The sequence below is a fragment of the Apium graveolens genome, chromosome 7, assembly GCF_009905375.1.
Source record: "Apium graveolens cultivar Ventura chromosome 7, ASM990537v1, whole genome shotgun sequence".
NCBI lineage: Eukaryota > Viridiplantae > Streptophyta > Magnoliopsida > Apiales > Apiaceae > Apium > Apium graveolens.
The window spans coordinates 174,473,754-174,545,842 of NC_133653.1; the positions used below are offsets into that span (position 1 = coordinate 174,473,754).

At 34.1% G+C, this 72,089-nt stretch overlaps 1 protein-coding gene across 6 annotated transcripts; it reads left to right on the forward strand.

Annotated features, from left to right (window-relative positions):
- The first annotated feature begins 6,110 nt into the window (after nucleotides 1-6,110).
- LOC141670640 (uncharacterized) lies at nucleotides 6,111-55,397 on the forward strand. Of its 6 annotated transcripts, XM_074476583.1 has the most exons (33): nucleotides 6,112-6,282; nucleotides 6,361-6,455; nucleotides 8,751-8,838; nucleotides 10,341-10,449; nucleotides 10,653-10,751; nucleotides 13,402-13,444; nucleotides 16,998-17,069; nucleotides 17,180-17,275; nucleotides 17,470-17,715; nucleotides 19,268-19,451; nucleotides 19,865-19,976; nucleotides 20,060-20,146; nucleotides 21,350-21,488; nucleotides 26,464-26,560; nucleotides 26,662-26,721; nucleotides 26,839-26,948; nucleotides 30,486-30,590; nucleotides 33,298-33,371; nucleotides 34,441-34,516; nucleotides 35,659-35,892; nucleotides 36,103-36,174; nucleotides 47,374-47,445; nucleotides 47,883-47,947; nucleotides 48,129-48,231; nucleotides 48,316-48,447; nucleotides 48,596-48,739; nucleotides 52,557-52,664; nucleotides 52,995-53,045; nucleotides 53,117-53,194; nucleotides 53,295-53,408; nucleotides 53,599-53,795; nucleotides 54,202-54,271; nucleotides 54,773-55,397. In XM_074476583.1, exons 2-33 carry the CDS (start codon nucleotides 6,372-6,374, stop codon nucleotides 54,959-54,961), a joined length of 3,510 nt encoding a protein of 1,169 aa, XP_074332684.1. In that variant the 5' UTR covers nucleotides 6,112-6,282; nucleotides 6,361-6,371; the 3' UTR covers nucleotides 54,962-55,397. The 6 variants fall into 6 exon arrangements, 5 of the variants coding, with proteins under 5 accessions (XP_074332688.1, XP_074332689.1, XP_074332684.1 ...); XM_074476585.1 differs by lacking the exons at nucleotides 6,112-6,282; nucleotides 6,361-6,455 and adding an exon at nucleotides 6,487-7,878; XM_074476586.1 differs by lacking the exons at nucleotides 6,112-6,282; nucleotides 6,361-6,455; nucleotides 8,751-8,838 and adding an exon at nucleotides 9,388-9,406.
- Nucleotides 55,398-72,089: the final 16,692 nt, after the last annotated feature.

Genomic DNA, 72,089 nt, shown 5'->3' on the forward strand with positions numbered 1-72,089 from the left:
TTCCATGGTTGAGGTAGAACAGTGTTTTGTCTATAGTTCCTCTGTTAAATCCACTTTCTAGAAGAAACTGAGCTAAAGTCTCATACCATGCTCTAGGAGCTTGCTTAAGTCCATAAAGTGCTTTATCAAGCCTGTAGATATAATCTGGATATTTGGAATCTACAAAGCCTGGAGGTTGTTCAACATATACTTCTTCCTCCAATTCTCCATTGAGAAAAACACTTTTCACATCCATTTGAAAGACAGTAAACTTTTTGTGAGCAGCATAAGCCAAACATATCCTTATGGCTTCCAACCTAGCAACTGGTGCAAATGTTTCATCATAATCAATTCCCTCATGTTGAGAATATCCTTTTGCAACCAACCTTGCCTTATTCCTTGTAATTATGCCATCACTATCAGTTTTGTTTCTGAATACCCACTTTATACCAACAACAGATCTATTCTTTGGTCTTGGCACTAGGGTCCAGACTTTGTTTCTTTCAAATTCATTTAACTCTTCCTGCATTGCTTGCACCCAATCAACATCTTGAAGAGTTTCTTCCACTTTCTTTGGCTCAGTCTGAGAAAGAAAAAAATTGTAAAGACATTCGTTTGAAGTACCTGTTCTAGTTCTGACACCTGCATCAGGATTTCCAATTATCAAATCAGGTGTATGTGATTTAGTCCACTTCCTTGCAGATGGAAGGTTTTCTCTAGAACTGGATGCTCCCCCATGATCCATGTTGTCTTCATTTTCATTTTCTGATGCTCCCCCTGAAACTATGCTCTCTGAGTTGGATTCTTCAGAATTTAGATTTTCAGAACTATCAGAACTTGGCTTATTAGAACTTGACGAATCAGAACTTGAAGAGCCAGATGTATGTTCTGATGTTTCTTGAGATGTGGTAAGATCTTGAGTATGCTCCCCCTGCATAGGTGCATCTTCCTTTGGTGTAGTCACCACAGTTTCAATAACATCAGAGTTTAATCCATCAGAGTTTGCAGTATCAGGACTTAGATTGTCAGGATTATCAGTATCAGAATTTGAGTCTTCATTTTCAAATCTCAGCTGATCATGATCAATAAAATCTTCAAGTCCAGTAATCTTCTTATCATCAAAAGAGACATTGATAGACTCCATGACCACTCTTGTTCTCAAGTTATAGACTCTGAAGGCTTTTGTGGAAAGTGGATATCCAACAAAGATTCCTTCATCAGCTTTTAGATCAAATTTGGATAGCTGTTCAGGATGAGTCTTAAGAACAAAACACTTGCATCCAAATACATGAAAATACTTCAGATTTGGCTTCTTTTTGTTCACCATCTCATATGGTGTCTTTCCTTGCTTGTTAATGAGTGTTGCATTTTGAGTAAAACAAGCAGTCTACACAGCTTCAGCCCAGAAATAGGTTGGAAGCTTTGCATCTTCAAGCATTGTACGTGCAGCTTCAATGAGAGTTCTATTCTTCCTTTCAACAACTCCATTTTGCTGTGGAGTTCCAGGAGCTAGGTATTCCTGCTTAATTCCATGGTTTTTGCAGAACTCTTCCATTATCAAATTCTTGAACTCAGTGCCATTATCACTCCTTATTGTCTTCACAGAATCTTTGACCAATTTATCCAGTTGTTTGACATGATCAATCAAGATAGATGCAGTTTCACTTTTTGTGTGCAAGAAATACACCCATGTGTATCTGATGAACTCATCCACTATGACCATAACATATTTCTTCTTTGCAATAGACATGACATTTACTGGACTAAATAGATCAACATGTAGAAGGTGATAAGGCTCAAGAATTGATGATTCAGTCTTGCTCTTGAATGAAGATTTTCTTTGTTTGGCCTTCTGACAAGAATCACAAAGGCCATCAGGAGAAAATACTGACTTTGGCAGTCCTCTCACAAGATCTTTCTTGACCAACTCATTTATATTGTTGAAATTTAAATGAGAGAGTTTCTTGTGCCAATTCCAGCTTTCTTCAATTAATGCTCTACTCATCAGACAGATCGCAGAACCATCAGTACTTGTTAAAAGCTTAGCTTCATAAATGTTACCACGCCTGTATCCTTTCAGAACAACTTTGCCTTTAGATTTACTCACAACTTCACAGTGTTCTTCAAAGAAATCAACATGATAACCTCTGTCACATATTTGACTTATACTCAGCAGATTGTGTTTAAGTCCTGAGACCAGAGCTACTTCTTTAATGATGACATTCCCCAGATTGATATTGCCATATCCCAATGTTTTTCCAATGTTGCCATCTCCATAAGAAACACTTGGGCCAGCTTTCTCCACAAAGTCTGATAGCAGGGCTTTATTTCCAGTCATATGTCCTGAACATCCACTGTCCAGAACTAGGATATTTTTCCTGTTGCCCTGCAATCACAAAGACCACTAATGATTAGTTTTAAGGACCCAGACTTGCTTGGATCCTTTGGCCTTATCAAGTTTGTTAATATTTGCAGCGGATTTAGCATCAGAGTTTATGTTAACATTTTTCTTATCAGAACTTACACTATCAGACTTTGAATCAGAATTTACACTAGAAGGAACAATAGAAACTTTCTTTAAAGAAGGTTTTATTTGATAATAATCATAGTACAAACTATGATATTCCTTACAAGTATAAATGGAATGCCATAAACTACCACAATGAAAACAAGGATTTTGTGGCTTATATCTAACAGACTGACTCTTAACTCCTGACTTTGAAGGTAAGGAGTTTATGTTCTTATTCTTCCTGCAAAAAGAGGCCAGATGGTTAGAACTTCCACAGTTATGACACATTTTCCTAGGAGATTTAGGAGCAGGCTTATAATCATTGCTTTTATTCACACCTTCCTTTCCATTCCTATTTTTCCTAGGTGATTTTACCTTGTTTGCATTTTTAACATCTTTCAGCTCATGCTTAAGCTGCTTCTTAGTCATTAAACCTATGTTTACTTCAGCTGTCTTTTCCTGTTTAAGTTTGTCAGAAGTTAATCCCTCTTTAACTTCTGATTTCTCATTATCAGACTTTACAGTTACAAACTTAACAGGTTTTAACTTTGGCTTTTGCTTAATAACATGCTTAATTTCTATAGTTCTTTTATCATTCTTATCCTCTCCATAACCTAAGCCCTCTTTTCAATTTTCACTACTTAGCAAATTTTGAGTTGTTCTGCCAGAGTTAGTCCAAGTCCTGATAATCTCTCTTTCCTTTTCTAACTCAGTTTTTAGAGATTCATTCATTTTTAGCACTTCATCCCTAACATAAAAAGCATCATCTCTATCCTTCTGAGTTTGATGGAACATAACTAACTCTTTTTCTAAGAAATCATTTCTTTTCTTAAAAGCAAGATTTTCAGAAGTTAATCTTTCACATGTTAAAGTTTGATCTCTATAACTAACAAACATGGTTTTAAGATATCTTCTCAACTCATTAATATCATCAGTATGAAAAGCATAAGTAGTCTGAGGTACCTTTGATTCAGCAGCTTCAGAACTGCTTTCAGCACTTGCTTTATTAGCATTTGCCATCAAAACATAATTCTCCTCACTTTCAGAGTCTGAGGTGCCTGTCTAGCTTTTCTTCTTTGTGACAAGAGCCTTGCCTTTGTCACCCTTCACTTTCTTGCAATCAGGAGATATGTGGCCTTTCTCACCACAGTTATAGCACTTGACATTGGTATAATCTCCTCTATCAGATTTTCCTCCTCTGCCCTCAGATCTTCTGAAATTCTTCTTATCAGAACATGTGCCTTTCCTGGAAAACTTCTTTCCCTTCCTGAACTTCCTGTATGCAATCTTTGTGATCCCTTTCACCATAAGAGCACACAGCTTCATCATCTCCTCATCAGCATCAGTCTCAGGCAAGCTTTCAGAATCTGAGTCATTATCACTTTCAGAACTTGATGACTCAGTATCAGACTTTATGAAAAGAGCTTTACCCTTGTCTTTCCTTGAGGTAGCTGCCTTGGGGGATTCTTCTTCAGCCTTAAGAGCAACTGTCCTTGACTTTCCTCCTTTACTCTTACTTCTTTGTACCATCTCAAGTTCATGAGTCTTGAGCATTCCATAAATTTCATCAAGAGTTGTTTCATCAAGATTGTAGTTGTCTCTTATTGTTGTAGCCTTCAAATCCCAGCATTCAGGAAGAGCTAACAGAAATTTAAGGTTTGAATCTTCAAGATCATACTCCTTATTAACCAGTGACAAATCATTCAAGAGTTTGACAAATCTATCATATAAATCAGTCAATGACTCATTAGCCTTTGAGTCAAAGTGTTCATACTCTTGAGTGAGTATTGTCTTCCTGTTCTTTTTAATTGTATCAGTTCCCTGACACCTTATTTCCAGAGCATCTTATATCTCTTTTGCAGTCTTGCAGTTAATTACCCTGTTTGACATTACATTATCAATGGCACTATGCAGTAAGTGTCGTACCTTAGCATCCTTAGCAATTGATGCGATATCTTCAGCAGTATAATCACTCTTCTCCTTTGGTACAGCCTTTGCTGCTTCACCTGCAACTGCAACAGCGAGCTTGGTTGGTTTGTGAGGTCCTTCCTTGATTCTATCAAGATATTCTGGATCTGTGGCTTCCAGAAACATGGTCATCCTCACCTTCCATATGGCATATTCAGATGGTCTCAGTATGGGAACTCTGATGGTCTCATATCGACTTTGAATTTGTGTCTTTGGAGGTTCTTCAGTTTTGGTAGGCTTAGTTGGAGTTTCTGTGTCAGACATGATTGTGTTTGGATCTTAAGCTGTTTGTGCGTTAACAGATAGGCTCTGATACCACTTGTTAGGTCACACACACACTGTAGAGAGGGTGAATACAGTGTAAAGTACAATCAAATCAAACTTTAATAACTCAAGTAACAGAAAATAAACTTTATTGAAACAATAAACTCTGTTACAGTATGGAACTGTTACCTCTCAGTGATGAACAAATATCACGAGAGCTGCTAGGGTACAATTAATAATATTTTCGATAATGATAACACTTATAGTGTAAACCCTATGTCTGTGTTTATATACAACACAGTTACAAGATAATTGCTAATTGATATGGAATATAATTCTGCTTCATAAAATATATCAATCAGATATCTTTTCTTCCAAGTATTCTATTCTTCATAGAATTCCTTCTTCATGCATATCTCTTCTTATGTTTATCTCGATCTTCTTTCCTTTAATCAGCTACTGTCCTTATCTGAACGTCCTTCAGTACTTAAGTTCTGATATCCATCTTCTGATGATTATCTCCTGATAATATAAGTACTGATATCCTTAAGTCCTGACTTCCAGTAAGTACTGATTTATCCTGTTTAAGTAAGATCTGAAAACTAAACATAAATCATATTAGCCATGACATTATCAAATATATCTAACATAACCCTCAATGTCACTTTTCTAATATTTGGCCCCAAATATCACTCTATAATAGAGCCTCCTGTGCCATTTTCAAATAAAAAAAAACTATTTTCGATTAATGTTTTTATACAAACCCGACCTATTACTCTTCTCTATCAAAATAGTATTGATTTTCAAACACCAACTCAAAACAGAACAAGGACTGACATTAAAAATAACATTTCGTGTGCTGTTTTTATCTAGAATTAATATTTATTTTCAAAACAAAAGTCAAAACACAACACGAGATGACATTTTTAGTATTAAAAACATTAACTGAAATTACGTTTTGGGTTAAAATATAAAGAATAATAAAATTATATTTCTGTAAAACTGAACACGAAAAGCATTTTTAGTTTTTTGAACAACAAAACTTAAAACGAAACTGTGTTTTTTAGTTTTTCAAAAACAAAGAACGTAAACTAAAACTACGTTTTTTTAATATTGAAAACAAAACCCGATTCCCAGGTTTGAAGTGACATTTTGGACCAATTTTCACTAAAATGATGTTGAGGCCATTTTGCCCGTACAGTAAGTGCCCGAATAGTAACCCCTTACTCCCGAGTTTTAATTAGAAGGAAATTAAGTGATGAGTGAGTAAAATAGTTTCACTTGCATTTATATCTGTGCTCCCGAGTTTTTAAAAGGAGCGAAAATAAATGATAATAAATATGAATTTAACAGACTTTCATTACAAAACTTCTTCAGAAATGTGATAAAATTACTTCCTTCCTTTAAAAATCTCGGGAGCGAGGCCTGGGATTTGGGACGAACACCCGACATTTGACTCTGAAATATAAGAAGTGAGCGAGAAAAAAAAACAAGCCCTTTGTTGTCACAGTCGACGTCGTAGCTCTCCTAATTCCTAAACAACCGTGGTCGAAACTGTCGGGGTAAGTTTCTCTGTCTAAATTGATATAAAAAGCATAATATATATGTGCAGAGCTCTGATTTTGTGTATTAATTGACAGTTGAGTTGAAGATGCATCACGCTTATCATGACCCCGATTTACCCAAGCTTCAAGCCACTATGCAATCTATTGAGCTTGCTTGTTCTTCTATTCAGGCAGAGCTACTTTCCTTTACTTTCCTTTACTTTCCTTTTTTTTCAGTATTGTTATATTCTGCTTTTACTGTCTACTATTAAAAACTGTCCGATATCGGTAATTGTGAAAGTGATTATGAAATGATAACAACATACAAGAGTTAGTATACACAATATTTAATTCTTAGTAATTGTTAAAAGACTCTTGTTCTGGAATTAATATGCGATTATGTATTGCTTATTTATCCTTCTTGTGGTTACCGTCGTTATGAGTGTGACATCCAACTGCCACACTCTATTTTGGAAGTTCAGCTTACTGCTGTACTACAAAAGAATTGTATAACGGGGTACTAGTTTCCTTTATACACTCGTTATGCTTGGATTGGATTATACTTGTTCTTGAAAGGTGAGGGTTATTTCTAGGCAGAAGTTGTCTCACCACATTTGTTGGTAATGGTAGAAGAGATATGCGATTATTGAGAGTTTGAAGAGGAAAAAACGTAGAGTCAGTTGTTGATAATGAGGTAATGGTGGATGACGTCGGTATCATTAGTTCTTTATTTCTCATTCTGCATCCATTAAGTAAATGACAAGTAATTGCAAAATAGATTAAGGATTATAGTGAAAAAATTCAAGAGGAGAGACTTAGATTCTTTTTTCAAGTTTAAAATGCTAGTTGATTGTTTACTTTAAGAGCAATTGTACCAGGGTCACATGTCTAACAGTGCAAGAGCCTTAGAGGGACAACGACTTGGAGTGTGGCAATGTGCAAATTTTGATGGAATTAGAAACCTGGATTTAAAATTGTGGATCCCAAACATTACAAAAAATTAAGTTTTGTTTACAATCTTTTTGTTAAGAAAATTGTTAATTATTTCACCTCCTGGTTCTGCATATTGTCTTGAAAGTAGATAGCTTAAACGATGAGAGAGAGAGAGAGAGAGGTAGAGTATCTTATAGCATGTGCTTAAGTAACATGCAGCTGCAAACTGTTCTCTTTCAAAATGTGTTGTGCCACCATGACATGTTCAACACTGTGAGAGCTGTAAAGAGACAACAGCTTGGAGGGTGCATGTTTTGACGGGACTAGAAAAGCATTTTACCTTTTCTGTCTGCACATAATTTATCTCAACATAAATTTTGTGTAGTTTTTAGTTGCCTAACAGTTGGAGTCAAACAAACCAGTTGGTCATATAACTTGGTACTTTTTTCTCTGTCCTTGGGCTATGTTACTCCGACATGGCGTTTCCGGCCTGGCGTACCCGTGTCGACACGGGACACGACCCGGAATCCGTACCGGATTCGTCCACCGAAAATCGGACACTTCTTAATCTATCACTGGAGGAAATCCAAGGTGCCTGGATTGTGATTTGAAGAACATTAAAGATGAAAAGATGACACATATGATGGAAGAATAAGGAGAAGGCCAGAAGGACAAGTAAAGGTTAGGGCTTCAGCGATATGATGATACAGTAAAGAAAAAGCAAGACGACAATGTACAATACTACTATAATGTAAAAACTGTATATATTTCATAACAAATGTATCCGGACTCTGCTTTGTCCACGTTCACTTTTTACTGTAATAATTTGTTGACCCATTTGCACGTTTTACATTATTATTATATCTCTGCTGTGTATGCAGTATGTCTTGAACATTTGAAAATGAATGATGATTTATATCACATAGTATGTTTACAAAGACATCCTAATTTATTAATTAAAATTTATTTAAGTTATGGTCTTTATTTCAAAATAATAACTAAAAATAAAATATAGCGACTAAATATATACTTTTTTAGACAAATAATATAAAATAATTTTATGTAATGTAAAATTATCCGTATCCCTGTACTTATGTCCAAAATTTGGATGGTGTCTTTGTGTCCTAATATTTCGAGAATGCCGAATTTGACACTTCGCACCCGAGTCCGAGTAACATAGTCCTTGTGTAGTAGTTTCAATTGAGTATATGCCATATTCAACTTTTCTGCAAAATTTAAAGTAATGTGCAAAGATATATAACTTTGGATCTAAGTGACCATCTCCCATTATTTGTTATTGTATTTGGCATAGTAATTGTGACTTTTGCAATACTTGGATATGAACATGAAGAGCGACATGAGAGCTTATATATAATTCACAGATACTATTTAACCGTTGCAAGCATGTCATGCTATAAGCTAGATCTCGAATCCTGAAGAAGTGCTCACTGCTCAGCTTTTACATTTTGACAGTGACAGATTTGAGACGCACTCTGTTTTATAAGCCTCTGTTTGTACACGGAAAACCACTAATCCAGGTTGTTAAATAACAGATGCATATTAACCCAGCTGCTGCTGAGGCAACTATATTATCATTATGCCAGTCTCCACAACCATACAAGGCATGCCAATTCATACTCGGTAAGTTAATGCATTATATTCAATTAAATAAAACATGTCATTAGTATTGGTGATCATTGAGTACTGCAGAAGTGCGTTGAATCGTTTTGGATTTCCATGAAGGAAAGTTTAATAGTTTAATGAGCTAACTAGCATTCTGAATTTATATTACCTGATTATTGTTTTTTATACAAGTAGCTGTCCATACTCGAAGACTTCATGCAGGTGACAGAATGAACAGAGTTGTTGAGAGGCATATTTTTTGACAGTTGTAGCATTTGATTTCAGTAGTATACATCATATAAACTTTAGGCACCTGTATATCATGAAAATCTTACAGTATTGTAATATATGGGTTTAAACAGGTGCCTGTGCCTTTCATCAACTTTTGCACTACAAGTTAATCAACTTATGTAGACATGCTTAGTTGAAGCTCAATGGCCAGATTATTTGGTTAATCTCAGCTTAGAGTTAGAATCCTGTACCATGCAGTGTAATTGTAGCAAGAAAGTGATCAAGTGGTCAGCTGAATAAACGATCTTGTATGGCTGTTTACTAGAATTGGATTTCGGAAAATCGGCCATTCACTGTGAGAACAAGATATATTTGCTGTAAAAAATTCATTGCACCTGATATCCCTAGACGTAAATTCAGTCTTCCATCTGTATATGAACCTTTGTAGGTCAAATTGTGCATCTATCATTTGTACCATTACAATATTTTATGTATTATATAATACAATATGTACATTATTTTATTTTATATGATTTACACTAGACGATATTTGAGTGTATAAAATTTGCTATCACTAGGTCAGGGGCTCAAATTCTCGGAAAACATCCTCTTTGTGAAACTAAGTGTACAAAAAGTCTTTCGTGCTGATGTATGAGCAATGTGCACCGGGCATAGTCTATATTAGTCACTTGGAGTTGTGGTAGTGGCCTTTAATTTATTAGCTTTTTCTGGAAGGTGTTTTGAGAATCGTGGGTACATGTATAACTCATATTGTATCGGTTTATAGGTGAACAAGTAGGTTGAAGCATTGCAATGTTGTCCATGTTAAACTATATATTTAGATTTCTCTATTGTTGTTTATAATAACTAGGTAAAGTCTACCCAAAGCCAATTCTTTTGAGTTGGACAGCATGAACTCGTCACATGATAGATCAATGTCTAGTTTGCAAATGTTTCCTGTTTTGTTTTGTTTTGTTCATTACAAGTACTTTATTTACTTTGTCTTGGTGTAGAAAACTTCTGCATGATACATGTGTCATTGCATTATGCATCTATTTGCCTGTATTGTACAGTCTTAATCTGTATTGAATGGTATCATTTTTATCATTGCAGAGATTTAGAAGCTGGATAATTTATCAAACATAATAGATATTAGTTTAGTCCAAGTGTAGTCAATGTCTATATGTAGCATAGTACATAGTGCAGTTGAAACTAAAGACCAAGTAGTATAAGGAATATTCTTATATTAGTCTAATATTGTCACACTAACTATATTTCAATGTATTCAGATAATTCAGAGGTGCCGAATGCTAGGTTTCAGGCTGCTACAGCAATACGCGATGCAGCAATTAGGGAATGGGGATTCCTCACTGCTGATGATAAAATAAAGTTAATTAGGTAATTTAAAATGAAGAGGGTTTAGTCGGCATCACTGACAATGAAAATTTTGTAACTACATTTTTTTTGTGCAATTTCTATAGTTGCATTTGTCATTGAATTATTCATCAATAGATATCTTGTGATTAGAGTGGAACCATTAAATTTTAAAATCTGTCTATTAGATGAAAATTAACAAATTTACCTTTTGATATCTGCCGCAGTTATTGTTTGAATTATGTCATGCAACATGCGAGTTCAAAAGAGGGTTATGTCCAGGCAAAAGTTTCTTCTGTAGCTACTCAATTGATGAAAAGGGGCTGGTAAGTCGCTTGTATGTTTGTTTTTATAGCTTATTTATTTTTTATTCATACTCTTTATTAGTTCATACTCTATATTATTAAGCGAAACCCCCTGTAATGGTAATAATACTGAATTCGGTTTCACCCAATTTTGGTTCGATCCCCTTCAACCACATACTAAAATAATATGTGTTTTATTATACTTGTTCACCCAATTTCAGTTAATTCTTTTTTATATTGATAGTTAAACACACGCATGCAAGGAGTGCATAATTAAATAATAGTTATTTATTATATCCAAACTGGACTACACAATTAAATAATATTTATTTATTATTAATTCATTGTTGTTGATGAGAATGCAATGCAATTAGACTACCCATGCAAGAAATATTTTTTTCTAAAATCTATTTTGTTAATTAACCTATTAATTTACAAATACTCATGCAAGATTTACAAACCAAATTGGTAAACGTCAAAATTAATCCATATACAAATATATTTATATCAGCTATGTATCTATTGTTTAATTTGTAACTGTAATTATTCACTATACATTTCGTATCCGTATAAATGATTTATTAAGGAGTTGTTTCCATTTGAAATATTTTCACAAAAAACGAGATAATAAATGTGGACAATTAACTCTACCTTTATTAACAGCACTAAGTTTATGGTCGATTTACACAATTATAAATGGGTTGTATGATTGAATGTGTAATAGTGAAAATAATAAATCATTTACACAAATAATCTGAATTTAATGAGATATTACTCTCTTTGTAAAATTCTAAAGAGAATTTGTTACAAAGTAGAGATACTATGTAGTCACGTTTAATAAAGTTCCATAAGTATTTTTTTTTTAATTTTAATCTTGGGTCGTGCTTCGCATGGTTTGCATGCTAGTTAGATATATAGCTTATATCTGCATAGAGGGCAATACGAAATAGTAATTGACCAAAACTACAAGATGATAAATTTGTATCAGTCAGTCATTACTCATTAGCTCTTTAAGTGGCTGCTTAGACATTTCTTTATAGCATATGATCTTGAATGTTTGACCATCCTTTCATGCAAAATACAACTTTGATGAAGTATCTTTTCCATTCTTTAATTACATTTATTTCTTTTTGTATCATATTTATAAGTTTGGGGGTGTTCATATATTATTTATTTGGGGGTGATCCACCCGCGCGGAAAAACAATCACCCTAGTAATTTTCAATCACAGAAAAGAAGGATTTGTTAGTATCACATCCCACGACAAAAGACAAAAGAGAGAACAATCTAAACTTAGTAATCAATTAAAGTCTTCCAGAAGTAGTAGATCACATCTGCTTACAAAGAGTAAATTTCAAACTTAGCCACAAAGTAAAATCTTAATAATAAAAGTTACAAAGGTTTTTCTATACTACCATAATTTAGAATATTCCCAATATTCTGTTTATTTAACAAATATAATACAAATATCTAATATATTACAATCAACTATATGCCTAAATAAACTAGCAAAAAAACTATATTACAAAATAATATTATAATATAGCTACAAACTAATATTTTAATTCCATATTCTGTCAGGGGGCTGTTATTATCATTTAGTAACTTTATCACAAGTACTTAATGTAAGAACTATTTGTGGTCTAGTGGAACATCTTACGTACGGGAGATTAACTATTGCTTTAGTTACTGACTAATTGAATAACCGGGAGTTCTTAATTGTGTAAGCATGTGTAGAGAGTTATTTTCAAAGAGATTAACATACTATAGGTGACCACTTTAATTGCTTTAGCTTACAATTGTTAATGTATATGCATGGTGTGGTGGATCTGAATGTCAGGGATTTTTAATTAATTAATTTAGTATGTAGTTAATTTATTTATAATTAGTAGTTATCTAAAACGTTTAAATAATAGTTTTTTTCTTGAACCAAGTGATTATAATTCTATGTTACTCGGACTCGGCTAGAAGTGTCCGACGTGGACACGTGTCCAAGTATCGGAATCAGAAATATTTAAAAAAATACACATGTTTTTGGCCTAAAATAAGGGTCCAGGTCCGAGTGTCTATGTCCAAGTGTCGAGTGTCCGATACAGGTACTCCAAGGTAAAATGAAGAGTCTGAGTATCATTTATAATTGAACTAGGCTTTACGGGGCTTTATAACAGGTTTGAGTAATACCGTATCCCGCCAACTTTATTACTTTTGTAATTTACTTTTATACTTTGGCAGTATAATAACCTATATAGAATAAGAATGGTGTAAAATTTAATCTGAGTGGGCTGGAGTTGAATTTGAAAATAGTGTAATTTTTATACCATTTTGATGTAGAAATCACACCAAAATAGTGTGATGGGTTGGAGATGCTCTACTTGCTATACTTTTTTACGCATCCAATAGATAAGCTAAAGCCATGCCTTAAGTAAATAACTAAAATTCATCAACGTGGATTATATGATGTGATGTAAACTGCATGTGTATTATAATATTCCACACATGAGTGGTGTATTCAGTTCTTGTTCTGTTCTTGCTGGAGAAACATCAGTTCTTTGATACATTAACTCTGTCCAAATTCGATTAGGTCATTTAAGAATTCTCTCCATGGTAAGTTAAGCTAATTTACACTGACAGTGATAGGGCTTGTTATTTCAGTATGTTTATTCTGTTTGCAGGCTAGAATTCCAATCTACTGAAAAGGATGCATTTTTCCAGGAGGTACACTCTTATTCGATTATCTGAGGCTTATCGTTTGTCTTTTTTTTATTTTATTAGCATCACGGTACATTTTTTACAGTCCTTGGGCGGACAAGAAGCAAACCACACAGGCACTACATTCTACTTCTAAACATATTTGGATGTCTTATATGATACATATTTATTAAAACGATTATTGATGAGGAAGGCATCAACAAGGGTATTTTGATTTTAATTGAGAACCTCATTTTGTAAAAAACGCTGCGTCATATTCCTGCGAACTACTGTGTTCATTCCATACAAATGGAGGAAAATTCATTTTGAAGCCTGGCTGGTATTGCTTTCAACTAGTATTCAAGTTAACTACCTTGAGCTTTGTTTGATTTAGAATTGTGGATAAATAGTTGTGCCTTTTCGAGATAACTCATAACGTACGCCGTAAGAGCTAAGCAATAGAAACATAAAGATGAAATCACCCAAAGTCCTTATTGAGATGAGTGATAACTGACTGAGCAATAGAAACGTTAAGATGAAATCATACATCGCCTTTGTTCAAATTAAAGAAAGGATGATCTGGAGACATCTTAAATACCATCTAGATATGCCAAATCTTGTAATGTATATGGGTGGGGTGGGTGGGGGTTTGGGTGGAGGATGACATTACGTAGATGAGAAAACAACAAACATATATTTTCTAGATAAATTTTGTTGATGAGCAAGTCTTTGCTTTTCCATTTTTTAAAATTCTATAGGTACCGGGAATGATAGCCTTGGATGAAGAACTACTTTGGTTGAAACCGAGCCAATGTAGTAGTATTGTTGATTAGAGAAGATAATAGGGAGGTGGGATTAGATATGTCTGTTGCATAATAGCTATATCCTTTTTGGGAGAGGTATGAAAACATTGCAAATATTGCAGTTGCATAATAGCTAGCTCTATTTTTGTACGTTAACCAATGCTAAAAGATGAAAATATAGGTTATCTTTCTTAGTAAATTGCATGATTTGTTGTGGGAGAATAGCATGTGATTATATACCTGCACTTTTTGTGCTTATATACCTGCACTTCTTGAGGAAAATGTTTAACAATCTATCATGTTGATACATAGGCACTATGTTTGTGTGTTTGAGGCAAGTGCTTGATGTAATTGAGCGAATATTAAATCATCTACGGAATGTGAAATTGTTGGTTTGTAGTCTCGACTCATAGCATCATGCCAATTATATCGTGCTTGAAAAGTAGGGTGTGGGAAGGTTGAGAATGCAACCTTATATGTAGTTAGGCGAGTATAGGAGATGCTATTTTTTAGTATAACAACATATAAAACCTGGCAAAATGGGCTTGGATCCGAAAAATCGAACCGATCCGAGATCCGAATCATGTGATCCGATAATGATTTGAAAACCAATATAAACTGATTTGAAAAATACCCGAATCGGAAATTTAAACGAAAATGATCCGATAATACTATATCCGATTATGACTTAAAACCGATCAAAACCGAATAATATATTATTCGAACTGAATATGACTCGAAATATGTGATCTGATACAAATCCGAATTAGAAAAGTGATAGAATTAAGTTTAGTTTAGTTATTATAGTTTAACGGATTATAACTTAATGTCCATATACATTATATGTTAAGGAAATTCCCTTTTTATAAGCAAAATTCATACTTAATACAATATCATGTTTATGAAACCGATGCTATCCGAAACCGATGCAATCCGAAACCGATCTGGTTTTTAAGAATTTCCAGGTCTACCAACATATACTGGATAAAGAAAGGAATTGGGCACCAAAACCATTGAACCAACAGAACTTGTTAAGTCATTGCATTATAACTAATGATGAATACCTAAAATATAATAACTTATGTTACAAAACTAGAGTGGAAATGAGGCAATATTTGAAAGGTCCTGGTCCACAACAAGCATTGTTACAACATACTATATCATGGTACGATGTAAAGTAGGGTTTCTATTGCGTATACACGGGTGTCCATTTATTATCGTACCGTGAAATAGTATGTTAAATCGTATGCTATGTACCACTTCTCATATTTGAAATGCTAAAAGGAGCAACAATGTGGATGATGCTGAAAAGATAATGAAAGTCATCAGGTTGGATTTGGGTTAATTCTTTTTTTTCCTCTCTCCCTGTGGCATTAGTGAAGAACTCCTCAGTGCATGAATCTTAGACAAGGCATACACCTTATGTTTCTTGTACACCACAATGCTAGTATGATCATGGATGTTATCACGATACAAACTATCAACTCATACATTACTCTTTTTTAAATTGTAGTTATGGAATTTACATTTTATAATTAGACTTTATTTCAATTTTCATTTTTAACCAAGAGACTACAATAAGATTCTTTGAATGCCACAATGTCCTGTGATGGATGTTATCACCATATAAACCGTCTCAATACTTGGTGTCATTAAGCAAATATCTAGTCATCTATGTAGTGTGAAATTGTTTGTAGTCTCAAGTCATTACATTAAAGTAAATGGAAATACTCATTGTAGCTCGAAGAGCAGGTGGTGTGGGGAGGGTAAGATATGCAGCTTTACCTTAACTTTACTCAGATAAGGAGTTGAACCCATGACCATTTGGTCATTGGATTGGGATATAATATGCAACGAATACTTATAATATAATAACTAATGTTACCAAACTATAGTAGAAAGGAGGCAATAATTGATATCTTAAGTGGAGCATATGTCAGATGCTGAGAATGCGTATTGACGCGGGACAAGATTTTAAAAAGATAGATTAAGATATAAATATAGAACAAGATGACACTTGGGAGGATAAAGATTATGGATCGCAAACTATGAAGATACCCAATTTAATATTTTAATAATATCTTAAATTCAAGTCTAAACAAATATGTGGGGATTACAATGTTTTTATAGGGAATAGAAACCGTAAAACAACCTTACGGACTAAGGCCCGTAAGCAATTGGGTCTTATTATATAATCGAATAATTAATAAACTACCAGCCCTACATAAACCATATATGTAAATATACTAATTTATTGAAAACATATATAAATAAACTATTTAGTAGTGAATATAATATAATCCTTTTATTTTCATTCCCATTCCTCATCATGTGTCAGCCGGTTGGAACTGGGTCAGTTCTTTTCTTTCTCTTCTTTTCCATGGCCCCCGTGAAGAATTTCTAAGTGCATAAATCCTTTATGAAGCAGATGCCTTGCGGTTCTTGTACGTGACAATGCCGTCTGGTGGATGTTCTCATGAAATAAACCAGCAACAAAAAAGTTACTCATCTTCTACTTGTAACTTTAAATATATTTTAGAATTAAATTTTATTTCATTCTTTCTTTTTTACTAATGAAAACAACAGAAATAAGATACCAAACCACCTACTGTTGCCTTGCAGATCTCCTTAGCATCATATATGTGCCTTAAAATCATGTCAACTATCTCTTTCTTGGACTTTCCACTTGAGTAATTAAATACTTTTTAAAATTCGTTATTGTTTTTACTGCTTATTAAAGGCCCTATATCGGCTTGTTTGTTGCTGTCTGATAACAGGTAAGACAGGCTGTAATTGGGAGTCGTGGTCTACACGCGCAGTTCATTGGAATCACTGTCTTAGAGTCATTGGTATTTTTTGTTCCTTTTACAATTATCATTTCTATTTCAATGTAGTTTGCGGTACACCTATAGTTGACGTTTTTAACAACCAGTATTGTAACGCTGACCTATCCCTTCAGGTTTCTGAATTCGCGCCTTCTACTTCAACTGCTTTAGGTCTTCCGCGGGAGTTCCATGAACAGTGCCGGGCCTCATTAGAGATTAATTACTTAAAGGTTTTCTAACTGTGTCAGTGCTTTATGTCTCTGTGTATAAATATATATATGTGTTGTAATCAAACTTCACCATACCTAATTTCGAACAGTGTAGGATTTTTGAACGTATATTAACTTAAGCAGTGACAAGTTATATATTTATTTATATTCTACTTTTTAGCTTTTAATATTTCTTTTTTTTTAAAATCTCACAGACAATGTATTGTTGGGCACAAGAAGCTGCTCTTAGTGTCACAAATAATATTGTCCAATCTGATTCGGAGATACTTGAGGTTAAAGTTTGTACAGCCGCCTTACGTTTAATGCTTCAAATTCTGAATTGGGAATTCCAGTATAACACAAGTGCCCTCGAGGGTACAAAAAAGAGCATAAATGTGTTCTCCAGTGGAGTTAGATTTGATGTTAGCTCAGCCAAAAGATCCGATTATGCTTTAGTCCAGGTATCTAGTCTGTTTGTTTTCAATATTTGTCTTCCTCCATCCGTTCCGACGTGCAAGATTAAAGCCACTGGTAGCTTTTATCAAAAAACATATGTTGACCTAAGATCTCAAGAAAGCTTGATTGTCGTGAACATAGTCATTGGCTGGGAAGTTTATTGAATTGAGACAAAGTACAATTTTACTTTCAGTCCATCATATAAAGTAAACAGAGATATAGTGTTTAGCATCTCCAGCTGATGTTTCACGTTGTCTAGAATGGAATTTAGTAATGACCATGGAAGATAATCTATATATTGAGGTGGAATGATTCAGAAAAAATTGTTCTTGAATAGTTTCCTATGATCTAGTCTGCGAAATCAAAACTATCAAAAAAAAGTCTAAAGTCAATGTTTTAAATGTCACATAATCAGAGTTCAGATGGATGGCTTTTGAATCTATGACACCTATTTGTATGTAATTCAAATTGAAGAATTCGAAGTTTTTTATTTTGCAATGAAGTATTGAAGTATACAAAATTCAAAACATAGTTAGAATGCCAACAATGTAACCCAAATTCGTCATATTGCTATTACATCAATACACTCGATGATCCGAAGTGATACAATGTAATCGGCAGTGGACTATGATTTCCAGTTTTAAGGCTTATAACCTTATATCTTTTGTCTTAAACATCTGTATTGTATGGTTGTAAATTTTTCAGTTGCATTTAGAAAATTGAAGCTTCAGGATTATAGACACACACACACACACACACACATATATATATATATATATAAATATATATTACTCAAGAACCAAGGATTTGGTGCTTGGATAAAATCTTTTGAGACATTGTCATAGTAAAGTTTGGGTGTAAAATTATTGATAAAACCGATAATGTACATGTTTTTGCAATTGAAGAGGTGCCTCTTTTTAGCAACTCAAGGTGTAAAATTGAGGTTCTATAGGAAAAAAAGAGGTATATAGGTTTTGAACTTTAAATTCTGACCTAGATGGTAGATATATCAAGGTAAATGCAGGCTGCAGAAGCTGTGGGATTTTTATTTATTTTTTGGTCTTAAAATAAGGTATTTTCACGTGGAGTGATGATGAAAGAAACTATCTTTCTTCAGATAACCAAAAGTTGATATTCCTATCTCCAAAAATGCCTCAAATAACATTCATGTGTTACATTCAGTTATTAAATATTGAACTTTAAAAGTTCATTATTCAATTCCAAATCTATGTGGTTTCTGCATTCTCATGAAGTGATAAAAGGATTTGTATGCTCTTAAAAGATCCTTTTGACTTATTGATTCATCTCTTATTTCATCTTCTTGACATTAGGATAACCATGAAAGATACTGTATGGCTTGGTTAAATTTTTTTTAACTAAAGCCTTGCTTTACTTTTTCTTTGCACTAAGAATTGTTCATGTTGCCAATTTGTTCTTAATCCAAAAATGCAATCATCACATTATAAGTTGGGTGCTCTTTTATTTTTTTGTTTAAGAATGACTTGTACAGGTGGAGTATATACACAGTTTATAATTCTCTTTTTTTGCTGCTAGTAGCCTGGTCCTCCTTGGCGCGATGTTTTAATTCATAGTGGTCATGTTGGATGGCTGTTGAGTTTATATGGTGCATTAAGACTTAAGTTTTCAAATCGTGGCTACTGGCTTGACTGCCCGATTGCAGTTTCAGCTCGGAAGCTTATAGTACAATTATGCTCACTGACAGGAGCTGTATTTCCTTCTGGTATGCAATCCTCTCTATTTGTTTATTTGCTCGAATTACAGTGAACTTATTTAGATAAACTGCCTATTTGGTATAAAATATATGGTTCCTTACTTCAACTCCTTCCAGATATAATGTTAGAGCTAGGCTTTTCCTGTGAAGTATTATGTTAGAAGTTTAGTATTCTGATCTTTGACATTACAATGTCAATTTCTGACTCTTTTTATGGAACAAGTATACTCCCTGCATCCAGAAAGAATAGTATATTTCTTTGTGGAAGTCATGTACTATTTATTTACATTCCAGCTGCAATAATTTCATCAGATCAAATAATTTATTACTATAAAGGATCCCTCTTGATTTTACTTTTCAAGTACAATGCAATCAACATCATCATGAAGATTGTACTTAAACTTCTTATACTGCCGATTCAGATAGTGGGCTAACACAAAAGCAACATCTACTGCAATTGCTTTCGGGAATCATGCAGTGGATAGAGCCTCCTGATGTTGTGTCAAATGCAATTAAATGTGGAAGAAGCGAAAGGTTATAAATCTAACCTATACTTACTCAAATCATTATACCTTAATTTGTGCATTAAGACCTATATTTTGTTTTGTTTTGATCAGTGAGATGCTTGATGGTTGTCGTGCAATATTATCTGTGGCGTCTGTTACTACATCCCATGTGTTTGATCAGCTCCTCAAATCCATCAGGTCAGTCTTCTGGTCTTAAGAATCATGAATAGGGCTAGGGGTTGTTGTGCAGCCTTTTCCCTGGAAAATGTCCGAAACTTGTATAAAATCTATTTAAGATTTTGTTTGAGTTCCTATACTGTTTCTTTAATTCTTGGGATTCAAGATTAAATTTTCCCCTCTACAGTTTCTGTATTTTTTTTGATAGAGTTAATGATTATATTTATGTCTACTGATTGTACGAGAATTTCACATTACATTTACTTATTTTTCATTTTAATTTATATATTCAAGTTTATAGAGAACCCCCCATTACACCCCCAACCCCCCCAAAAATAAATCCGATCCTTCTATTGTAATATTATTTAAAAAAAATACACGCATAAGTCTACATCTTTTATTGAGCATGTTATCTAACTTCCAAGTTTTAATGTATTTAAATTTTATCTACCAGATGAGAAAGTGAGGATTCAAACCAGTGACGTATGGTATATACATTATATTTTTTCTTGGGGAGGGGGAAGTAGGGGTTGGCCTGGGTAAAACACTAAACATTGTGTTTTGGTTCGGTTGAAGCTTAAATATTAACCCTAACGTTGTATATTAATCAGCAACAATTGGATTTGGGTTTAAACTAGATATCTTGAATTCAAGAATATAAATAAATAAAAATAGTCAGATTATTCAAATTATTGAAAGACAGATGTTCTTCAGAATCAGAAATACAATCTGTTGTTTTAGTTGAAGAGAAAGTATGGAATGCCATCACTCCAAATTAAGAAAGATAATAGGAAAACACAAATAATATATATATATATTATATATATATATTGCTAAGTTAATACATGTAATGCGCTTATGCACTCTAAAAATACTTGTGTAAATCATTATTTTGGATACCTTTCTCGAAAAATGATATTTTGATCAATATCAGCATAATCTTAATGTTAATAAGTATCAATGCATATACACATTTAAACATCGTTAATTGTTTTTACTCAACACCCTTTATAATATATTTACATATCAAAATTTGGTGGAAATCATCATAACTTTTTAATTTTTAAATCTAGGTGTTAAAAACAAATCTCTGACTAAAATTATTACTGTAATATGCCATCGTTTGGATGATGAAGAGGGCGTGTTTAGATAGGTGCATCAATTGCACCTATTTATGATTCAATGTTGTTTTTGCATTGCTGATGTGTTTTTTTCAATTTTCAGGCCTTTTGGCACTATTAGTTTGTTATCTGCACTGATGGCTGAAGTTGTAAAAGATCTTATGGATAATTCCACTGATGAAGAAACTTGGAGTTGGGTGGCTCGTGACATTCTATTAGATACTTGGACCACTCTTCTTGTGGTACATCATCTGCTTCTTGTCTTGAATAAGTATATTTATATATGTAGGTATGTATGTATGTATGTATATGTACAATGGAGAACTGTGAATTGAAAAATGAATATCTTTGCATTGGTGATGAAATCTTAAAATGTGGATTCTACAAGCTTCATAATTGAATAATTGGATTATGAAAAGGGAAAAGACGAGAATAGTTGTAAATAAATAAACTGGAGATGACTATTAAAATCTATGGCTCAATTTAGGAAAAGGATGATTGGCACTATAGTATTGTTTTTTAAAGAAAAATAAATTGTTTTCAGTAAATCAAAAATTTGTTTGACTATACAATCAATTACTTCTGAAAATGTTTTACAAGTTTAGGTACTATACATATATATATATATATATTATGTTACTCCCTATATGTTGTATTTAACTGATTTATCATACATATGTGTGTGTATTTTTGCGTATTCATAGTTACATATATTTAAGATTTTTGAATTTGTGCACCTCAATTCGATGAGTTGTGCGCCTTGCCTGAGTGTCTAGGCTTTAACAAGGTCTTGCTTCTCGCTTTAATTTAACATTGCTTATATATTCTAAAGTGATTTATCATAATATTCGACTTCATTGAATATTGAATAAATTAAGTATCTGATTTTTTTATAAAAAACCCTATCTAGCGATCACTTTATTTGTATTTGAGATCGACTCGTTCGATGAAGAGAGTTTGCAGAAGTACGAGGCAATGAAGTTGTTGGGCATGCACTCGGGTTAACTTAAAAGTAAAATTTAAGTTGTCATCATGTCCAAAGTGATGTAGTACTCTCCTTTTCCTCAAGAAGGATTCTCTAATCTTGACTATGCTGGACTATTCTACTAATTTTTGCCACTTATTAAAAAACAGTATTGACACTATATGACAGTGTAGACAAACTTGTTATTTTTTAAAAGTTAGAAGGAATGTTGTCCCCAGTTAACAGATTTTATATAGTTTACAAATTTTGTACTTCAAATTGATATGGATGTGGGTGCGGTATTAAACCAAATACTATACTCCTGATTTGTGAAAAATGCTGATCTTTAAGATTTTATAATCTGTATCCGTTGGTGTTCCCTACTCTATAAAGTGCTTTTTTGATATAATTCTATTGATTAGGTCTATTTTTTTGACTAAGCTTTAGTGTTCATTGGGTGTTGGCCCCAAATGTCACTATTTGGGGTAGAATGACCCACAATATCACTTTGTGAAAAAAGATGGCCCCAGATGTCACTCCAAAACAGAGCTTCGTGTTACGTTTTTCTTATTCACTAAAAACGCAGTTGCGTGTGACGTTTACCTTTTTTTTTTTAAATGCAAAACGCTACTTCAGCTTCTGTTTTTAGTGTCAAACGCATCTTGAGATTTGGTTTTAAAGGGTAACACATTAATTGTCGTTTTGAGTTTTTTTTTTAAAGTTTAAAACGTAAGATCTATTTATGTTTTAGTGTCAAAACGCTATCTCAACTTGTGTTTTTCTTTATTCATTGTTTTTTGCTTTTTGTTTTTTACCAAAAATGCGAGAAAATGTTATGCTTTCAAGCTTAAAACGTTATTTCAAGGATATTTTGTTCGTACTTTATACACATATATATATAATTTAGTAGTTTTAAAACCCAATTTAGAAATTGGTGAACACTAAAATATTAGAAATGGTTAATAGTTAGAGTTTGGTTCCTAGGCCCTAAAACCTAAACCCTAAATCGATGTACGTTTTATTAATTTATTTTTTAATATTTCTAAAACCCAAAAGGGGATTGGTGAACCCTAAAATGTTAAATATTGTTAAATTAGGGCCCACTTTTTTTAATATTATTGGGTTCACCAATTCTGAGTTTGGGTTTTAAAAATATTAAAATATTTATAGATATAAATAAAATACGAACATAACACCCCTAAGAATAACGTGTAACCTTGAAAACATAATATTATCTAATATTTTTTGTAAAAAAAAAGAAAAAGAAAGAAAAACGGGATTCAGTTTTGCGTTTCCCTTCAAAACAAGACATGAGACGTCGTTGTCATAAAAAAAGGTGAAGAACGGAACACGCAGCTCCGTTTTGGTTGTTAAAAATTAACAAAAAGAAGAAAAGAAACGGAAAGCGCAATTGTGTTTTTGGTAAATATAAAAACGGACCCCGAGACCCCGTTTTAGAGTGATATTAGGGCCATCTTTTCCCAAAGTGACATTCAGGGCCATTCTCCCCCAAATAGTGACATTTTGGGCCTTTTTCCGTGTTCATTACCCTTTGATAGCTACAATAAGGGTTGTAACGGACTTTAATACCTTCAGATACAATGACCCTCAGATTGTTCTCTTTTCAGTTAAAATCTGAATTAGTATGTTAGATATAATTATATATAATTATATATGCGTGTATGTGTATTTAATGTAAGTATATATGCATGTTAAACTCTGGGAGAAAAACTTTGGAATAAAGTAAAGAAATATTATTTCGAAAGCAGCAGAATAGAGTAGGATAATAGCGCAGATACTTCTTTCCTCTTTAGATCTTTACATACCGACGTGTTTTCTTTATTAAAAGTATGGGTGGATCGGGTCAGAAACTGGTTAGGCTGGATATGACCAAAATTAGGCAGATCTAGCCTTCGCCTAGTCGTCTAATAGCCGCCTAAGGATGCTGCAGGGAATCAAGGTGGTACATCCAAGTTACTCACATATACCAGGAGAAACAGTAAAAAGAAGAAAATTACAGAGCAGTAAAAAAACTAGTGGGTAATTAATAGAAGGGTAGTCCGGGTAATCTGGGAAGGAGGGAAGGAATTAAAGGTCGGAGTGGATATTTGAAAAAGGGTATAAAAATAGTGTGAAGAAGTGGAGTCCCTGTGGTGGTAGAACCACTCGAATTGTGGTAAATTGTAATACCCGGGGTCTAAACTTATCTGTTTAATATATTAGTAATCTATTTTATATTAATTTCTTGCTTCTTAGTAAATCTCAGTACCATTTAGCTGCAGTACTTGTGTTGTCCATTTGATTTAGTTTGATTCTTATCACAGTCACATGCCTAGGTGTAACCCCTTAGGAATCTAGGAGGTTCGGGTACCTTGTAACATGATTAATTTTAACAAAATAGTCACGCTAAATTGAACTTCAGTAAATTTTATTTAAAGTTCCTGGTATGTTATCATATCACAATATGTATCAAGTATCGGTTCGGGTCAGTGATACATGGAACGCGGGATGTAGCACATTTTCAGATCCAGATCATTTGTCCCCGATCCGGAACAAACGCACCTCGGATCGTTAGGGTCGCGTCTCAGTTCGACCATGGTGGCCAACAGACAGATCAATTTGAAATGAAGCAATTCTGATTGGCGAAACTGCTGTAATGATAACTGTGGTCTGTGGACAGCTTGTGCCACTATGCAATAAAGACAAATAGCATTCTTTGACTGTTTGATATTTCTATGTTGTACATTTACAACATGTACGGTGTACCTGTTGTACTGTTTTAATTTTATAAGTTCATAAAAATAAATTATTAATTATTAATTATTAATTATAATACTTTTAGATTTATTACAAAATTTAAAATCCATATACGTCAGAAATGTGTTCAGATGTTATTATTTTTTTAAAATATATTTCTATATTGCAATTTTATAGTTAATTACTCTATTCTAAGTCACACTGGTTGGATAATTAATACCATCGAGTAGGTATCAAGTTATAAGGTATGTTATTCGACCACTATGAATATAAAGAGTACTTTTTAAAGATATTTTTAGTGCTCGGGTTTGACTCTTCCTCATTTATGTATCCATGTTGAGGCCATTTATTTAGTCATAATTTTGGTGACAAGATACTCTTGACCTAGTTGGTCTTAAGTAAATTATTTATATTTATTAGTTGATCTTAATTGTTCTTGGTTTTGCTTGTGCTTTGTTGAATGCAACTTGCCGACTTGATTATCATTTTTAAATTTTAAAACTAATCCCGAGGGAGCTTTTTATGCTCTAGCTATATAACCCAAGATAGGTACGATAAAATGAGTCTGGGCAACAAGTTTATATTTTTTGAATTCACATGTGTTTGTTCACGATCCACCTGAGAGGAGCGCCTTAGTGAAATCTCAAGTTTGTATATAATTGTTTTGATGTCTAAAATTATTTATTGGGATGAATACTAGAATCTAAGAAGTAGGTTAGTCTAAACATACTTTAAAGTGAAAACAATCCTTCGAAGAATAGACTATTAAATGACTCCCAAGAAGTATAAAAGTAACATATCTTTCATAGAATAGACTATTAAGTGACTCCCAAGCAGTATAAAAGTAACAATATATACCGTAAGCACTTGCCAACTAGACCAAGATCCAATATAGAGTGGGAGACAGACAACTAACTTGATATGATGCAAGAAATTATATGTAGGGCATTATAAATGTACAAGTCATGAGAATAATTTTTGAAAAAGAAAACCCCGCTTTTAATGTAAAAGATAATATCTGCAGTATTGGTAGTAATAATCTCTGACAAAAAGGATAATACAGATTACAAATTGGAGATTATGGCTACTACAGGGCAATTTGTAGTATGAAAGAAATCTGATTAATAAAGAGATACTTATTCTTGCATGAAGCATGGACATTACTTCATTTTCTTTGTCAATGTATCAATACTGGCCTCAGCATCAACATCAATCTAATGGTTAAATGAATGTGGACCTTGAAGTTGCAGAATTTCATAGAGAAAGGGTGCCCTTCAAGGTTCACACTCCTACATCGTTTTCCTGTTTTCCGCATAGTTTGTTAAAACTTGGTTAAATTTAACAGAAAGGAGTCATTTGTTTTATGTAAGAATTGCAGAGTGTCATCTACAGTTAGTGTACTTGCTAATCTCAATAATACTGTTCTTTAGCAAATATAGTTCATACAATTTATCTGATACAATTCAAAGAATTGATTATTGTATTACTAACTACAGCCGACAGATTATACTGATCAAAGTGCGATGCTTCCTCCAGAAGGAATAAATGCTGCGGCAAATCTTTTTGCTTTGATAGTGGAGTCTGAGCTGAAGGGTATGTACCTCACCAAATAATATGTAGCTTATCTATTTTTAATTTTTATTGACTTGATCCGCTCCTCTTTTACATTCTAATAACTTGCTGTAATGATGCAGCTGCTTCTGCTTCAGTATCCAGTGATGAGACTGAAGACTGCCTTCAAGCTTCTATAGCTGGTATGTCAGTAGCATCCGGAATGTGTCGCCGATTTACATTTAATATGCCTGCAAATATACGTGATCATCAACCCCTAGCATTACTGCAAGTTAATTACAATAGTTTGTCTCTTGTAGCTATGGATGAAAGGTTAAGCTCATATGCTCTTATTGCACGGGAGGCTGTTGATGTTACAATTCCGTTACTTACAAGACTTTTTTCTGAGCGCTTTTCGAGGCTTCATCAGGTATGCTTTTAACTTCGTGTTAAACATATTGTTCAATGATATTGTATTATTTTGTTTTATACCAGTTTTTTATGATTTTTAAAGTGTTTTTGTGTCTTTCAAACATTATTATTTGGAAGATACGATACATTTCTCTCAGATATTTCCAGTTTTCCATATCAATCACAGAAATTAGGAATATTTAAGATCTAGTTTCGAACTTCAATATTAGTAACTGCGAATATTTATGTGCCATACTCAAGCTTGGGTCCTGTATCTTTTTAACTAAGAATATTAGTAATATAAACTACTATGACAGTAATATAAGAATTGTAATATATATTAGTTATAGCAGCTCTATATAATTCAAAATCTAGATTGTAAAGCTTTTAAATATGTTGTTTAGTTGCTGATCTACAAATTACCGGAATCCACAACTTCCGGCCCTGGAAATAAGGTGTAAGAGGTTTGTTACTTGTGCAGATCTAAGATGACCATATATAAATGAGTAATAGAAATTTATACATAGGGGTAAAGTTTTGATTTTTTTCGAATGAGGAGAACCTTCAAAAGGCAGAACCACAGTGACTCGCCTCTGCATAATCCGGTCGTGCACCATTTTTCTGGACTCGACACCAGGTAGTCGAGTGCTTGCGCAGTAGGAGGTGGCCCCTGTAAGTTGTTTATGTCAATCCTGGGTATCGAATTGTTAACCTAACTCTCTAAGATCTCTTTGCACACTTGACAAGCTGGATGAAATTGAGGTAAAATAGTATCCTTGCGAAACAAATACATTGAAGTCATGCTTATTGGGAGTTGTTGAAGTATTGCAAATGTAACATTTTCTGCAACGGTTTTATATCACATACATTTAAAGATCGTACTTTTAGAGTTTGTTTTTTTTTTATTTCTAATCCTGCTCATAAGACTAATTCATCCATTTCTGTATTATTTTAACGAATTAAAAGACCGAATAACCAATTAATATTTCGACTACCAAAAATGAATATAGATCGGCACATAAGCATTTTTTTGTATTATTTGTAATTTTGTTTTTTTTAAAACTTTGTTTATATAACCTAATTATATGTAATATATAATATCCTATTATTTATGCTCTCTAGTAAAGTGTTAAAACTTTGTAAAGATATTATATAACAGCAGTTTATTATATTTTTTATGAAAGTTGCATATATAATTAAGCATTTACGTGTTTGTGTGTCATCAAGTTTTACTTCTAGCATGTGTACTGTAATACTGTCCCCGTTAAGTAGAAAGTAATACACAATTAACAATTCCTATATTGTTATAAAATATAAATGATGTGTTATGCTCTTATATATCACTTCCACCAATCCGTTTTTAGCTGTGGTTGGTATATCATATATCTATGCTCTTAGACATGGAATATTGTATTTTTTAAACTAACGTCGAATGAGGATTTGTTTTTAAAATTATATTTAATATTTTAACAAAATATAAAAAAAATTAATCTAATGTTGTGTTAAGCAGAATATTTTTTATAGTGTCAATAAGAATCTTGATTAGCTTAGATATCAATTTTTCTTTGTTATATTATTAAATAGGTTTCAGTTTATATTAGTAAGAGGAATCCTAAACAAAATAGATGTTCACGGTGACTTGACTTCTGGACAAAGATCCCCTCCTACACTATTAATTATAAGATATAATTGTTTCTAGAAGATGCGATTAAAAGTATGATCTACAACTTGTATTTCTTTCTTTCAGAGAAGCGATATTACATTATCATGGTATTCTGTTGCTGAGATGGCAAACAGAGTGTCATTTCCTTTTCTACCACGCTTTTAAGTGGATCTACTCATGTGACACAAGTTAATGAATTAAATGGGTTTGTATCAAAAGCCTACTGTTTCACCAGTTCCCAGTCTCAGAAAACTGTAGAACACCCCATTCAACCACTGCCAAAATTAAATTTTGATAAGATTCATACTTGCATCCATCCTGATTGTTGGATATTATACGAGATATGGCAATGGTAAGATAATTTAATTTCACGCCTGGAGTGTGAGAGTATGTAAGATCATTAACAGTGAGACTAATGGAGCTATGCAAGGACATGAATCTATTGGTGAGAAAATGGAGCTACGCCGGAGGTAAAGAAATGCAGCCAAGTTTACATAAATCTGTTGGTCCGAAGGACATCATGTATGTCTATTAATAGCTTATTGAACTCGTAAACAATGTTAAAACTAAGCCTATCGGAACGAATATTGTACAGAGAGAACTGAACCACAGTGGAGCATGAAAGTAAAGAATTGTACAGACGTTCACTAAAAGAATCTAAGAAAAAATAATAGGCGGTCGATAATATTGATTTTCTTTCAGATGAATATGTCAATCTATAAGGTTTCAGAGTCCTTTCTTACAACAATGTTAATCCCAAGGTGAAACACATCAGTTCAAAGTGAAATGTGTGGGATGAGGGGCTAATGTCCTGCCTCGTTTTGTTTCCTTAATATTGAGAAACTCGTGGTGGATTTCGTTTCAGCTGCGAGGAAAGTGATGCGGATCACAATGACGGAATTAATTATTAATTGGTGTATATGTATTTATGAAGATCATTAAATTGTAATTTATTTGGTTGATTTAGTATATTAGACTTTAGGACTAGATAATTAAACCTTTTTTTTTTGTTGCTAAAATGATTCTACCGTTTAATGAATAAGCAATTACACAAGTAGTAGATGATGCGTAGCTACAAAATACCATTAGTTTAATAATTACATTGTAGTATCAAGGATTTTACTTATTCCTATTGTTTTAGGATCTCTATTTAGACAGTTGCAATCTTCTGTAATTGAATTCGTGAGTGTTTCATATGCAAATTTGTTGTGTTTTATGCAGATACTCTATGTATATTTATATAGTCTTTTTCCCTTGTTCGGACCCTTTATCTACTTGTACAACTCCAAGTTTTTTTAAAATTGATCAGAAGTTTTGCCGTTGATTCTGTTTCACCTCTGGGCTATTTCTTGCAACTTAGAGCATGTGTATAGATAAATTTACTATGGTTATGTGGACTTCTTTTTTTGCCATCACCTACAATAAATGAGTCAGCTTGATAAAACATTTACCTAGTTGGTCAAGATAATAGAAGTCAGTTATAAATGTTAACTATATCTGATCCTATTGGGGCCTTCCACTAACACATTAAGGTTTTAGATGAACCGGTTACTCAAAATGATATCAGAGCTTAGGCGGGAGAGGACTCAAGTTCGACTCCCTGCCACCCCCAATATTCTCACAATTTATTGTGGACGCTAAAGACAATTAATGCCCCTAAGATGGGCGCCAGTGTTCCACTATTTGACCCATAAATGGGCTTTCGAGTGAGGTGGAGTGTTAACTATATGATCCTATTGGGGCCTTCCTCTAACACCTTAAAGTTCTAGATGAGCTGGTTACTGAACAATAAATAACCTTTTGGAACTTTTTGTTCATATCGGATATATTAAAGCATATATGCTCTTTTCTAGTGCTACTTGTTTCTTACTTCTAATCTTTACATGACTGTAGAACAGAGGTGCAAGTGATCCAACAGAAACTCTGGAAGAGCTGTTTTCACTCTTACTAATTGCTGGGCATGTTCTTTCAGATGAGGGACAGGGTGAAACACCATTGGTATGTGTCCTTTCAGTAACACGTAGTCTAATTTTTTTTTTTTATCATTTTCGAAGTTGATATCTTCTCTATCTCTTAATTCTATCAAAGAAAGAGTCAATTGCATTTTGTGTGGCCAAAGTATCCAGCATGTGAGTTTTGTGTGGCTGAACTACGTTTTGTGCATAATGTGCAACTAAACTACCAGATTTTGTGCAATGTGTGTGGTTCCGTTAGTTTTTGTTAACACCGTTAGTTTTTTTCCCTCCATTTTTTTGTTTATAACCAAAACAATTAATTTCACAAAAATAGAAAAAAGGCTCAGAGCACCCGCTATCATCAAGCTCTGTACATACGCTCAAACTTGAATTACATATACACACATATCCTCCTATCATCATCATCATCAACAAAAACTTCTTCTCTCTATCATCACCACCTCGATATTCACGCGAATGGCGGAATCTATGGAATCAACAGTAACCGCAGAAAAAGCACTTTCCTTACAAATAAAGGATGGAGAGAAGACTCAGCCGACGCTGATAATCTGATCCGGGTCTTCTCTTTGCCATGACAATTAAGTTCTTGTTAGTTGTGAAAATCACAGTTTCATCCATTAAGAATCACAATATCACAAAATTATAGAACTCATCTTTTAAAATTCAAAACTCAATCAAAATCAATCAATATTCAAATGGGTCATTCCAAAATTATATCAAGTGGGCTGTGTTTGTGCGTGTTGTGTGTTTCAGCGTGTGTTTGTTATTGTGGGTGTGTGAACACAGAAGATGGATAAATGTAAAAATCCAGCCCAATTGAATTGTGAGGGTTTTGATGTTGGAAATATGAAGAGGTGGTGGGTGTTTTATATGTATGTACAGGTGTATCTATAGGTGTGTGTATTTAATAGAGAAATTAGAGAGGATTTTATGAGGCGTTCGTTGATGGATATGGCGGTGAACTGACGGTGACGTGGTGGAAAAAGTGGTTCTAATAATAGTGGGAGGGAGAACCATGGTTGTTCCGTCGGTAAGTCGAGTTGAGTCGACCGGGGTGTCGGACAAGTCGAGTCGTGAATAGTCGAGAGTAGTCTAGCCTCGACTAGTCGACAATGTATAAATTATATTTTATATGTGTATTCTGACTTTTAACAAACCATTTTCTCCTAGATGATCAAGGGAAGAGAAGAAATACAATGTAATCTAATTTACAAATATCCAACTATTGTGCAAACACAAATCAAAGATTCAAAATATCAGTTAAAAATGTTCTTGATTCTTGATTCAAAAGTAGTTAATTCAATAGAAATAGAGCTACAAGACTTCAAGTGCAGTTTGCACACTGCAACTGCAGCTTGCACTCAGCACTGCAACTGCAGTTTTCATTCTGCATGGCAGTTTCCAATCTGCACAGCAGTTTCCAACATCAAAAAAAACCAAAATCAAGTTTACTAGCACAAGTAAAGTGGACAAAAAAAACTGGAAAACCGAAGTTCAGTAAAAGAGGGGCTGGACTTTGTGTTTTAGTGTATTAGGTTATTTAAGTAACTGGGCTTGGGCCTTTTTTTTTAACTTTTGAACCAGTTGACCGACTGGATCTTCTAGTCGACTCGACTAGTCGACCCAGTCAACAAGTCGAGGTACAGTCGGACGAAACATTGACAAAATGCAAGTCGAGAAGTTAAGTCGACCTTCCAAGAACGACTAATAGACTAGTCGCGACTAGTCGAGCGACCAGCGACTCAACAACAATGGGGGGAACATAACATAAAAAATTGGATTCATGTTTCTTTTAATTTTTTGATATGTGAAAAGACGGTTTTGCCCGCCCCCCACTATTCAACTGATTTACTAATGCTGTTAGAAGTTAACGGCTGAGCCCTTCTTTTGCAAGTATTCGGATAGTTCACCCATCTGTTTGCTAGTTTCTTTAGTTTAGCTACACAAAACACATATTTCGGATACTTGAGCCACACATTTAGTATTTAACTCTTAAATAAATAATCCGAACATCAAGATAAATGTGTCTATTTTTATGTTTTGATCAACCAAGTCAGAACAAGATTTCTGCTTGGTGCATGAATATGCTCCTCAATCAGGGATCTATATCTTTGTGCTGCAAAAGTGATTCTAGTTTATTAGCACAACTTCATGGACTGCCCCGAGGCCCTCGACTTATCAGCCACAATATAAGATTCGTGGATCACAAGGTTTTTTTTAATGGTTTAGCATTATGTTGGTATTTCTAGCCCAGTGCTGCTATCTGGAGCTAGTATAGTTATTAGCAGTCTCCTGTGTTTATTTTTATTGTTTTTGAGCATGGAAAATAATCTGGTTATTAAGTTCCAGTAGATAGTCTTGGTGACAGAAGAACAGCAGGCCTCGTGTGCCTGCAATCTAAAATGATTTCTTACAGGCTCAGTAGTTCATGATCAGCCATGTACACCACTTTAGTTTTAGGTGTACAACTTCTTACAACGGGTATAAGTGCATGTGCTTGTGCTTGTGCATGTACATGATATGATCGATGGTTGCTGTTTCCATTCATTAACCTTATATATGTTGTGTTATCTCTAGTCCACTTACACCTGTATATTTTTATAATATCAATATATTATTTCATTTCGAACATTGTTTAATCTTCCATTCTCTCGGTAGTATCCCTATTATCAGCAAATTAAGAAAAGTACGCAAAACTACTTTTAATGGTTTAAACTTGTGATTTCCAGGTACCAAGAGCTATGCAAACCCAGTTTGTGGGCATGACAGAGGTGGAAAAACATCCAGCTGTTATACTATCCAGGTAGTATTCTTCTCTATTCACCAGAAGTTAATTTTTCACTTTGAGTTGGAATGCAGTAATGAAATATTGTATAGAAACTCATTCTGGAACAAGTATTTTTATTTAAATCTTAGTTTAAAATTTACTAATTCTGAACATAATATTTTGTGTATTAATTTAAAGGTGAAGGTAAAATATTTAAAATGTCTTTGTTGATAAGGTGTCTTAATAGTAAACTGTGTACTTTTTTCACCTGGTAGGAAGCTAAAAAGTGACAGACCAGGATTTGAAAATTCAAGCACTCGTCTTTGTGTAATGTCCAGTAGTTGTGGCATTTGGATGTTTTAATTAGATTTTTAGGAACCTGTTTCTTTCCCCTGGGTCAGAGCAGCTCTGTTTTATTTTTGTAGTCTGTATTAGGATGAAAAATGGCACATGTTGTGGCTTTTTCGGTTCTTGGGAGGTTATGTCTGTTCACATGTTCAGTGGTAGGTCTCTCTTATGTTCTTGGAGACAATCAATTTAAAAGTTCTTACAAATTACAATTGATTCTGCTCCTAAATAACAACATATATTAAGTAAAATTATTACAAGTCTGTGCTCTGCATCATGAAGTGAAAGTATCTGTATTGTTGGTGGTGGCTTTTTCCCGCCTCAGTTAATTATTTATTTATTTGTTTTAACTCGGCCCTTGTTGCATACAACAGGATGCATGTAGGAGGCAATCAATTCTATTTCTTTCCTACTTAGTTGTCTTCTTCTTTCTCCCTTCACCTGTATTTAACTTGCTGCAACAGGCACTCATCTATTTACTAGTATTCCTAATGTAGACCTCCTGGAAACAGCCTACTTATGAGAAAATAAGGGTAAGGCTGTGTTCATCAGGTTCCTTATACCCTGATGGGCGAGCCTTGTTCACTAAGTGCGACCTTTTTTTATGTAAAAGATGTGAACCTATCTAATTTCCACATCCTACTTCATTTGGACATAGGTGAGGTAATATGTGTAATATAAATGTATCATGTATAGTGCAATTGCTTTATGAATTTTTCTTTTGTAATATTGATAAACATGTTTCTAATTAATGCAGCTCAATCATAAAATTTGCTGAGCAATCTCTCGATCCAGAGATGAGAGCCTCATTTTTCAGTCCGCGACTAATGGAAGTAAGCAATTAGTTAATATTGATCACTGGTCCAAATTTTGTTTTTTCCTTATATGTAAATTTTTTTATTGGCATCCACTTGCCTGAAAATTGAAAGATTGTTTCTTATCCATCCTTCAAATGCAATCAGGAATAGTCCGAACCAAGAAGGCGTTACTATAAGCATGTGTATTCTTGTACAATTTCTTTAGACTAATCAATGTTTTGGATTTAAAACCCACTACGTATTCATATTTCTATTTTTACTTGGTAAATGCTCTACAATTTATGCTAGTATTCAATAATGCATAACATTTGTATTTACATCCTAATGCTTAGTATCTGGTTTGTTGTACAACTATTTTCATACTTAGGAGTTGGTGTGAAATTGTATTTACATCCTAATGTATTGCAGAATTGGTGGTTTTATGCTAGTATTCAATAATGCATAACATTTGTCGTGTGCTTAGTATCTGGTTTGTTGTACAACTATTTTCTTACTTAGGAGTTGGTGTAAAATTGTATTTACATCCTAATGTATTGCAGAATTGGTGGTATTACATAAATAATAGAAATTTTGCTGTTTTTGAAAGAAAACATGCCCAGTGGGTGTTGTATATGTATATTTTGGCAGAAGTCTCATCAATTTAACTGTCTGTTAAATTTATCTGGAATCTGACTGACTATTGGATTATTTTATATGTTTATATTTCACAAATCTTGGGTTATCTATCTAAGTTTAATAAATTCACCTATGCTCTGTTTGGTTGGAATGGTTGGGAATGGAATAATAATGTGAACAAAACTGAAGGAAAAAACTGTAGGCAAGAGAAACGAGTGGGGAAAAATTAAGTCCAATTTTCTATGATGATTTTATGTGGAGTAGTAGGACGAAAAATGGAGCATTCCTTCTCAAGTTGTTGGATTGAGCTCTGGTTCAATTTGCTAGGAGTCGAATCGATGGAGGAACTAGAATTATGAATGTTTACCCATAAAATAGTACGAATACCATCCCATTCCCTCCAAATTTTTTGACTCCAACCACACACAATATTAGTGTCAAGGAATCGCATTCACCTATGAGGCTATGATATGAATGTATGTCAGTTTAATCATACAGCAGTAGTTACTAAGATGTTCGACTGACTTGATCTACTGTGACAGGCAATTATATGGTTTCTTGCAAGGTGGTCTTCCACTTATTTAATGCCAAGCAATGAGATGAACAAAGGCATCAGATCACAAAAGGTGTACGAGTCTGATCTGCAGCCCGAACAGACTGGACTAATTTTTCTTAGTCTTTTTGGAGAGCAAAATCAGGGCAAATATATACTTGAAATTGTTGTCCGCATCGCAATGACAACTCTTATTTCCTATCCCGGGGAGAACGATTTGCAGGTCCGTAGAAATTTTGAACATTAAATTTTTATTCAGATTTTTTTTTAAAATTATTTATGGATGTGCTTTGACTTTAGCATCACATAAACAACACTCTTAGTCTATGAATCTTAATTTCATACTCTCCACAGTTACTCTTTTCATGCATTAGGTAGAGATACATGATCCATATTTCGGGAACTTTATTATCCCTTCTTTGGTTGCTTGCAGGCACTCACTTGTTATCAACTACTTCATGGACTAGTTCGGCGAAAGAATGTTTCTGCACAGCTTGCATCCTTGGTTAGTGATCTCTTATACTTCCCAGCTGGTTGCTTTAGTTAGTGATCTCTTATATTGTAGTGATGGTACCCAATGTGCCAAATTACACTCCTTATAAAATATGTTGTTGTGTAAAATGTAAGTCTTTGCCTACTGGTGAAGCCTATCTTCACGTTTGTAATCTTGTTTCCCGGTTAATAGGGCCAGTGGACATAGGGTTTGACAAAACTACACAAAGTTTGCCTCAAATCCATCAAAATCTTTTGGATATATGTTGAATTCAGAAAGCCTAGAAAAGACTATGATTACCAAAAAAATGCACCAATTTATAAAATCATTTGGTCAGTAAGTTCTCTCTTTATGCAGATGGATGTTGATCACAAATATCTTGTGTAAAGCTTTTACATGTTAACTTTTAATGAGCCCATCAAAATTAACCTCTCTTAAAGCCACAGGGACACTAAGCTATCCAGTATGTACACAGTTGTTCCTTTTTGTTTCTACCAATTTTGTTTTGTTTTTCATAATTTTTCATACATGTAAGAGTCGCATGATATACATAGATACCTTTATGTATCTTTCTAATAATATATAAATTTTATTGTTATCTAGTCACATGTCTATTTAACATTTGTTTATATATGCATGACCACTTAGTTAATTAGGGTGAAAGAATTTTCTTGCCATGCCACCATGTACATAGATATGTATGGATATACACCACTATACTATGATTATTAAATATACATAATTCAAAAACTAAAGATACTAATATTTATTATTTTTAAAAGCTCGTGTAATTATAAGCTTGCATACACATGTACAATACATTATTTAACTCTGTTTTATTATTCCTAATAACACTAAAATTATTAGTTCCCAAAAACTAAATAATAAAACAAGTTACATTTAGTTCTAAATGTAATACTTTGACTATGCATAAAATATGTAGGATTTTATATAATATATTGCATGATTTAGATGTTGAGTCATAGTTGATGTAATGTTAACTGATGACTATATAAAAAATGATCTAAAATGAAAGATGAGTGAAAGGTACTGTTACACCCTTGTACCTCATTGTATTTATATAATTTAATCTAATTGACTCTACACTCATAAAACTAAATAGGTTCAAGCGCTCAAATTTTTAAATTCACAAAAACATATGTATTAATATTACAAACCCACATTCTGCCTTCAGTTATACAAACGGAGTTTGACGCAAAACATTACAAACAACTTCCAAAAAGACTTAGCAACATATAGCTATATAAACAAGTGCTGAAGAGTAGGGAGTCTGGAGCATTAGCTGGCCGACCTGACTTGAGCCTGTATTTACTACTCCAAACTTGATATCTTGCAAAAGTCTAGTTTTTAGGATAACCTGTAAAGTATTTGCATTTGATATGAGTTGCAACTCAATGAGCATAAATCATTATAACTTTTACACTAACGGATTTAACAATATAAAAGAACAAAAAAATACCGGTGTCATGTACATAAAATACATATGCGTTAATATTCCCTTGACTTTTATTATTGTGACCAATCAATCTTTTAGTATCATTCCGGAATTCACATTGTTTCACGTTATTTGCCTCAACGGCTCATAATTCACGTTGATAGCCAAAAAGGCTAGAAATTCACATTGATAGCCACAAAGGCTGCTAATTCACGTTGAAGGCTAGCTAGGCCTATTTTTGATACTATAATATTGATGGTCACACACGCCTTTAGTTAATCCAAGTGCTCATGTACCTTTATAGCTTGTCAGAAAGAATTTAAGTAGCAGGCTATACGATAATAACTACTTCACAGCCAGTACAACATAATAAATATACAACTACACAGTATAAACAGTTCACAACCAGCACCAATATTAACACATCTAATTTAAACAATATATCCAAGTAATATTCTCATAATCAAGTAATTAAAACAACTTAAAACACATAAGTATATGCGAACAAGTTTCCGATTTATACTCACCTCCTGCTAATTTGGGTGCAACGGAACTTTCCAAATTCTTTACAAAATACTATTCTCGTAACCTTAACCAGCTTTGGTAAAAACAAATTTACCCTTCTTGTCTTCTGCTTCGCTTCTTGGTTCATTCGCTTCCTCTCTCTTTTTTTCTTATTCTATTTTCTCCTCCTCCCCTTTCTTTTTCTTTTTCCCCCTGTTTTTCTCTTGTCCCTAGAGATAGAGATGATGTCTGAGACTTACACTAATCCTCTTCTCTTGCTAGCCACTTGGTGCCACCTTTTAATAATACAATTCTTATTACATTTATCAAGTCCACCGCCTTGACTAGAAGATAATTACTTAACTTTATAAAATCTTGTTCTCTTTTTTTTTTATACTAAGTTGTAAAATTAAGTACCTTATTTAATCATTTAATTTAGGCCACTGGTTGCTAGATTAAAGCTACAACCTTGTATTCAATTGTCTCGTTTTTGTTTCAACAATGTACATTATTTAACTTAATTTATACTTAATTTTTATTTTTATTTTTTTAAACTAATCAACCATGTTTTGCTCATCTTATTGCTTAATTTTATCCACTCCTTTTGACTTGATTATCATGTCTTATTTTAAGTTATATTAATTTATTTATTATTATTATTCTATAAAATAAAGCTCGAAAATTGATTTAACCAAAATCTATTCTAACTAAAATAAATTCTCAAACATAAGTTACTATAATTCGTATATTCCATTTTCCAAATTTTAATTTCTTATTCCTTTAATATTTCCGGATATCCACTCTAAAACAATATGCTATAAACAATAATTTATATTGTATTTAATTTAATTAAGCCTAAGTGTACTATTACTCATCTAATTTCTAGATCATGAATAATAAAATCAAGTGACTCAACATTGAAAAACTCGATGTCACACTTTGTCCATATTCCTATTCTTAGTTAGTTTACTATCATTATAATATAACTAATTAACAAGATTATGCCACCAAATGAGTGAATGGATAGGTAACATAAATATTGTGATCTAGTTTCTCATGCATGACCACCTTTTGTCTAGCTCTTTTTTTTATAAGTAACTACTTTACTAATCTATTCTCCTTCCAACCAACTTAAAATCTCAAAAATTGCTCTAATTGTTATTTTAACAATTAACTCAAAAATTCAGTAACTCAGATTTTATCTATAATTTAAATAATGAAACAAAATCTATTTTTACGAAATAAAATATAATAATTACTTTCTTGGTAATATTAAGCTACCACATAAACGTCAAACAACTAAATGCATACACTTTGTAATATATAAATATTTTGCACATTTGATACTAAATTCCACCAACTCATTATTAATAATAACCAGTAACACAATTAAAATCTTAAATAAAATATAAATAACTTATTATTAAATATTAAATGCATGCTCGTGTGTGCTTCTCGGACAGAGATGTGACAACTCTCCTCTCCTAATAAAAATTTCATCCTCGAAATTAGATACCTGTATTGTTGAATAGGTAGGGATATTGACGTCTCATGCTTTCCTCTGTTTCCCATGTTGCTTCCTCTCGAGAATGATTCCTCCACAATACCTTAACTAGTGGTATCTCTCTATTCCTTACCTGTTTGATCTTTTGACCCGTAATTTCTACTGGTTTTTCTATATAACTTACATTTTCATAGATTTTTATCTCAGGATCTTTTAAAACATGTGTAGGATCAGAACGATACCTCCTTAGCATACTAACATGGAAAACATTATGAATCTGAGAAAGCTCTAAAGGTAATGCTAGCTTATAAGCTAAGGGTCCTACTCTCTCAATAATTTCATACGGCCCCATATATCGCGGCGCGGACTTAACTTTCCTTTGTTGCCGAATCTCATCACTCCTTTCCAAGGAGATACTTTTAAGAACACATTTTCACCAACCTGATACTCCATTTCTCGTCTGTGTTGATCAACATAACTCTTTTGACGATCCTGAACTGCTTTCAACTTTTCTTTCACGATGTTAACCTTATCCAACGTATTTTGAACAATGTCAGGTCCCTCTAAGACTGTCGTACCTTCTTTATCCCAATACAATGGACTTCTGCACTTTCTTCCGTATAATGCTTCATAAGGTGCCATGCCAATACTACTATGAAACTGATTATTGTATGCAAACTCCATTAAAGCGATATATTCATCCCAAGAACCTCTAAATTCAAGTATACAGGCTCTCAACATACCTTCCAAAGTTTGGATTGTCCTTTCTGATTGACCATCAGTTTGAGGATGAAACGATGTACTGAAATTTAACCGAGTACCCAAGGCATCTTGAAAACTTTTCCAAAATCGTGATGTAAATCTAGGATCCCTGTCAGAAATAATCGATAAAGGTACCCCGTGTAGTCTCACAATCTCATTGACGTACTTCTTTGCTAGATGATTAAGTGTGCAACCCCAACGAATAGGTAGAAAATGAGCCGACTTTGTCAAACGATCAACAATAACCCATATAGCATCATTTCCCTTCTGAGTCTTAGGTAAACCCATTACAAAATCCATAGTAATTCGTTCCCATTTCCATTTAGGAATTGATAAAGGATGCAACTTACCAGCTGGAGCTTGATGTTCTGTTTTCACCTGTTGGCATGTCAAACACTTTGCTGTGAATTCTGCTACTTCCTTTTTCATTCCAGGCCACCAATAATGAGGTTTCATAGTCTGATACATTTTGGTTGTTCCAGGATGCATAGCGTATGGTGCATTATGAGCTTCATCCAAAATTTCTCGACGTAGATCATCAACATCAGGAACACAAATTCTCTCACCACACATAAGGCAATCGTCTTGTAATCTAAAATCGGTATATTTTCCTTGCTTCACATTCTCGATAATATCTGCCAATTTTGGATCACGTGGTTGTGCTTCTTGTATCCTCTCTTTCAACACTGGTCGTATTTTTAATGTAGCAAGCAACACTCCAATACTCTCAATATCTAAACTTACATTCATTGCCCTCAATTCAATCAAGGATGGTAGGGAAGATACCTGAAGACTTGACAAATTGCTATTACTTTTTCTGCTCAATGCATCTGCCACTGTGTTTGCTTTTCCTGGATGGTACTCAATAGTGCAGTCATAATCTTTTAAAAGTTCAACCCACCGCCTTTGTCTCATATTTAAATCCTTCTGACTCATTAAATACTTAAAACTCTTATGATCAGTAAAAATCTGAAATGTTTCACCATATAAGTAGTGCCTCCAAATTTTTAAAGCAAATACCACTGCTGCTAACTCTAAATCATGAACCGGATATGAAATTTCATGTGGCCTTAGTTGTCTTGAAGCATATGAAATAACCCTTCCATGTTGCATAAGAACACATCCTAATCCTTGGTGAGATGCATCATTATAAATAACAAAACCTCCTTGACCTGATGGAGTAGCCAAAATAGGAGCTGAGGTCAATCGATGTTTCAATTCCTCAAAACTTTGTTGTGCTGCTTCATTCCATTGAAAAGGCACATTCTTTCGAAGTAACTTAGTCATTGGTCCTGCAATCTTCGAAAATCCTTTTACAAAACGTTTATAATAACCAGCCATACCCAAAAAACTTCTTACTTCTGTGACACTTTTTGGTGCCTCCCAATTAAGTACCGCCTCTATTTTCTTTGGATCAACTTCTATCCCTCTACTAGAAATAACATGTCCTAGAAATACCACATGGTCTAACCAGAATTCACATTTGCTCAACTTGGCATATAACTGTTTCTCTTTTAAGGTTTGCGAAACCGTCCTCAAGTGTTGTTCGTGATCTTGTGCACCTTTGGAGTAAATGAGTATGTCGTCAATGAATACTATAACAAACCTATCAAGAAAAGGTTGGAATACCTTATTCATCAGCGCCATAAATACAGCTGGTGCATTAGTTAATCCAAAAGGCATAACTAGAACTTCAAAATGACCGTATCGTGTGCGAAAAGCAGTCTTGGGAATATCTTCTTTTGCAATCTTTAACTGATGGTAACCTGATCTCAAGTCAATCTTTGAGAAAACACATGCACCTTGTAATTGATCAAACAAATCATCAACTCTTGGTAATGGATACTTGTTCTTTACTGTGACCTGATTCAGCTTCCGGTAGTCTATACATAATCTCATGGTACCATCTTTCTTTTTAACAAATAATACGGGCGCACCCCAAGGTGAAACACTTGGACGAATATAACCTTTCTCTAGTAACTCTATCAATTGTTTCTTTAACTCTTTCAATTCTACTGGTGCCATTCGATATGGAGAGTTGGAAATTGGTGTTGTACCCGGAAGAAGCTCAATAGAAAATTCTGTATCTCTATCCGGTGGCATTCCTGGCAATTCTTCTGGAAATACCTCTGAAAATTCCTTAACCACGGGAATATCTTCAAATTTACTTGTAGTGGCATTAGTATCAACCACATGTGCTAAATAAGCATCACAACCATTCCTAATCATCTTAAAAGTTTTTAAAGCAGAAACTAAACAACTTGGCATCATTTGACGATCACCACAAAATAATACTCTATTCTGACCAGGAGAATCAATCACAACTTCCTTGGTATAACAATCAACCTTTGCACGATGTCTAGATAACCAATCCATACCTAATATTATATCAAACTCACGAAATGATAAGACTATCAAATCTGCATGTAACTTTGCCTCGCTTATCTGAATAAAACCATCTCTATATATTCTATCTACAGCTACTACCTCACCCAGTGGAGTGTAAACATTTACTTTAGAATCTAACGTGTCAGGATCGTGCATATGTGATGTCATTTTAGATGATATGAATGAATGTGTAGATCCAGGATCAATAAGAACACAAACTTTTAAGTTATTGAAAATAACTTTACCAGTGATTACTTCAGCACCTGCGGCTTCATCTCTGGTTAACGCAAAAACTCGTGCATGTGTAGGTGCCCTAGAGCTCTGTGCTTCAGACTGGCCAATACCACCACCAGCGTTAGTAACTTTTCCTCGACCTCTACCAAAAGATGTACCCGTTCCTCTGTTCTGAACAGTTGTCTCTGATGCAGCTTGCCCACTGTTTACTCTTCTGGGACATTCTCTCACAAAATGTCCTTGTTCACCACAAAAATAAGATCCTCCAGATATTCCTCGACATTCCCCAAGATGTTGTCTATTACAGTGCGGACATGTGGTTTTTGTTTGCATTGTTGCTGGTTGATTTCTGTTAGCATTCCCTGAAAAATAGGACCTTCCACCCCTAGATACGAAAGTACTTCCTCTTGTAAATGATTGTGTGGGTGAACTAAAATTCTGACGTTTACCTGGTCTTCCACCAAATCCACCAGAAAATCCGGATCCTTCTCTTTTGGGCCTTTGAAAGAAAGTTGGTTTTTCCTTGATTAAACGTTCAGCCCTAATGGCGGCAGCTCGCAAGTCAGTGTAACTACGAAGATCTCCAGGAGTAATCTTGCTTCGAATATCATATTTGAGACCTTCAAAACGCCTAAACCCTAAACCCTAAACCCTTTCAGTTGAGACCATAGCCATTGCATAATGGGATAATTGTGTAAACTTTACCTCATATTCAGCCACACTCATAATCCCTTGTTTCAAAGTCAAAAACTCCCTTTGCTTTTCATCCCTGTATATCTCAGGCATATACTTGTCTCTGAACTCACGTAGAAAACCATCCCAAGTCAATATTGGTGGTTGTACCGCTGAGTCCGGAATGGTCTCCCACCAATCATATGCATCTTTTTGCAGCAATGACACTGCATAATCAAACTTCTCCTCTGGAGCACAACGCATCATAATGAATACCCTTTCAGTTCTTTACAACCATTTTTCTGCTTCAGCAGGATCTACAGTGCCAGAGAAGTCAATTGCCCCTAACTTCCTGAGTTCTTTATAGTCACGTTTTCTATGTTCATCTCCAGGAACAATCCTAGGTCCTTCCACTTCTTGTTCTATATCTACATTGTGTGCATGCAAGTGTACTTGTGGAGCATGTGATCCACTTCTAGACTGTTGGCCAGCTACTCCACCACTCCCTTGTGCAATAGGAACATGAATATCTTGATTCATATCCATAGACCTATAATTATATGTATACAGGTTAAAGCTATATAATTATAACTTATCATATGCACATAAATAAATATATGTCCTAAGAATCATATCCCTTCTGATACCAAACTAAATGTTACACCCTTGTACCTCATTGTATTTATATAATTTAATCTATTTGACTCTACACTCATAAAACTAAATAGGTTCAAGCGCTCAAATTTTTAAATTCACAAAAACATATGTATTAATATTACAAACCCACATTCTGCCTTTAGTTATACAAACGGAGTTTGACGCAAAACATTACAAACAACTTCCAAAAAGACTTAGCTACATATAGCTATATAAACAAGTGCTGAAAAGTAGGGAGTCTGGAGCATTAGCTGGCCGACCTGACTTAAGCCTGTATTTACTACTCCAAACTTGATATCTTGCAAAAGTCTAGTTTTTAGGATAACCTGTAAAGTATTTGCATTTGATATGAGTTGCAACTCAATGAGCATAAATCATTATAACTTTTACACTAACGGATTTAACAATATAAAAGAACAATAAAATACCAGTGTCATGTACATAAAATACATATGCGTTAATATTCCCTTGACTTTTATTATTGTGACCAATCAATCTTTTAGTATCATTCCGGAATTCACATTGTTTCACGTTATTTGCCTCAACGGCTCATAATTCACGTTGATAGCCAAAAAGGCTAGAAATTCATATTGATAGCCACAAAGGCTGCTAATTCACGTTGAAGGCTAGCTAGGCCTATTTTTGATACTATAATATTGATGGTCACAAACGCCTTTAGTTAATCCAAGTGCTCATGTACCTTTATAGCTTGTCAGAAAGAATTCAAGTAGCAGGCTATACGATAATAACTACTTCACAGCCAGTACAACATAATAAATATACAACTACACAGTATAAACAGTTCACAACCAGCACCAATATTAACACATCTAATTTAAACAATATATCCAAGTAATATTCTCATAATCAAGTAATTAAAACAACTTAAAACACATAAGTATATGCGAACAAGTTTCCGATTTATACTCACCTCCTGCTAATTTGGGTGCAACGGAACTTTCCAAATTCTTTACAAAATACTATTCTTGTAACCTTAACCAGCTTTGGTAAAAGCAAATTAACCCTTCTTGTCTTCTGCTTCGCTTCTTGGTTCATTCGCTTCCTCTCTCTTTTTTTCTTATTCTATTTTCTCCTCCTCCCCTTTCTTTTTCTTTTTCCCCCTGTTTTTCTCTTGTCCCGAGAGATAGAGATGATGTATGAGACTTACACTAATCCTCTTCTCTTGCTAGCCACGTGGTGCCACCTTTTAATAATACAATTCTTATTACATTTATCAAGTTCACCGCCTTGACTAGAAGATAATTACTCAACTTTATAAAATCTTGTTCTCTCTTTTTTTTATACTAAGTTGTAAAATTAAGTACCTTATTTAATCATTTAATTTAGGCCACTGGTTGCTAGATTAAAGCTACAACCTTGTATTCAGTTGTCTCGTTTTTGTTTCAACAATTCATATATCATGTACATTATTTAACTTAATTTATACTTAATTTTTATTTTTATTTTTTTAAACTAATCAACCATGTTTTGCTCATCTTATTGCTTAATTTTATCCACTCCTTTTGACTTGATTATCATGTCTTATTTTAAGTTATATTAATTTATTTATTATTATTATTCTATAAAATAAAGCTCGAAAATTGATTTAACCAAAATCTATTTTAACTAAAATAAATTCTCAAACATAAGTTACTATAATTCGTATATTCCATTTTCTAAATTTTAATTTCTTATTCCTTTAATATTTCCGGATATCCACTCTAAAACAATATGCTATAAACAATAATTTATATTGTATTTAATTTAGTTAAGCCTAAGTGTACTATTACTCATCTAATTTCTAGATCATGAATAATAAAATCGAGTGACTCAACATTGAAAAACTCGATGTCACACTTTGTCCATATTCCTATTCTTAGTTAGTTTACTATCATTATAATATAACCAATTAACAAGATTATGCCACCAAATGAGTGAATGGATAGGTAACATAAATATTGTGATCTAGTTTCTCATGCATGACCACCTTTTGTCTAGCTCTTTTTTTTTTTTTTTTATAAGTAACTACTTTACTAATCTATTCTCCTTCCAACCAACTTAAAATCTCAAAAATTGCTCTAATTGTTATTTTAACAATTAACTCAAAAATTCAGTAACTCAGATTTTATCTATAATTTAAATAATGAAAAAAAATCTATTTTTACGAAATAAAATATAATAATTACTTTCTTGGTAATATTAAGCTACCACATAAACGTCAAACAACTAAATGCATACACTTTGTAATATATAAATATTTTGCACATTTGATACTAAATTCCACCAACTCATTATTAATAATAACCAGTAACACAATTATAATCTTAAATAAAATATAAATAACTTATTATTAAATATTAAATGCATGCTCGTGTGTGCTTCTCGGACAGAGATGTGACAGGTACAGTGTTAAAGGACGCTAATAAAAAAAGATAAGATATCTGACTTCAGAGTAGAGTATGACTTTAGAGTGTAGCGAGTAGATATCTAAATCCAAAATTTTTCGGGTTTAGACAGGAAAAACAAATTCAAGAAACTGTGTTTGGTAAAATCCAATTCGAACGAATGTCAACAAATGCAGTTTTTTTGATAAACTATTCCGATAAATTGAGATCCCTACTACAATTGTATTGTTAGGGGGTGGGGGAGTGTTCCTTTTGGGCTACTTTTGTGCCTCTGGTAACACATGTATAATATAGCATATCTTCGGCGTCCTTCAGCACATTTTTCTTTTAACGTCATCTGGACCATGTGCATCAACCTTATTGTGCCTTCTTATATAGATGTATACGTATTTAGATAAGTGTTGGTGCTAATTATTCAGTTGTCGCTGAGGCATTAGCAGTTGAAACTTGAAAGATACAACATAGGTCACATTGTTGCTAAAAATTTGGAGATTAACTCTTTAACATTTTATCTATTTTATTCTAGTAAAATATTTGTTTGTTTTTTCTGGAACTAGCTGTACAGATTGTCTAGTTGTTTTACTATTTGTACTGTCACTAAATATAGTTTGCTTTCACCTATCCTTCAGGAGTCATGGCGTGACTTGGCAAGCATTTTTGCCGGTGATAAAAAATTGTTTTCGTTAAATACTGCCCACCAGGTATTAACTTATTATTCTGATATTTCCTATTACCAGTTGTTAAACACTATTTGGAAGGGAGTTATAGAAATATATAATTTATTCGCTTACATGTGTAAGACTTAAGTAAGATATGGAGGAACAATGCCAACGGATATTAGTCTGAACTAACGAGCTAGTATATATTAATATTCCAGAAGTTTTTACCTGGGAAAGCATATATATGTTGGTTGAAACCAGAATTGGACATCTATCCTTCCTACCCTCCTTTTCAAAATTTAGAAATGAGAGCCTAAATTAAAAGATACATGCAACATTGGTCAATTCTTTTCCTGCCTCTTCCCTTTACTTTGAAAAATTGGAACCTCTTGTTCCATGCTCGCCAGCCCGTTTACTTTCTCCTGTATTAGCAAAGAGATGGTTTCTGCATTTTTTTCTTATGAATTATTATTTCACAGCGTTCGCTTTCTCAGACCCTTGTTGTCTCAGCTTCTGGCATAGGAAATGTAGATGCAGCGAACCAGTGAGTGATACTTCTCTTCTTTTTTTCTGTTTTCTCGTTTTTTAAATGCATTCTGTACAATTATATGTCTAATGCTCGTCACAATACCTTGAAGGTATGTAAGAGATCTTACTAGTCATATGACTAATTTTAAATGCATTCTGTACAATTATATGTTCTAATGCTTGTCAATACCTTGAAGGTATGTAAGAGATCTTACTAGTCATATGACTCGTTACTTGGTGGAAGTATCTGGCCGAAGTGATCTGAAAAATGTAGCTCAACAACCAGATGTTATCCTGGGGGTAAAGACACTAATAGTGAGATATGTTTGAAAAATTTGCTTGCAGCTAATAGATAGTAAACGTGCCCTGGTTAAAATTTTGTAGGTTACATGCTTGTTGGAGCGACTTCGTGGTGCTTCAAGTGCATCTGAACCTCGGACTCAAAAAGCAATTTTTGAGATGGGATTGTCTGTAATGAACCCTATCACCAAATTGCTTGAAGTCTACAAAAATGAGGTGCAAATATAGTTATAAGCTTCTGGCTGTTTCGTTCCGCTTCAGATTTTTTGATATCTTAAATACATTAAATGCATAATGGTGTTGGATTTGCCAACAATCAAGTGCTCTTTTACTGTAAAAATGCTTATACCGATCTTTTTTTCAGTCTACAGTCATCTACCTGCTACTCAAATTTGTTGTTGACTGGGTGGATGGACAAATTATCTACTTAGAAGCTCAAGAAACTGCAATTGTAGTTAATTTCTGCATGCGGCTGCTTCAGCTTTATTCTTCTTATAATATTGGAAAGGTAATAAGTTTTCTTCATTTAACAAGTCATATATATTTGAAGGAAACTAATAAGCTGAAATTTTTATATAATTTTATATAAAGCTAGAGTTCACGAGGACAGAGTTCCTAGCTGTTGTTAATTTTGTAATAACGTCGAACATAAAGTTACTTTGTTTTGTAGATCCAAAGATAAGGGTTCTTCTAATACTTTTTTTTGATCGTTTTCGTCACACTTGCCTTCAAAAAATCCAGTAGAGCCTCTTTGAAACATGATAATTAGTACCAAAAAAAATTCACTCAAATCCTGTTTCACAAGGCCGCATCTATCAACCTGTCCATGTACTATAACTAGTTTTTCTTGTCTACATTACATTTTCTCCATTTTACAGTATTCCTTTTTAAATATTGCAAGTTACAGTTAGCTGATTTATATATGTAAATATTACTTTATATAACTTCAAAACTAGCATAATAACCCGTGCGAGACACGTGTCATTTTCTAGATTTTTGTTTGCAGCAGGTAATTATATTTTTTGGTTATAAGAATACCTAATATAAATCGATTAACAATCAAAACCGATTAATATAACCAGACAAATCATGTTCTTGTTATCTTGTATGTGCCATGTAATCGAATTTGTGTTTATATTTAAAAAAAATTAATACAACATTTGTGAATGACTTGAGAATTTCAAGTCAAGTTGACTAATAGTCAAGTAATGGGAAAATTTTGGACATTTAAATGTTTGTCATTATTTTATACGTTGTATGTGCATTTCTTAACATATATTACAAAATTTCACAATGTAATTATGTGACTATTGTGAGAACTTGTGGCAGTTAGGCCTAAAAAATTTCAATTTGTACTTGATATAAGGTTTCTCAATATCATTTATTTTATGATTTTTTTTTTCAAATAATAACACAAAATAAATGTAAAAGGTCAAAATAATTTTCATTTATGGCACTCTAAAACCATAGAGCGTGTTGGGTTTTTAGTTCTAGACAGAAATGCGGTGATATTAACGTGTTGAGATGCAATCATAAACTTTTAAATATTAAAATTATAATTAATTAATAGAGAGATGTTATGAGTGTAGGGGATCAGATAAAATAACACAACAGCATTGAATGGGCCTACATATTATATATAAATTGTATGTGTGGTTACTAATAAAATCAATTTAAATTTACATTGTATAAATACGTCTGTTCGGGACGCATTTCTTGTATACTACGAATATAGGCTTTGTGTAAACGCTAATTAAATATGAATTTCTAGTCTTCTTTTAGAATCAAAAATTTGTGGAAAGAAGAAGCGCTACAATGACCTTGCTTTTCTCAAAAATACCCCTTTAAATTGCATTTTAGTGTGCTAAAAAGTGTATTATTTTCAATATGTGATGTTTGAAATGTTACCTAGTAAAATTGTTCCATTGGAGGTCAACACCCTATTTAATTGAATTGTTGATTGTCTGTTTTGTTCTGGAAAATTATCATTTTAACAGTTACGCATTTAAGTTGAAAACTATATTTCCTAAAAAAATGTATCAAGATGACATATTATCGTCATGATCTATGATGTATAAGAAGTATTTTAAAAATCGGCCGACTCGGATGATAACTCGGATGAGTACTCGGACTCATTTATGAATTGATTTTTTATGACTCGGGTAATTACCCAGTTTTGAGCTTAATTCAGATCAAACTCGGCATTATTTGGCTCAAACTCGGTTCAACTCGGATTTGATATTAAAAATTCCAAAATAATGAAAAAAAATAAAAAAATGAAATAACATAATATCCTTATTATTTAATTAAGAACCTTTGAAAATTCACTCATTTATCTCAACCTATTGTCTATTTATTACTTATTATGTACAAAATTGACGATGATTTTGAGTCTTAAGCTCATCTAATTTCGGCTTTTCAAGCATGATATATGAACCAATTAATAATTATCTTTTCGTTATTTAGGAAATATATGTTGATAAAATTGAGAGTAATATGTATTTTTCCGGTTGATTTCGGTTTTAAAATATTATGGAATTTACTATATGATATATATACTATTAATTAATTTTTTTAAAGAAGAAATATTTAAGGCATCCGATTTTAATCCGAGTACACATTCCGAGTACTCCCCGAGTAATACGAGTACTCGTGACTCCGAGTTCCGATTTTTAGAACGCTGTGTATAAGTAACATTAACATATAATATATTTTTTGACTGATCAATCATTATATATAATCTTTTATCATATTCAAACAAATAATTGTTAGATTGTATTAATAAATAATTTTATAATTTTGTATTTTTTTTATTTATTTAGCCGATATAATGTCCGTATGTCTTGTATTTGTGATTTAAATCTAAGGATTACTTCATAAAAATATGGTGTCAATATTGAACAAACGCGTATAATGAATTTTTAAGTGTATACATGATCATTATAAATGAATAATCATCTCTTATATGTAATAAACATCATATCAATATTTAGTAAACTCGTATCATAAATTTTATTATTTATTCGTATAAGTGTATACTGATCATATTAATTATGTATTATAACGATTACTTTAAAAGTGTTACATCATTATTAAATACTACATGTTATTTGTGACTTCATTTATCTATTTTGTAAAATAGTTATTTTTCTATATTAAATATTGAATAGTATTATAATTTTAATAGTAACTTAAATTTTTTAGAAACATATAGGTAACTAAATCAACATATATAAAAAGAAAAAGATGATTAAAAAATATTATTCTATAACTCTAATGTGACAAATACATATTAAGAGTATAATTATAAAATACAAATGCGTATTGGCATAGTGGTATTGAACTTTATAAGGTAGTGGCTAGACTTGGGTTCGATTCCCAATAGAAAGAATTTTTTAAATATAGTTAATACACAGGTAAATCTGTAATTTTACGAGAATAAAATGTCTCACTAATTTTATGTCCATGTTCTGCTAATATATAGATAAAGGAAGATATAGTCAGATAGGTCAATTTTAACAGATGTAGATATGGATTGATAAACTTTAGAGATGTGTTAACTCTTAAGTGGATACCTAATTATGATAAAGGTTCTATTAACTTCTAAATATACAATTAATTAGTAATTAAGTATTTATGAAGCTAAATTTAACATTTAAATGTTGAACCAAATTAAAGTATTGGAAAACAAATATGTATGTAGGCCTTACCGAACTAATTGGTCTGCCTGTTCCTTCAACAATAGTTGTTGATTGTTTAAGTGCAACTCATGTTTGTATGACTTTATTATATTCATTTTCGCATTCTTGGGATATAGTTAAAAAAAGATAACAAGAATGTCAAAATATTGTAGAAGTCATCCTCTATTTGACGAGTAGCTAAAATGCATGATATGAGTTTACATAGAAGGCGGAAAAATAGTTTTTGATTGTCTTTTATCTGATATTTTATCTTTCTAAAGTTATCTTCTGATATTGGAGTTCATTGTGTTGCTTATATGGCCCACGAGGAGAGAGAAATGCTTATCTCTTGGCTTTTGATGCGGTTTATTATTCTTGTATTCTATGTTTATAAATTGTGACAAAAAAGCAGCAACAATTGAAAAGGGATTTAAAGAAAATGAAACATCGTTTTATCATTTAAGATTAATGGATGCTTCAGATCATGTTAGTACTATTTGAAATGAACCAATATTGTGACAGAGATCTTCTCTCAGTTTGTGTTTCAAAATGTAAAGGTACTTGTGAAGTTAGTACTGGTAGATATGATGCACCATCTGATTTCTGATTTCTGATTTCTGATTATAAAACATACAATTGTTCTAGATATCACTAAGCCTTTCAAGCAGCTTACTAAGTGAAGCAAATATCGAAAAATATAAAGATTTGCGGGCCCTCTTGCAACTCCTTTCAAATTTATGCTCGAAGGATCTGGTATGCTTTGTTCCAATTACTGATATATATGTTATATATATATATTTGTATATATATATAACACATATATCTATATATATATAGGGAACTGATCCCCAGCCATCGTTGGATGGGATACAGCAGCCGCATTGTTTCATTGTGGGTGCACTCACCCGCCGCAATGAAACATTGCGGCAGCCCGCAATGTAATATTGCGGCTGGTGTATCCCAGCCAAGTTGGCTGTGGATAATTTCCCCATATATATATATAATAGAAAGGGCTATCTCAAGCTTTATGTTCAAAAACATCTTTTGTCAGTATTAGTTCAATTATAGATATAAATGTTGTAGGTGGACTTCTCATCAGATTCAATTGAGGCACATGGGACAAGTATTTCTCAGGTATAAGATTCATGGGGTATATATTTGACCTAATATTAGTAATTGTGTTCCAACACTTGTAAATCTTACAGGTTGTATATACGGGTCTTCATATTGTTAACCCACTGATTACTTTAGACATGCTGAAATATCCTAGGCTTTGTCATGATGTAAGTGTTCTCATTCTGATAAATTCTAGACTTCTTATATTGTTGCATAATAGACTTGTTATTTCGTTGCAAATTTAATTATTTCTGGTATATGAAATAGTACTTTGCGCTACTGTCACATCTGTTGGAGGTTTATCCTGAGATGTTGTTGGAACTAAATGCTGAATCATTTTCTCATATACGCGAGACTCTTAAATTTGGCCTTCGTCATCAGGTAAATGTGTTGTATATACATCAAGTATATGTACCATATGCTGCATTTACACTAAGTCGTCTTAAATGGAAGTGTTAAGTTTGATTGCCGTACACTTAGAGGGATTCTTATATTGTTAAAATAATTGTTGTATTTTGGTATGCATGTATGGTGATTCAGCTTTCATTTTGGATCTCATTTTGTATTATAGGATGCTGAAGTTGTTGACATGTGTCTAAGAGCATTGAAAGCACTTGCTTCGTACCACTTTAAGGAAACAGCTTCTGGTAAAGTTGGTTTCGGCCCGCATGCTTCAGGTTATAAGGATCTCAATGGAAAAATGCAGGAAGGAATATTAAGCCAATTCACTCAGTTACTACTGCAGTTCCTTCTCTTTGAGGATTACAGGTAAGTTTTAACACTAGGAATATGTTTGAACTGTTGTGAATTCTGTTTATATCACGCTTTTAATAAATAATAGGGAAATGAGAGATAACTCCTAAGGTAATGGAGTGGCAGAGAACACTTGTGGTACATTTGCCAAAGGGGCAGTGCTCTAGTGCTAGCGTACTCGCATTCAAGAATATGAGTACTTTGAGGTTGAGGGTTAAGTCTTTTAGTGAAGTCATTTGTGCTTGAGTAGAGGTAGGGGACCTATATAAAAGACTAAAGTCTGTCTTGCAAAAATAATCAATGTTGGGGGCTGCTGGACTCTGGATTGTAAAAGAAAATATAATGTGGCAGGGGGGGGGATGTATTAGCAGTATTCTTTCCCCCTTTTCAGTCTAATCTTTTTTTCTCTTTCCACTCTCAGCACTGATCTTGTGAGTTCTGCGGCAGATGCACTGCTTCCATTAATCCTCTGTGAACAGGTTCTGTATCAGGTATCTATCATATTTATAACTTAAACATGTACAACTTTACACGAGCACACACATTATTGAATTATTTGTATGGTACGTTTTCTCATGTGGTGAATTAATATTATTATTGTGGGGGTTGAGGAGAGGGAAAATAACTAACCTCTCTAATTGCTTGGTTAAAAGGGGTCTGCCATGTTTTCAGAATAAGACGTACCTGAAGCACACATACATACACACACACACACACAAAAATTGGATGTGTTTTGCTTTAGAAATAATTACAGTAGCATGAAAGCATCTCTGGAGGTGTGTGCTAATGATGGTGTTATCTTCTGAAATTATGCTTGTGACGTCTACACAAATGGTCTTGGGATGTCTAGTTCAGAATTTAATTTTATTGATTATAATTGTAATTTTGGTCTGTGTTGCTTTATGATGAATAGATATTCTGTTTCCTTTATTTATATAATCTCTAACATAATATCCAATTAAAGTCTCACTCCTGGGTGATGTTTCGTGTAGAGACTGGGTAACGAGTTGATAGAAAGACAAGCAAATCCAGTACTCAGATTAAGGTTGGGTAATGCATTACAGTCACTCACAAGCTCAAACAATTTATCTTTTTCTCTCGATCGTCCGAACTATCAGAAATTTAGGAAAAATCTACACAGTTTTCTTATTGAAGTTCGTGGGTTTCTTAGGACGATATGATAACAGTAGCCCCATATATAGATACATGCATTTACTGTTGAATCTTCGAATGTTAGTGCTGGAGATCTCCTTAAAATGGCAGTGGTGTTTGCACATCTGCCTTTTGAGTTCTGCTCCAAGGATTCATATTGGTGTTGTCACAAGATCTGGTTGTGCCTGTTTCGATTATTTCTTTTGTGAATATAAAATTTGAGTTGGTACATACCATCTGAATATATTTGTATCAGTAGTTTTTTTGAGAGCCTTGCGGAAACAAAGGCACAGGGTGCGGTTTTGCACTCCTGATGCTTTGGTCTGCTACTAGAAACTGTAATCTTGTATGGTATTATGTGATTAGTACCAACTAGTGGTCTAATTTTTCACTAGTTTGGGGGTGTCAGACGTTGAATGCCACTTTTGGAGTATATTTGTTGTATCAGGATGTTGATTTTGCTTATTTTAAGATATTTATCTGTAATTTGGCCCATGGTTATCATGGCGCCGAGTCGAGCCTCGATGTTCGAGTACTTTGAGAAGAATAGTAGACAAGTCGCCTGACTAGTCGTAAAAGGTCGACAACAAAGTGTTCGTTGTACATAAACTAGCTAGATTTAATAATAAAATCACTAAAAATGTCAATCACATAATTTAAATCAAAAGTAATAGAATAATAAGTTTAAATGAGCATAGTTACCATATAATAACATGCAGATTACAAATATCAAACATGTGCAAGCAAATAAGACGCAAGTATGATGAATACAAGAATAGTTATCTATCTTAATATCATTTTCCTTTTCATATCTTTCGTATGTGTTGTCATGGGTTTGATCTGACTCATGGTACACAACAATCACCCCAAATTGGGTGTCTACACGACATGGGGTGTCATGCTATAATTTCTCAATTTACGGTTCAGGTATCATGTAATGCATCAGACCGGGTAGAGTGTAGGAATATTACAAAGTTTTGTTACATTGTTACATGTACATGACACTTAATTTTGGTTGGGGCATCGGGATAATATAATATACAATCTTGGGTGGGGTATTTGGATATAATGTTATAGAGAAAATATAATATTTATAGACAGAATATGCAAAATTAACTTCTAATTCTCATATCAGATATTTATGTCACTTGATAATTGATAATAATGGGTTGCTGGCTGCTGCAGTAGTTGACCTAAATTGCTTGATCTCTGGTTTATTAGGGTTATATGGTACGTCGTGGAAGAAGAATATAGGAGATTTGGAATATAGAAGTATTATATATAAATGCTTAAGAAATGGATCAAAATGTCACAATTTTATTAAAATAAATTCGAAATGCTAAAAGAGTGGTGCTAAAGGGAGTAATAATTTACTCCATGTAATAATCAGGAATTACTATATTATCCCTTGTTTTTTGTGTAGAGTTAACAACATACTAACATTAAATAGATACGCAATGAATAAATTTATTTTCATTTTATATAAATGTATGTGACTCCTATTTTTTCCTTCTCAATCTGAGAGGTTAGAACAATTTTTTTTAAATTTCCTATCAGATGTACGAGGTAGCTTGAATTAAAATAATTCATATACTTATTAAACATAAGGTAATTGAATCTTTTTTCTCATAATCTTTTTTTTCTAACCTTTTTTTAACATCATATATGAGCAGTATGTATTTATATTTTTTTTCTATTTGCAAGTTGTTTTACCCACCCTTTTTACATCTTTATGTAGCTAAAAGTTATGCATCAATATCTGTGAATCTGCTATACATCATTTATATTATGCTACTAGTGTTATATAATTAGTCTTGAAAAATAATTTTTTAGTGAAGGCAGTAACATATCTAGTTTAAAACAAAAAAACAAAAAGAATAACATGCTGGTATATAATGTGCGTACGTATGTTTAGATAAATTTTTTAAAATAAATTTTATATGAATTATATTTTATTTTTCTGAAAGAATTTTACTCCACTGATAGCTAAAAGGTATGTATCAATCTCTGTGAATCAGGCTGTACATCATTTATATTATGCATACACTTTTTTTATAATTAGTCTTACAAAATAAATTTTTAGTAAAAGTAGTAACATATGTAGGTTAAAACAAAAAAATAAAATAAAAAGAATAACATTATGTACTGATAAATTTTCAAAAATGAACTTTATATGAATTACTAAATTTCCTAAATTTTTTAATTTATAATAATTAAGATTAAAAAATTAAAAATAATAACAAGTTATGTTAAATAAGTTATTACATAAAAAAATTATTTATACCCTTAAATAGCCCGATTAGCAAAGAATTAAGATTGAAAAGTTAAAAATAATAATAAATTATGTTAAATAAGTTATTACATAAACAAATTATTTATACCCTTAAATAGCCCGATTAACAAAGAATTAAGATTAAAAAGTTAAAAATAATAACAAGTTATGTTAAATAAGTTATTACATAAACAAATTATTTATACCCTTAAATAGCCCGATTAGCAAAGAATTAAGATTAAAAAGTTAAAAAAATAACAAGTTATGTTAAATAAGTTATTACATAAGAAATTATTTATACTCTATCACTATTAGAAATACAGTGACATTAAATAATCTAGACGTTTACACTAACTAACACAAATTGATTAAGTCAAATTAAAACGAACTGATAAGCATCCTTAAACAAAGTAGGCCAGAAAAAACCTGCTTGCAGAATACGAGCTGCCGTCTTCTCACCACCATAATGTCCACCATAAACTGTGGAGTGGCAGTCTCGTAATATCCCCTCTGTCTCACAGAATGGGATACATCTCCTGATAATCTGGTCAGCTCCCTGTCTAAATAAATACGGTTCATCCCACATATACCACTTCACCTCATGCAAAAACTTCTTCTTTTGAGCTGTAATTAAATTAGGAGGCATTATATTGCTGACAAGATAATTCACAATATTTGCGAACCATGGCTCTTCCTCCTGAACTGCGAACAACTGCTCATCAGGAAAAGATTCGTTGATCAATGTCTTATCATGTGAAGTAGACTCGGGATTCTCCAATCTAGAGAGGTGGTCAGCTACTTGATTCTCAGTACCTTTTCGATCCTTGATCTCTAACTCAAATCCTTGTAGCAAGAGCACCCAACGAATGAGTCTAAGCTTTGAATCCTTCTTGGAAACCAGATAGCGAATTACCGCATGATCAGTGAGCACTGTCACCTTTGTCCCAAGCAAATAAGATCGAAATTTTTCGAAACCAAAGACTATAGCCAAGAGCTCCTTCTCAGTAGTGGTGTAGTTCATTTGAGCTCCGTTTAAGGTCTTGCTAGCATAGTAGACCACATGAAAGAGATTATTTTTGCGCTGCCCAAGAACTGCGCCCACCGCATAATCATTCGCATCACACATCATCTCAAAAGGCTCTGTCCAATCGGGTGCTGTAATAACTGGTGCAGTTATCAAACTCTTCTTGAGAGTCTCGAATGCCGTCAAGCATTCATCATCAAATTTGAAAGGCACATCCTTCTCAAGCAAGTTGCACAACGGCTTAGATATCTTCGAAAAGTCCTTGATGAAACGCCGATAAAAACCCGCATGACCAAGAAAACTACGGATTCCTTTCACAGAAATAGGTGGCGGAAGATTTTCAATGACTCCCACCTTGGCTTTGTCCACCTCAAGACCCTTGCTAGAGACCTTATGCCCAAGAATAATGCCTTCACGCACCATAAAGTGACATTTTTCCCAATTGAGCACCAAATTAGTTTCCACACACCTTTTGAGCACCGCACGAAGATTATTCAAACATTCATCATACGAATGTCCAAAAACGGAGAAGTCGTCCATGAACACTGTTAGGAATATGTGTATTAGTTTGATGATAAGTTAAACAAAATACTTAAGTAGAAATCTAGTGTTTGTAGCCTCAACGGATAAGACCATTTTGGCTATCCGTTGAAGGAGTAGCTTTACTTAGAAATAAGTTTAGTATTGTAGCACATTTTATTCTCTGTATTTAAGTTGTAATTCTTAGATGTTGTGGGAAATTATCAGTCATGTTGACTACTAGTGGATATGCAAATAGGAGGGCTAATTGTAAATATTTCATGCCTTGTAATTTTGTATAAGTGAAGTAGTATCAACTGATATTAAAGGCCTTCAACGGATGAGAAACAAAGCTTCAACGGATGTCTCCAAAGCTTCAACAGATAACATCCAATAATGGATGAGTGCTTCAACGGATAAAGTTTCAACTGCTAATGCATCAACGGATAAAGCTTTAATGGATAAAGCTTCAACGGACAAAGCATCAACGGATGAAAGCTTCAACGGATGCTTAGTTCAATAGCAGTTGATAGTGACAATTTATAAGCTGACAGAGGCACATGGGTTGACAGAGACAAACTGGAATGTGGCAGCCTCTAGGAGGAATCAAGAAAATGCAGCATTTCCATTCTGGTGCAAATAAGGAAGTATTCAAAGATTCATAGCTAAACCTAAATTGCATTGGATAGAGAAATGAAGAAGAAACATGTGAAGAATCTTTTAATTGTATTTTACAGTTTTGTCTTCACTTGTAAACTTGGTGATATATAAACCAAGTAGCAGCTAGTAATTAGATGTGAATTTTCCAGAGCTGTTTAGAAAAATCCAGAGAGAAAATCATCTAGTTTTTACTAGGACACAACTGTGATTTAATTCTTTGAATCACAAATTTTCTGAAATAACACATCTCTGGTGGAACAACAAATCCACCAGAAAAGTTTTTAAGTCTGTTGTGTTCTTTACATTTGTGTTTAAATATATATCTGTCTGCATTAGCTGAAAGCAATTCACACACACTTGGTCATCAAAACACATAGCCTAGAAACTGCTCAAAACTTGAAAAAGTTTTGAGATTTACATTCAACCCCCCTTCTGTAAATCTCATTGTTAGTTCACTGGGAATAACAATTGGTATCAGAGCAAGCTCTTAACATACAAAGAGTTTAAAGATCTATTCTGCTAACATCATGAGTAAGAAGGATATTGGTGTAAAGATTCCAATCCTGGAAAGAGATAACTATCATCACGGGAAAATGAAGATGCATTTACATCTTCTCTCTCAAGATGAAAGCTACATCAACTGCATTGAAAATGGTCCTCACATCCCTCACAAGGTGGCCACAGCTGCTACTGCAACAGTTGCTGTTGGACAGTCTATTCCCAAGCCAAAAGCAGAATGGACTGTTGAAGATATTGAAGAGGTTCATAAGGACAAGAAAGTCATGAACATTCTGTTTAATGGCCTAGATCAAGATATGTTTGACAATGTCATTAACAGCCAAACTGCTAAGGAAATCTGGGATACTGTGCAACTTATCTGTGAAGGTACTGAGCAAGTTAGAGAAAATAAAATATAGCTTCTCATTCAACAGTATGAATATTTTCATTTTGAAGAAGGGGAATCATTGAATGATACCTTCAACAGATTTCAGAAACTGTTGAATGGATTGAAGCTGTATGGCAGAGTGTACCAAGTCAAGGACTCCAATTTAAAATTTCTGAGGTCTCTACCAAAGGAATGGAAGCCTATGACTGTTTCTCTAAGAAATTCTCAAGATTATAAGGACTTCACACTTGAAAGATTATATGGAATTTTGAAGACATATGAACTTGAGATGGAGCAAGATGAGCTGTTGGAAAAGGGAAAGAAAAAAAGGAGGATCAGTTGCACTTGTATCTGACAATGACAAGATTGAAGCCAGGAATGAGGAAAAGACAATGCCAAGTCTCAAAATTGGCACAAGCAAATCAGAATCAAGCAAGAAAAAAGAGCAAGTAGCTGAGGATGAAGACAATTCCAGTCAAGATGACTCTGATGATGTTGATGAACATCTGGCCTTTCTGTCCAGGAGGTTTGCAAAGATGAAATTCAGGAAAAATACAAAATTCACTAAGCCAAACAAAAACATGGTGGACAAATCTAAGTTTAAATGTTATAACTGTGGCATTAGTGGACACTTTGCAAATGAGTGCAGGAAGCCAACCTCTGATAAGAAGAAATTTGAGCAAGTTGATTACAAAAAGAAGTATTTTGATTTGCTCAAACAAAAGGAAAGAGCTTTTCTGACTCAAGAGGATTGGGCAGCAGATGGAGCCAATGAAGATGATGATATGGAATATGTCAACCTAGCCCTGATGGCTAATTCTGATGAAAATGAAACTAGTTCATCAAGCAACCAGGTAATTACTACTGATCTCTCTCAACTTTCTAAGATTGAATGTAATGAGGCCATAAATGATATGTCCAATGAATTATATCATTTGCGTGTTTCCCTTAAATCACTAGCTAAAGAAAACACAAGAATCAAAGAGAATAATTTGTTTTTAAGTGATAGGAATGCTGTGTTAGAGAATCAGGTAATTGAGCTTGAAAAGATTAAAATTAAATGCTTGACTGTTGAAAGTGAACTAGAAGAAGCTGTTAAGAAAGTAGAAATTCTTTCTAAACAGTTAGAAAGTGAGCAAGAGGTAATCAAGGCCTGGAAAACATCTGGGGATGTTAGTGCTCAGATTGTCAAGGTTCAGGGAATTGAATCTTTCTGTGAGAATGCCTGGAGGAAAAACAAAAAGGAGTTAAATTAATTGATGGATTGTCAACGGATGCGAAATCAACGGATGATGAAATTATCCGTTGAAGGAAGAAATAGAGCATTCGTTGAAAGCTCATCAATTAAAACAGGCAAGTGATTCTAAAAAGAATAATCTCAATAAGAAGGATGGTTCAACTTTCAAGAACTTTGTCAAAGAAGGAGCTAGCACATCCAAAGATGCCAGTAAGGTGAATATAGGACACATGACTTTGGATCAGCTGAAAAATAGGCTTAAATTGGTTGAGGATAAAAAGGAAACTAAAAGAAAATCTAATAGAAATGGGAAGGTAGGGATTAACAAACACAACAATTACACACCTGATAAGTATGCTCCTAGAAAAAGCTGTGTGCATTGTAAAAGTGTTAATCATCTATCTGATAACTGCAAATCTGTTAAGAATGCTCCCATGCCTTTAACTCCCTCCATGCCTAACATGTCTATGTCACCTTTGCATGCTATGCCTATTATGTCTCATCAGAATCCTCATGCACATTTTGCAAACATGCCATATATTAATAATCCTTATTTTACTGCATTCAGTATGCCTCATATGCCATACAACATGCCTATGTGGAATAATATGTTTGCACAATCCATGCCTTATCAAATTCAATCAAATGTGCTAAATGATTCTGTGACTAACCCTACACTTCAATCAACTACATCTGAGACCAAGGTTGACCCAAAGGTACCTAAGTCAAAAGATGCAGGAGGAATGATCTAGGAAAAAGACTAACAAGGCTGGACCCAAGGAAACTTGGGTACCAAAATCAACTTGATTGATTTTGTTGTGTGCAGGGAAAAAGAAGGAATCTATGGTACTTGGACAGTGGCTGTTCAAGACACATGACATGAGATTTCACCCTGCTCACAGAGTTCAAGGAGAGAGCTGGCCCTATCATAACCTTTGGAGATGACAGCAAAGGGTTCACTATGGGATATGGCTTGATTTCAAAAGAAAATGTCATCATTGATGAAGTTGCATTAGTTGATGGTCTCAAACACAATCTATTGAGCATCAATCAACTATATGACAGAGGGAATACTGTTTCCTTCAATTCTGAAGCCTGTGTTGTCACAAGTAAGAAGGACAACAAAGTGGTTCTAACTGGAGTTAGAAAAGGGAATGTGTACTTAGCTGACTTCAACTCTACATATTCAGAATCAATCACTTGTCTTCTCAGCAAAGCAAGTCCAGTTGAAAGTTGGCTATGGCACAGGAAGCTATCCCATTTGAATTTCAAGACAATGAATGATCTAGTCAAAAAGTACTTAGTTAGAGGAATTCCTCTAGTGGAATTCACAAGGGATGGACTGTTTGATGCTTGTCAGAAAGGAAAGCAAAAGAAAGCATCATTCGGTTAAAAGCTTGAATCTACAATTGATGAACCATTACAGCTGCTACACATGGATCTTTTTGGACCAGTCAATGTATAGTCAATTTCAAGGAAAAGATATTGCCTAGTGATTGTAGATGATTTCTCAAAGTTTTCATGGGTTTATTTCCTTGGATCAAAGGATGAAGCTAGTGAAATCATTATCAACCATATCAAGAAAGTCAACAATCATCCAGATTTCAAAGTAAGGAATATCAGGAGTGACAATGGAACTGAGTTCAAGAATACAACCATGAAGTTGTTATGTGAAGAAAATGGGATCATGCATGAGTTCTCAGCTCCAAGGACTCCACAACAAAATGGTGTGGTGGAAAGGAAGAACAGATCACTAATTGAAGCTGCAAGAACAATGCTTGAAGAGTCAAAACTCCCAACATACTTTTGGGCTGAGGCTGTTAACTGTGCATGTTACACTCAGAATATTTCTCTAATTAATCAGGCAAAAGGCATGACTCCCTATCAATTTTTCAAGAGAAGAAAACCAACTTTAAACTTTCTGCATGTCTTTGGTTGCAAATGTTACATTCTAAGGAATCAACCTGATCACAAAGGGAAGTTTGATGCAAAGGCTGATGAAGGAATATTTGTTGGTTATTCTGCTGGAAAATCATGTAGAGTCTACAATCTAAGAAACAACATTGTCATGGAATCTGTGCATGTTGTGTTTGATGATAAAAAGATTGATGGACTAACAGATGAGGGACACCATGAAGGACTCAAATTTGACAACATTGAGATATATTGTGATGATAGTGAAGATGAGAATGATGGAGAAGGCACCTCGAAAAGAATTCAAAATCTGCCTTTGGATAATGCACATAATACTGCATCCGTTGAAAGTCATAATTCAGCTTCCGTTGATAGAAGCAATGCAGCATCCGTTGAAAGACAAAGTGCATCATCCGTTGAAGTTCATAATGAAACATCTGTTGATTACAGTCTGTCAACGGATAATCATTTCACTTCATCAGTTGATAGAACTCCCATTTTCTTTCAAAGGATCAGCAACTCAGGGGGAGTTTCAACCAATCAACATTCTATCTCACATCATGACAATACTGAGGCAACCTCATCTAGAGCTAATCTACCACCTCAAAGGAAATGGACCAAGAATCACCCTTTTGAACTAATCATTGGTGATGCTACATCTAAAGTGCAAACTAGAAGGGCTACTCAAGATGAATGTCTGTATAGTAGCTTTCTATCATAGGAGGAGCCTAAGAGAGTGGAAGAAGCTCTATTGGATCCAGATTGGATTTTAGCAATGCAAGAGGAGCTAAACCAATTTGAAAGGAACAAAGTATGGAAGCTGGTACCCAAGCTAAAGAACAAGAGTTCTATTGACACAAAATGGGTATTCAGAAATAAGATGGATGAAAATGGCATTGTCATAAGGAATAAAGCCAGATTGGTTGCTAAAGGCTATTCTCAACAAGAGGGAATAGATTTTGATGAGACATTTGCTCCAGTTGCCAGACTTGAAGCCATCAGAATCTTTCTAGCCTATGCAGCCCATGCCAATTTCAAGGTCTATCAAATGGATGTCAAGAGTGCATTTCTGAATGGGGAATTGGAGGAAGAAGTTTATGTAAGCCAACCTCCAGGATTTGAAGATCCAAATTTTCCAGACTATGTGTATTATCTGTTGAAAGCACTCTATGGACTAAAGCAAGCACCTAGAGCCTGGTATGAGACTTTGTCAAAATTTCTTCTAGATAATCACTTCACAAGAGGTACTGTTGACAAACTCTTTTCTTTAGAAATGTTAATGGCTCTACAATACTTGTTCAAATTTATGTAGATGATATTATATTTGGATCTACAGATGATAAGCTTTGTAAAAAGTTTGCTAAGTTAATGCAAAGTAAATATGAAATGAGCATGATGGGAGAGCTAACTTATTTTCTTGGTTTACAAGTTAAACAAGTTAGTGGTGGAATTTTCATTAGTCAAACTAAATATATTTATGATCTTTTAAAGAAGTTTGATTTAATGGATTGTTCATCTGCAAAAACTCCCATGGCCACTGCCACCAAGCTTGAATTAAGCAAGGCTGAAAAGTCTGTAGACATTTCAAGTTATAGAGGCATGGTTGGCTCACTTTTATATTTAACTGCTAGTAGATTTGATATAATGTTTTCTAAATGTCTCTGTGCTAGATTTCAAGCTGACCCTAAAGAGTCTCACTTAGTGGCTATTAAAAGGATTTTCAAATATCTCAAAGGGACTCCAAATCTAGGAATTTGGTACCCTAGAGAGTCTGGTTTTGATCTAATTGGCTACTCAGATGCAGATTATGCAGGTTGCAAAATAGACTGGAAAAGTACAACTGGCACCTGTCAATTTCTAGGGAATAAGCTTGTGTCATGGTTCAGTAAGAAGCAAAATTCTGTTTCAACATCAACAGCTGAAGCTGAGTACATTGCTGCTGGTAGTTGCTGTGCACAGATACTGTGGATGAGGAATCAACTATTTGACTATGGACTAACTGTTGACAAAATTCCTATATTTTGTGCAACACAAGTGCCATTACTGAAAATCCAGTGCAGCACTCAAGAACCAAGCACATTGACATCAAGTACCACTGCATAAGGGAACATGTGATGAAAGGTACAGTGGAACTTCAATTTGTTCCAAGTGAGAAGCAGATTGCAGACATATTTACCAAGCCACTTGATGAATCAACATTCACAAGATTAGTAAGTGAGCTAGGTATGCTTAATTATTCTTAAATTCATGTCTCATTAAAATCTGCTTTGAAGCCTGAAATGAATTTATGTCAAGAACAAAGTTGACTTTAAGTAAAGATTATTCCATCAATGGATATTCCCTATCCGTTGAAATCCAAAATTATTCTATCAACGGATGTTTATTATCTGTTGAAAGATAAATACATTTCTGGTAATTTTATCCTTCAACGGATAAAACTGTGTTAATCTTCAACGGATAACTATTTACCTCATCCGTTGAAGTGTCACATCAGTTACTTTAAGTGAGTCACAGCCGTTGATTTATTTACTTAACCGTTGATACATATATACACTGTTGTATGTATTTGTATTAAAGGCAGTTTTCAGAATTTCTACAGTTTTCTTTATTTTCAAACGGTTGTAATTTGTTTAAAAGTATCATTTAATCATTTTATTTACGTTTTAATTCGAGAAAGTATAAAAGCCCATTGAATTCTTATTTTCACTTTACGCTTTCTTGCAATTTTTACTCTCTTTCTCTCCCAAAACTCTCAATCTTTTCTCTGCAATCTCTACTCACAACAATGGCACCAGTAGTCAAGATTATGTCACAGTCTGGCTTTGTTTATGAAAAGAACAATTTCGTAGCCTTGGTGCAAAAGAATGAAGCCCACTCAGATTATCACAAAATGATGGACTTCATCAAGAACTGCAAACTAAGCTATGCAATGCTGGAAGCCCCAACTATCTATTGTGAGGTAATTGAGGAAATTTGGACAACTGCAGAGTTCAACTCCACAGATATGACCATTACTTTCTCTCTCAAAGGTAAGGATTATTGTATTAACTGTGATGATATACAGTCATGATTTAAGTTACCTGAGAATAATGCCATGACACCACACACTGATAATGATACATCTGCTATGTTAGATTCCATAGGCTATTCTTTTGATTCTGCTAGTTTAGGGAACATTAGAAGAAAGGGCCTTAGGAAAGAATGGAGTTTTCTTGGAGATGCCTTTATCAAGGTTTTCTCTGGGAAGATTAGCAACTTTGATGCCATAACTTCATCTCTTGTTAATATGCTCTATATGCTAGTTTTTGATAGGTACTTTAATTTTAGCAACTATGTCATGCTAGAATTAGGTTCCAGGTTAGGTAACAAAGCTAATAGACCTCATAACATCTACTATGCTAGATTCTTTATGTTATTGGCTAACCATGTTGCTGAAGGTTTGGTCCCAACAGATTCCTACCAAAGCCACCAAACCTAAAATTCCAAAACACAAGTCAAAGAAAACCACCTCTGTTGTTGCTCAAAAGACAACAGTTGTAACAACTACCAAAAACCCTGAAGGGAGTGAACAGGGTGTGAGTGGTGAGGGGAGGGGTGAACATCAAGAAACCCCCCAGGATAAGGTGGGAGAGGTGAGTGGTACCCTAGCCAGCCAAGCCACAGTCTCTCAAAAGACCGTGGTGGTTCAAAAGGAGTCAAACACATCCCTAGTTGCATCCTCCCAAAAGGATGCAACTATTGAAAATAGTCCTCAACCAGGGACACAGAACAAAAGAGGGAGGGACACTGAAGCCACACATTCACCCGTCAAAGCTTTTTTAAGAAGAAAGAAGGCTAAAACCCTAGTTTCCACACAGGGGGCATATACATCCACCTGTATCTTTGCCTTCTCAAATTCAGCTTGATGTGGCTCCAGCAAATGTGGAGGCACAACCCCATTCTCTCATAATAGACACACAACAATCACCAAATTCTCCATCACCATCTCTGGATGTGAATATGATATTCACATCAATTCCTGATTCTCCCTCTTTAAAACTCAGGGAGGAGCCCCACTCAAATCCTGGTGATCATCATCTGTTAGATGATTTGTTGGATCATCAGCCAATTCTTTCAGACTTAGTTGAAGAATCTGTGTCACCTCACTTAAAATCAATTCACACAGATTCAACAATTATGTCACTTTCAATATCTACATCTTTTCCTTCTTCAACGAATATCTCTCATCCGTTGACAAGTGGTTGTTCTTCGACAGATAAGCTTAACAGCAATTATCTGTTGATATCATCAGTTTCTACTTCAACGGATACTCCCTATCCGTTGATGGTCTCTACACATATAACTGATTCAATTCCTAGTGTAGAAGACATGGTTACTGTATAATCACTTCTAGGATTGAGGGAAGGGAGTGATAATTTGAGTGAGAGGCTGGGTTGCTCCCAGGCAAAAGGAGAGGTTGAGAGTCAAAATATGCATGCTATTTCTTCCAGCATGTCAAAAGTAAGTGAGGGGAGTGCCACCTTAGTAGGTGAGGGTGAGGGTGTGAGGGTGTGTGTGAGCCAGGGGGAGCCCCTGATGCAAGAATATAGAGAAAATGAGAGAAAAGCAGGTACAGAAGCTATAAGGGTGGATCCAGCCATTGCTAGTGAGTCAATAATTGTGGATGATGCTGAAAAGGAAAGACAATTTCAGCAATATTACAAAGCTAAGATTGATAACATTTCCTTGGATGCTGACACTTTTACTCATCCTGTTTCAGCCTATCAACTGTTGGCTGCTCAGGGCAATGTGGAGGCAGAGCAGACTTTAAACATTGTGCACACTTCAGAATCTCTTCAAAGAGATAAAGCTGCTGTTAATAGGATATCATCTCAAGCTGGTGAGCCATCTGAAGAGTTTGATGTAAATTCTAATGATGATGACTCTATTTCTATGGATGGGAGCATGAACTTAGGGGGAGATGCAGGCCCAAGTTTTGTTCCAGATTTACCTGAATGGGCATGGACAAAGAAATCTACACCAGGAAAGTTTGGTGTAGCTTTGGTCAAGCAAGTAATGGCTATTCAAAAGGCCCTTCAGGAGACTACAGATGCTGGTACAAAGGCTATTCTTCAAGCTCATCTAGACTCTCTACATCTCTTGCAGTTACAGCATATCAGACAGAATTTAAGTGTGGATGAACTCAAACAGGATATTGCTGATTTGAAATCCTACAATTCTGAGAAGTTGGATTCAATCATGCCTTATGGTACAATGCAAGATTTGTTGCTGAGACTAAGGAGAGAATCTGGTGCTGACAAGAGGCTGGCCAAGTTGGAAACAAGAGTTCAAGTCATTGAAGACTCTGTGGTCACCATTCTTCAAAATCAGCAATCTCAGACAAATCTACTATTGTAGCTGGCAAAAGCACAAGGCTTGACCCCTGTCCTTGATGATAACAAAAAGGGGGAGAATAAAAGGGAAGGGGAAGGAGAGCCATCAACAACAGTTCAAATATCTAAAGTGCTATTCCTGCCATCACCACTTCTCCAACTCTTCAAATCAAAGGAAAGCTTGATGGAATTGATCTAATCCAGATAGCAGCAGCTGAGATGAAAGTCAAAGAGCAAAGGAAGAATATTGATGAAAGGATGCAACAAATCTTTGGTTCTACAACTTCTAAATCACAATCTGTGAAGCATAGCACAAAGGTGGAGCCAATCATTATGGAGCTCAAGCCAGTAAGGATGAATAAGGTTGGAGAGACTTCTTCCAAGAATCTGAAACCTATGGTTCTCAAGCCCAACAACAGATCCAATAAGGACTCTACAAAGAACCCTCTAAGCCTTGCTCAGTTGAAAGAAGTGGACTTTCCTCTTCCAAAGCCTGATGAAGACAAGGTTTTGGGTGGTAATATCATGAAGCACAAGGAGATCAAGGATGTGGTTGAAAGGATGAACATGGCCATTATCTTTAGAGAGGGAAAGAGTATCTGTGTGATATAAGGACATACCAAATTCTCAATAGCCAAGAGGGAAGAAGCCAGAAGGTTAAAGGAAGAAGCTAAAAAGCTAAAGGCTGACAAAAGAGCACAAGCAAAGCTTGAAAAACAGCTAAAGTCAAGTCAAGCTGAAGAAAAGAAAGAAATTGAAGACAAGAGTGAAGATGTAGGTATGGGGGACATGATTAGTGATGATGTGGAAGAAAGAAGTAAGGAAAGAAAGGAATGGAAGAAAGGGAATAGAAAGAAGGCCAATGCAAAAAGGAAGATGGTAGATGAAACTGAAGAAACCCAGTCAAAATCCAAACCACTACCTTCTATTCCTGAACCCATTGTGCCTAACCCCTTCATAAACATCCATGGTGAAACAATCACTCCTAAGGAGGAACCAATTGATTGGGACACCATCAAATTACCCACCTTCTTAACCACTTCTCCATCATCAAAGAAACAGAAAAGGAAAATCAAATCAACACCTCCTCTAACCTCAATCAAATTCACTCAGAAGCCTAAGACTAAGCCACAAGCCTCAAAGGATGATTATGTTCACATTTGTGACATAAAGGAATTTTCGGACATTGAACTCTATCTGGATGAGCTGGAGGAAGTAAGGGGAATAGATGCCTACAAACAGCTTCTCGAAAGACTAGTGTTCAAATATAAAGGAAGTGTGGGGAAAGGACTTGGGCCTCTCTACAGGATTCTGAATGAAGGCTATTCTACCTTGATTAGAGTCTACTTAGCCATAAAAAGGGATTCTGGCTTTACCAGGACTGCCAAAACTGAGATTCTCAACAAGATTGCCAGCACAAGGAAAACTTGGTGGGAGCCCAATGCCTTGCCTAGAACATTACTCATACCAGAGAGAGGAATCACAGTTCATAAATCACCTCATTTTTTGATGGAGTTCAGAGACAATAAAGGAGTCAGAAGATTTTTCAGACTTGAAGATCAGCTCAAGATTGCCAGTAATGAAACTCTCAAGGATATGCAATCTAAGTTGGACATCAATGAAGAAGATGAAGCTGTGTTCTACAGACAACTCCAACTTCAAATAGAGGATAATGACAGAAGGCTAGGGAAGAAAATAAGGGATCAAAGGAAAAGAAATTAACCTACTCAGGCTAAAGGAGCACCCTTGGAAACAATGTAATTCTTCAATTCTATCTCAGTATACACACTTTTGCAGCACTTTTGAATTTCTACTTTATTTCAGTTCATATGTTTGTTAAGTGTTTTGTTATCATCAAGTTGAACCCAAATTTATGCCTACAGTTCTAGTAGACATAAATAGGGGGAGATTGTTAGGAATATGTGTATTAGTTTGATGATAAGTTAAACAAAACACTTAAGTAGAAATCTAGTGTTTGTAGCCTCAACGGATAAGACCATTTTGGCTATCCGTTGAAGGAGTAGCTTTACTTAGAAATAAGTTTAGTATTGTAGCACATTTGATTCTCTGTATTTAAGTTGTAATTCTTAGATGTTGTGGGAAATTATCAGTCATGTTGACTACTAGTGGATATGCAAATAGGAGGGCTAATTGGAAATATTTCATGCCTTGTAATTTTGTATAAGTGAAGTAGTATCAACTGATATTAAAAGCCTTCAACGGATGAGAAACAAAGCTTCAACGGATGTCTCTAAAGCTTCAACAGATAACATCCATCATCGGATGAGTGCTTCAACGGATAAAGCTTCAACTGCTAATGTATCAACGGATAAAGCTTCAACGGATAAAGCTTCAACGGATAAAGCATCAACGAATATAGCCATCATACATCTCTGAAAAGTGGCCGGTGCGCCACATAAGCCAAATGAAACTCTGCGAAAAGCAAACGTGCCAAATGGACAAGTGAAGGTAGTCTTTTCTTGATCCTCTAGTGCAATACATATCTGATTATACCCCGAATAACCATCCAGAAGATAATAATACTCATGACCGGTCAACCTGTCAAGCATCTGATCAATAAATGGAAGAGGGAAGTGATCCTTTCTCATGGGCTTGTTCAACTTTTTGTAGTCCATGCATACCCTCCATCCTGTGACTGTTCGAGTGGGGATGAGCTCGTTCTTCTCATTTTCTATCACAGTAATACCTCCTTTCTTAGGTACACATTGCACGGGGCTCACCCAAGAACTGTCAGAAATAGGGTAAATGATTCCTGCATCCAGCCACTTCAGAATTTCTTTCTTCACCACTTCTTTCATGATTGATTAAGTCTGCATTATTGCTCAACAGTCAGCTTACTACCCTCTTCTAGTAGAATTTTATGCATGCAGTATGAAGGGATGATCCCCTTGATGTCTGCTATAGTCCATCCGATAGCCGATTTGAATTCTCTCAAGATCCTCAAGAGTTTGTCCTCCTCACTACCTGAAAGGTCAGATGCAATAATAACAGGTAAAGTAGATGCATCACCTAAAAAAGCATACCTCAAGTATTCAGGCAATGGTTTAAGCTCCAAGGTAGGTGCTTCCTCAATAGATGGTTTGAGCTTTCCTTCAACATTTTTAAGGTCAGAAGTACCAAGAGATTCAAATGGCATGTCTAGCTTTTGCCTCCAAGGAGAAGCATTTAGATATTGTAGTTGCTCATTGCCATCCTCATCATCACTGTCAAAATCCCCCACTAAGGCTTTCTCTAATGCATCAGACATTAGCA

Coding starts and splice junctions, on each gene's coding strand:
- LOC141670640 (XM_074476583.1), top strand. CDS start 6,372: ATGCATCACGCTTATCATGACCCCGATTTACCCAAGCTTCAAGCCACT. Junction 35,893..36,102: donor CCGGGGAGAACGATTTGCAG/GTCCGTAGAAAT, acceptor GGTTGCTTGCAG/GCACTCACTTGTTATCAACT. Junction 53,796..54,201: donor CTTCTCTTTGAGGATTACAG/GTAAGTTTTAAC, acceptor TTCCACTCTCAG/CACTGATCTTGTGAGTTCTG.